Here is a 54,293-nt window from a genome sequence, read left to right as displayed (position 1 = left end):
GGATGATAGAAAAAGAGGGTGTCTCTGCAGGTAACAGGAACAGGACTGAAGAACAAATATAAAATTGTGTGGCACTGCAAAAAAAAATTAGTCCTGCTTATTTAGTAAGTGCATATCTAAAAGGTCAGTTTTTTTGTTGGTCTGTATAGAAATTTATTTCTCCCACTGAAAAAAAAATTAAAATAAAATAAAAATTTCAGGTTATCTCAAAATTTCAACTTACTAACTCAAACCTCTGAGAAAATAACACAATAAGAAAATAACTTGATATTTTCAGTTATTGATGGCAAAAAATGGTTTTTGTTTGTTTTGTTTTTTTCTCAGTGGCAGAAACACGCCTCCATAGCTCTGGAAAACATTTTGGTTTCAATGTGGCAGGATCTGTGTAATCTGTGTCGTGTTTCACCCATATCAAGTTATACTTTTGGCTCCCTGCTGCAGGACGTAAGTTAAAAAATACAAAGAAGTAAACTAATAAATGAATGAAAATTCAAAATAGCATAAATGGTATTGAAAAGGTAAGTAAGTTATCCTGAACATTTTTCTTTTCCCTCATAAAAACTGACTGTGGAAGGAAGCCAGAATACCTGGTGATACCCACTCAAACACAGGGAGAACATGCAGTCTCCACACAGAAAGACCCCACAGTGGATTCAAACCGAGGTCCATGTTGCTGTGAGGTAACCACCACATTACTGTTCCACCCCTTCACCAATTCAGTTACATCAAATTAATATAAGTATGATTAAAAAATACACTTCTTACAATCACAAGCAGTCTTTTCTGTTATTGTGACTGGAGGCAAACAAGAGTCAATTTATGGGGTGGCTGTAGTTCAGGAGGTAGAGCTGGTCACCTACCAATCAGAAGGTTGATGGTTTGATCCTCAGCTGCTCCAGTCTGCATTCCAAAGTATCCTCAGGCAAGATACTGAATCCCAAGTTGCTCTCCGACCAACCGTCGGAGTATGAATGTGTGTGAATATTAGACAGAAAGCACTTGGCTGTAGAAAGAAGTGCTTGTATGAATATAGGTGAATGAGGCATGTTGCTTTGAGTGCTCAAAGTAGAGTAGAAAAGTGTTATATAAGAACCATTTACCATGTTTTCCTCAAGCTTTAGTTTTATTCAAAACTCCTTGATTTTGTTAAATATCATCATGGCTTATTGTACTTTCATTTCTTACTTTTTTGTGTATTTAAATTGGTTCACCAAATTGCTGTTCTGTTCAGAAGCAAGTCGTAAGAACCGACTATTTTGACATTATATGATTATCATACTGTGTAAAAGTCTTGAGCCACCCATCATTTCTTTATATTTTGCTTCCAAAGAGCCAGACATCCTTGTAATTTCTTTAAAGTTCTTTTCTTTGGACATTGGCTGCTTTTACCACTCATTTTCAGTCCAGTCCTTGTACCTGACCATTTTCAGAGGAAATTTTTTTTTTTTTTTTTTTTTTTTGCTAAGCTACATAACACTGACCTCTAAATCATTCAAGCATAAAAAAAGCACCTAACAAGGGAATAACCAGTGTTGCCTCTACACAATAGACAACTTAGCACTTTTAAATTGTATTTTAGGCACTTTCTTTCTAGCAGCCTGTTGCAAAAATGCATAATTTGTTCTCATTACTTTAGTTGACTCTGTGAAAAAAGCCAGCTATAACAGTTTGACAGTCATAAAATTGTATTTTTGTACCAACCAGGTGATTCCCAAAGTACTATTAGCTAAAAACTTGGCATATCTTGGCATGGTTAAAAAAATCTGAGTAAACTGGACAAGTGGAGGACAAAAGTGAAAGAGAAAGAGCACCAAATCACAACAAACAGTTGCCTCAAGGTGCTTTATATTGTAAGGTAAAGACCCTACAATAATTACATAGAACACCCAACAATCAAAACGACCCCCTATGAGCAGGAATTTGGTCACTGTGGGAAGGAAAAACTCCCTTTTACCAGGAAGAAACCTCCAGCAGAACCAGGCTCAGGGACAAGCTTTATCATAAAGGAAAGTTTTGAGCCTAATCATAAAAGTAGAAAGGGTGTCTGTCTCCTGAGTTCAAATTGGGAGCTGGTTCCACAGAAGAGGGGCCTGAAAGCTGAAGCTTTATTTTGCAGCATGACAATAATCCCAAACACACTGCCAATGTACTAAAAGCATACCTGGATAGAAAAGTCATAGATTGGCCTCCCCAGAGTTTGGACCTCAGCATTGTTGAAGCAATGTGGGATCATCTTGACAGAGAGCAGAACAAAAGACAGCCAACATCCAAAGAAGAGCTTTGAATGTCCTTCAAGAAGTCTGCTGAACATTTCCTGAAGAAATTACAAGAAAGTTTGCTTAAGACTGTGTTGAACAGTAAGTGTGATTGACTGTCCATATATTTATAGACCCAACTGTAGCTTCATCTCCACATACTGGTTTTTTCTGCTGAGTTGCCAGCCAGCTCTGCCACACACAAGAGAATACAAAATATTTGCTCTTACAGAGAAATTACGACTCTCGTGTACTCAAGAAATAATCCCTTCAAATTCCTGGTATTATGTAAGGTATTCATACTTAAGCAAATACTTGTTCTGTTTGACTGGTATCCTGGAGGTATAAGTCTTCTTAAGATATTTGGTAAACACTGAAGAAGAAAGGTCGGGCGCGGCGTCCTGTGGATTTAAACGATAGTTTCTTTAGCTTTGTGTGGTCACTTTATAAACGCAATTCCCCGAGTCCTTCAGGTACTGACTTGTGACTCTATCAAACATTAGCAAAAGATGAAGTGCAACATGAGATTACCATCATTACTGATTCCACTGGAACTAAGAGGAAAAGTAGTAGCCAGGTGCTGCTAATCAAATGCACTTGATTCATTGATCATCAACAAGTGTGGAGAATGGATAGCAGAATAGTAGAATGGATTAAGTTTGCAAAGTTCCACCTGAGCAAACCAAAAGACTCCTGGAATGATGTGCTTTGGACAGCCATGACCAAAGTGGAGATGTTTGGCCATAATGCACAATGCTACATTTGGCAAAAACACACAACCACAGCATCTCAACACAAACACCTCATACCAGCTGTGAGCACATTGGTGGAGAGGTGATGATTTGGGCTTTAATGCAGTCACTGAGTCAACCATGAACTCCTCTGTATACCAAAGTATTATAGAGTCAGATGTGAGGCCATCTGTCCGACAGCTAAAGCTTAGCCCATACTGGGTCATGCAAGGATCCCAAACACAGAAGAAAATCTGCAAGAGAATGGATGAAAATGAACAGAATTGAAGTGCAGAAATGGCCCAAAGTCCAGACCTCAACCTGGTTGAAATGCTGTGACAGGAGATTAAGAGAACAAATGCCTGCAAACCTCAATGAACTGACGCAACATTTTAAAGAAAAGTGGGCCAAAATTCCTCCATAACTGATAAATTCCAACAGAATTTTTTAACTTCAAGCTACTGTTTCTAAAAGGGGTTCTACAAGCTACTAAATCACGAGGTGTACCAAGTGTTTTTTTATATAAATAAACCTGTTTAAGCTGTTTGGCATTGGCAGAGACGATTTGTTGTTTTTTTAGGGGCGTAACCCACAAATGCATTTCCCTTACAAATGTGGCACCATTTAAGGGGAAATGAACAGGCTTTCCAACAGTAAGCCTTTCCAGATTTATTGTCAAGCATTGTTACAACAAAGAAATAATCAACCAAATACAAATTCTATTGGTGCAATAGCTACAGATAAATGTGGATATAAAGTTTCAATGTGTTTGGTTCATGAAACAAATGGCATCACTAAAACAGACGTCATTCAAATTTCAGGATGTTTTGATCAGATCCCGTGTGATTTGTGCTATTCACGTTTTAGCCACTTTTGGCTTCGGTGTGAACTTAAGCTTAGGGCTCTCCAGCAACCAGTAATGTATTTTTAATGCATCTTTATGCTTCTACTCCACATTTATCTGACATGTGATGACCACATAGAAGCTACAAGGTCATCCTGGGTGATATCAGGATTCAAGAAAGACTAGTTAGGCTCTCCCAAAATCTTTTTCTTATGTGAACCAACAAATTATTTTCATTGGTTGTAGAGATACAAAATACCCACAAATGGAATTAAGGAATTTCAAAACAGAGTTTCAATAGGCTTTAATATCTTCTAATTATCATCCTGATGTTAATTTTCATGTGTAAAATCGATGCAGTGAGCACAACTGCGACCAAGCATACGCACAACATGGATTTTGTACAACAGCAAAGTTTCAATCATAATGCAGGCCAAGTTCACCATAAATAAACTGTATTCAGACATCCATCCATTTTCAAAATATATTCCAGGGTGCACAAGTTAAGCAACTCTGACTACTGTAATCATAAATAATATGGTGGCATTAGCATGTAATGATGAATACTTGATGTCCTGGCACTATTAGAGGACTATGTGAAAGGCAATGCTCTGCATTTATCATTTATTTAGCCATAAATGTGCTTCTATGCACAATTTCAGAAATATGTTTACTAGTGTAGAAACAGCATACAAATGTAACCTTTTTTTTTTTTTTATTTTTATTAAGTGTATCTACAAGATTTACAGTGTTTGCACACTAGAGAAAAGAATGTGCTTTGACTGGTAGTAAGATGACAAAGTTTAGGACCACAAAAATTACACAACTCAGATGTAAACTCACACTTTGAGGACATAACCATAAATAATGTCCAGAGTTAAAAAAAGGCACCCTTAATCTCCATAAGCTTCCTGGTATCGTGCATTTTGTATTGTAGTACAAATCAAGAATAACAGAAATTAATATTTACAAGTCTCTGCTTAATAATAACAACTGAGAACTTTAAAAACACAACATAACCTGACCTGTGACACACACTGTGGCACTGACAGGGGGTCAGTTCAGTCAGTGGCTTGCAACACTCGGGTGCAAAGGTTTCACTCGAACGAGGCGGGACAGCCCGAGTCGCAAACCCTGACTTGGAGACTTCACTGCTGGAGTCTGGGACGAGGAGGGACTTTTTCCAATTTGACCTGCGAAAAATCGGAAAAATTGACATTAAAAAAAAAATTTTTTTTAATTAACTTATTTCTGTTAATAAGTCAATAAATTAGCATTCAATTTTACAGGAACATGTTCTACCTGTGCTACCATTCAGTCATTCTGTACCTGGTGGGTTCCACTTGGGCATTTTGCCTACTGCTGTACTCAGAGAGGCTGCAGGCTTCGATATGCAGACTGTGGAGGATGACGCAGGTCTTTTGGTTGTAGGTGTGGTTGTTGGAGGACTTCTCACCGGGGTGGAAGATACTGTGAGAAGAAATAGGGCTCATTACATTATGAAATTATGATTAAAAGACAAATGTTGATGAACTTCATGACCGTACCTGCTCCCTGTGATTTAGACTTTGATGGTTTTGATGGTTGCTTTTCTTTTTTGGAAGCTGGAGTCCGTTTGGTTTTTTCACTCTTTGTTGCTTTTTCTTTCTTTTTAGTCTTGCTGACTTTCTTTACTTTGAACTCCTCATCTTCGCTCTCGGATGGTTCACTGAAATCGTCATCGTATTCTGAATCTGCAAAGGCATTATTGTAATTTTAAAGACAAAAAATGAAGAAGAAAAAAAAAAGGATACGAACTACTTAAAAGGTTATGGCAAAGTGGTAACCTGGTGTCAGTTTAGGTTCATAGTCTTCATCATCATCCTTCTTTCTCAGCTCCTCAGTAGCTTTGGAGGCAGCTGTTCTCTGTCTAGATGGGGCAGGTGACCCTTTCTCTGATGTGATTTTGTCCAAGCCTAAAGAAAACAAATAATATTAAATAGAGGGAAGGAAATTAAATCTCCAAATAAATAAATGTATAAATTTACTGGACTTTACCCATAACTGCACCATCCACACTGCAGTTAGACAGGAGCAGCGAGGCTGGATCTGTGTTTTCATCTACTGGAAATTTAGCATCGCCTAGACAAATTTAACAGGAAATTAAATCAAAAGTCATTTTTAATCACATAATTTAATCATCATTTTATAGGCCAACTCATACCTTTACTGGCAGGAGACTGGTCCTTTATTTCATCTGCATTATTGAGCATGGAAAGCGTGATTGCTGCCTCAAGATCCCTCTCACACAGCTTTTCATCCAGTGGCTTTCTGCAAAAATTAATGTTGTCAAGATTCAAGGCATGATTTTCACCTCTCAGTATACTCCTCAGATACCTTAAAAATGCTGATTTATTGAGAATTTTGATGATTGACATCAAAATTTAGAAGAGTTTCATGTCTTTTCTGTGCCATTATTTTTATTTAACTGAGGGTAAGAAACTTATTTTATAATCTTGTTTTAACTTAGTGATTATCCTGACATAATCATACATATTCGTGCACGTGACCTACATTCCCTGAGCTCACAGTGGGCAGTATACACTTTGAAAGTGACTAGCTAGTAAGCTGACTGGGCTCCTGCTGAATCTCTTTTCCTACACCAATAGTGATGAACTCATAACCAACACATAACTTTGAATAAACTTATTGTTTCCAGTTTTCCAGTTTATTACCCTATTCCTACTAGACTGCTCAAAGAAGTCCTACTATTATTTGATGCTTCAATCTTAAATACGATCAATCTGTCTTTATTGGTTGGCTATGCACCACTGGCTTCTAAGGTGACAGTAATCAAGCCATTACTTAAAAAGCCATCACTTGACCCAGCTGTCTTAGCTAATTATAGGCCAATCTCCAACCTTCTTATTCTCTCAAAAATTCTTAGAGTAGTTGTAAAACAGCTAATTGATCATCTGCAGAGGAACGATTTATTAAAGATTTTCAGTCAGGTTTCAGAATTCATCACAGTACAGAAACAGCATTAGTGAAGTTGCCAAAGAGCTGATTATTGCCTCTGAAAGTGGACTCATCACTGTGCTTGTCCTGCTAGACCTCAGTGCAGCCTTCGATACTGTTGGCCATATTTTAATACAGAGACTAGAGCATGCCATATGTGTTATGGTAAAGATAATGCCCTGCAGTGGTTTGAATCATATTTTTCTAATGGACTCCAATTTGTTCATGTAAATGGGGAGTCTTCTTCACCCACTAAGGTTATTTATGGAGTTCCACAGGGTTCTGTGCTAAGGTCCGTTTTATTTACCCTATACATGCTTCTCTTAGGCAGTATTATTAGAAAGCACTGTATACATTTTCATTGTTATGCAGATGTTACCCAGCTTTATCTGTCCATGAAGCCAGATGACACACATCAATTAGTTAAACTGCAGGAATGCCTTAAAGACATAAAGGCCTGGATGACCCAAAATGCTGCAGCTAGAGTACTGACAGGGACTAGAAAGAGAGAGCATTTCTCCCATATTGGCTTCTCTTCATTGGCTCCCTGTTGAATCCAGAATTGAATTTAAAATCCTTCTCCCCCTATAAAAGGTTTGAATAATCAGGCCCCACCTTATCTTAAGGACCTCATAGTAATGTATCACCCCAATAGAGCTCTTTGCTCTCAGACTGCTGGCTTACTTGTGGTTGCTATAATACTTAAGAGTAGAATGAGAGGCAGAATCTTCAGCTTTCAGGGCCCTCTTCAGTGGAACCAGCTCCCAATTTGGATTTAAGGAACAGACAGCTTCTCCATCTTAAAACTTTCCTTTTTAATGAAGCTTATAGTTAGGGCTGGGCCAGGTGACCCTGAACAATCCTTTAGTTATTCTGCTCTAGACCTAGGCTGCTGGGGGGTTCCCATGATGCACTGAGTATTTCTTTTCATTCACCCCTTTTTACTTTGTTTATACATCACTCTGCATTTAATCATTAGTTATAATTAATATCTTGCTCTCTTCCACAGCATGTTTTTTGTCCTGTCTCCCTCCCCTCAGCCCCAACCCGTCGTGGCAGACTATGTTTACTAGTGCGGAAACATAGCCCGGTTCTGCTGGAGGTTTCTTCCTGTTAAAAATCTTTCCTTCCCTCTGTCGCCAAGTGCCTTCTCATAGGGGGTCGTTTTGACTGTTTGGTTTTCTCTGTAATTATTGTACTGTTTTTAACCTTGCAATATAATGCACCTTGAGGCGACTGTTTGTTGTGATATGGCACTATATAAATAAAATTGAATTCAAATGAACTTAGTTATGCATCACAGCAGGTGATGCAGCAGATTTTCCACATGGAAAACATTGCAGTTAGATCCAAGTATCTTTAGTTTGCGAACTGGTATTTCTTTACATTTAATACCTACACCTACAAAAGAACAAAAATCTTCGATATTTTGCTCTTATTTAATCGATCTGATCAACAGAAGCAAAACCTCAGAAGATCAAAATGAATCAGCGAAAAGGGTCATGTGACGATCAGAGATTTGGGTGGGGCTGCGTAACATTTTCAGGCTTCAAAAATGGGCTGTGGCCATCTTGATTTTGGGAATGGCTTCTTTAGAAGAAGAAGAAGAAGAAGAAACAGCCTTTATTGTCCCACAGAGGGGAAATTTGGGTACAGAGGGGAAATTTGGCTTTAGACTAGTGAACTGAAACATGACACACACAATGGTGAACTATGTTAAACTATGAATTTTGTTGACATGCAGGTTAGTTTCAAATTGCACAGAAGGCCTTGGTCTGGACTTAAAAAAAAAAAATCCCGAGATAAAAATATGCTCTCAATTGCTGTGCTCAGCTTTTAATAAATGCTGGTCAAATGCTGATCAGCTGACAAGTGGGCTGGAACAGAGAAGGGAGTGACAGTGGAGTTCACTGGGAATGGGAGAAGCATGGGAAAAAAAAAAAGGGCCAAAGATTAAAATAAATAAATTAAAAAATACAGCAATACCATAATGCAGCACCCTCTACTGGAAACAAACTAAAGAGCATCTCAGACTCCTAACAATTGTCCACCTCAGGTTACATGAACATATTGTTCCCTCATTTTTACAGCCCTCTGGCTGTAGGATCTAGTGTCAAATTAATCTGCCACCCACCTGCTCTTCTGGCACGACTGTGAGTTGGTTTCTTGAGTCAAGGGCTTGCCCAGTGATTTCTTCTGTTCTTGTGTACCATCCTCCCTGACCTTTTTGCTGGGTGGTGCCCTCACACAGGCAAAATCCTCATCTGTCACAAAATGAGGACAGAGAACAAAGATACTTTTGTTAAGACAAGAAAGAGAGTGCTTAGGGTTACACATGTGTGCCCTATTGTACAGAAAGTTTCCTGGAATATAAGTGAGTCTCTTGCAGAACAGCAATATCTAATGGCCTGGTTTTTGTTGCAGTGTTCCTATTCTGATCACACCAGCTCTTTGCAAGAAATGGCACCATTTCAATGACTGCATCAATTTAACATGAGACGTCTAATAAGGTAATCTGAGTTTTGTCACAGAAATAATAAAAATATGTCAAGTTAGCGAGATACTTTTTTGATCCCAAAGGAAATTAGGGCAACCAGCAGCTTAATATACACAATAAAGATGTTCATTATTTCCAGTGGCACAGGGCAGCCTGTCTGATGTTCAAAACCCCAGTTATTAGCAGAAAGCTGTCACTAAAGGTGCAGCAGCTTCTAGTTTTTATGGTCCTCAGTGTGGAAACGAACTCTTCCTGTCCCCCTCCACTACATCTATGAATTTTCTCTGTGGCCTTCCTCTTTTCCTCCTGCCTGGCAGCTCCATATTCAACATGCTTTGTCAAATATATCTACTATCCCTCCTCTGTACACGTCCAAAACATCTCAGCCATGCCTCTCTGACTCTTTCTCCAAACTTCTGAACTGTACAGGTAGTAGGTATTTCTATTTCTAATCCGGTCCATCCTGGTCACTCCCTGTGGAAATCTGAGCATCTTGCACTTTAATATTAATTTGGTTGTGTTCTCTTAACTTCCGATTCTTACGGAGCTTCTCTCATCTCTTTAATACATTACAGAATTTTTGACATAAAAGATGCATTCAAAGCAGTGTTTTTTCTATGTTGAGCTAGGCTGTGTTCACCTGGAAGGTGTCTTTGTGTAAATACTTGATTTCAGGTAAGGTTTGATTAAGAAGCCTTAATGCAAGTTTGAGTAGAGTCCAGTGACATGATGTGGTTGCACGGCTGTTTTTTTTTTTCACCAGACTGTGGATCAAAATGACCAGATAATTGATTCTTAAAGAAACTCACCATCGTCAAAGTCCTTGCTTTCACAGTAATTCACTGCTTTTGTCTTCCTGTGTGTAGACAACAACAAAAAGAAACCGTTTTAGAACCAGCACAAGCATGGATTAACAGGCAAAAACAATAGCTCACCTTGATGGTCGGTCCATAGCTCGGCACTCTGCGGGGCTTGTAAGGCTTTTTGGTCAGCTAACAATAACCGCAGTAACAGTGCTCCCTCCAGCTGAGTGAAGAAGCCAGCCTAGCTTTAACTTTCGATCTGGACAAGACTATTAAAGTTAAATATGTCTCTTATGGCGAACCAACACCTTAGACTATATACAGAAAGCTACTTCAGTTACACAAGCTTAAAGCTTAGCATGTCCGACCTCTCTGCTCTCAAACAGCCCGCCTGAACCGACGAGAAGTGACGTCTGTTGTTTACCAATCTGCCGGAAGCCGGAAGCAGATTCGTTTATTCTTAAACAAAACAAACCAAAACAAAACAAATACCGAAGAATTCAGTTTATGCTTACATGTCTGAATCTTTAAAATCATAAATAATAAGTGAGTATTAAATAATTTTTTTTGTTTCTGAAATCGAGTTAAAAACGTGTTGAATCTGCTTCTCTCAAACAGCTTGGCGCTGCTGCCACGCCTCATTTCTATATATTTTGCCAGGAAAATGGGAAATGATGCCGTAATGTATTGAAACATGTGCAAACATACATGGAAATACAGTATATAAGGCAAAAATGGCAGAGTTTGCACATTTCTAATGAGCTTATGGTTTGGCCGCCTTTATTCTTCATCACAGCCTGAACGCTGAGGCAGCTTCTAATTTCTTTAACCCTTTAACCCTTTAACACACTGTCTTCAGGAATATTTTTTCAGGCTTCTTGAAGGACATTCAGAGCTCTTCTTTGGATATTCCCTGCTTTTTGTTCCATCCTGTGTCAAGATGATCCCACACTGTGAGGTCCAGGCTCTGAGGAGACAAATCTATGACTCATAGTGTTTTCTTGTGTGTTTTTCTATCCAGGTATGCTTTTCCTGCATTGGCAGCGTGTTTGGGATCTGTGTTATGATGAGAAATGAAGCTGTTGCCAGTCAGATGCTTTCCGGATGGTACTGCATGGTGGATCAGAATCTGACGGCACTTTTCTGCGTTCATAATTCCATCTAACATCACCCGCTGAAATGCAGCCCCAAACCACGACAGATCCTCCAGCGTGTTTTACAGATGGCTGTAAACACTCACTGTTGCACCTCTCTCTTGACCTCCTCCATAAATATTGATAATTTGAACCAAAAATGTAAAATTTGGATTCATCACTTTATGAGACTTCATGATCAGTTGCCACTGATTTTCACTCCAGCTCTTGTGCAGTTTAGCATACGTCAGCCTTAGCTCTGCAAGCCACATGAAACTAAAATCAGACTTTAAACCTGCAGCATCTAACATATGCTACCTGTCACCTCATGTCTTGCTCCCCAGTTTAAAGTAGTTATTCATTCTACACCTACAGTACCCGGCTGCCAAACCTAAGTTTGCACAAGTGCACATGTAGGTGTGTGCGGGGGTCTGGACTGAAGAAATAAACACCAGTTACTTAAAATTATGTGTGGGAAATATTTTTAAAAATGTTATTTAAAAAAAAAACGTGTAAAAAGTCTGTGATAAATATATTTCAGATCAAATACATCTGGACACTTTTGCCTATTTGATTTCTGGGTTGCATTTTAGCCATCATCTTAATCTGTAAGTTAACTTTGAGAGGGCGTTTCTGTTTATTTGCAGGCTGTGGTGGCATCAGTTGAGACGCGACAGCAGCAGTCCAGCAGATGGCAGCATAATCCTGATGACTTCTGGCCTTGGATCACAGAGGTACAGCGTCTGACTGGCTGATTGACACAAACCTGACACGTCCTCAGCCGCCCAGTCGCCCACACTCAGGGCGGAAGCAATCACGGCTCTCTCTGAAGTGCAGTAAAAGTAAAATCACTCCATTTTTACTGCACTTCTAAGAGAGCAGCAGCTGTCCCGAGGGTTTTCATTTTCTAGTTTGTGAGTGGGTGGCTGTCGGCTGTGGTTTGTCACACAGTGGACCTCGAGGAACAACCAGGGATGTGATGGTCCATGTCTCTGGACCCAGACAAGGGAGGAGGACATGCATCTGTGGGGCCAAAGGGCCCTGTGGTCACGCATTCCTAAACTCCTCCAGGACTGCCTACAGCCACGACTAAAATATCAGATCCAGTCATGAAAACACTGCGGTCACAACATAATGCTTCCATTCACACATATATACATGTTTATATTGCATTTATGGCAATACTACAAATGACAGGCTGACCACAGCCCTGTATTCTTTAAGGTACTTAAGTTAATTGTGACACAACAGTCCCATTTCACTGGCATGTCTTCACATATACATCTGTTTATAACTGCAGGAAATGTTTAAGATATGTTGCTACAGTCAAAATTGCTATGTCTCCACTTCTATATGTTCCCAAACAAAGTCACATGACCACCACATGTGAGGAAAAGACTGTTGCACAAACTAAACTAAAAGTAGAAATATCCTCTTTGTGACTCTACTGATATATGATGGTATATCAGTAGGTATATGATGATAATTTGGCCTAAAACATAGACAATATTGCACATTTGTACATGTTTACAGTGGTGTATAATCCTCTGGGAATGAATCTTAAGGTTAAAATGTAAAAATTTCAAAATGCAAAATGAGTCTTTTAAATTTTAGACTCCTCAAATAACAATGACTTTCACTCCAGTCAGTTTGATTTAAAATTTGTAACAAATCCTAATTAATCTGGTGTTTTTACCTGCTTTTCTTTGCATTATATTTTTAATTATTCTCTCTAATTGTACCTGAATTAGAGTTAGCTATTTTATTTGGACCAATTCAGTTAACCCCTGGGCTACTGTTAAAAAAAAAGCCCAAATTAATGAGTAACAGCTGCAAAAATATGCGGTCAAAATAAACAGCATTTGGCTCTATGCATGAAAAAACACTTGGGAAATGTTTGAAATACAGTAAGCCTCATTTTGCTTATTATCAGTCCAGATTGTGATTAGAAAAACCGGTTCCACCTAATCAGAATAGTAAAAATGAGAGTAAATAACAACCAGTTAGTGGCACTGTTGTTATTGAACCTGCTGTAAATACTCTCAGTTGCAGCTCCACCAGTTTTAATTCAACAGAAATGAATCACAACAAATGTTACATCTGCTTTAGTCATAGTAGTAGCAGGTGGCCTCTTCAGTGAATGTGTCATGTTTGGCAACCTTCAAAAAATTAGCACCAGATGCATTTTTATGGCAGATACAGTCTGAGCACAGCTAATTACACCAGTGTTAGCAGCATTGTTTTAAATGTGTCAGTTTGTCCACTTTGGTCCAGCAGTTGTTAGACAGACTGCTGTTCAGTTTGATACAAGCATTCGTGTCCCCCTCAGCATGAACTGCAATCTCATGGTGATGTAGCTTTTTTTTGCTTTTGCATTATAGGAAAATTAATAATATTGTAGCGAGCTCAGGTGAAATAAAGAAATGTGAGACAGAGATCTCAGCCTGTATTTGCAATTCCTGTGTTCTATATACCTTTCAACCACAGAAATGCCATTTTATTAACACTAACACACATGACCAAATAGCAACATGGACCAGAGGTCATTATTTGGCACAGCGGCCTCAGTTGTGGTGGCCCATTGCTAGCCATACTCAACACCAGCCTGAGATAAGCAGACAGATATCATAAATTAACAACAACAATGAGGGACCAACACAGCATAAATGCAATTTACCGTCACAGTCCCATGAGGCTTTGGAGTAGCGGCTGGTCCCCTTGGACCATTGTTTTGGCACTAATTTTGCAAAGCATGCTAAACTAAGTTGGAGAACATGTTGAAATATATGTGTTGCTATTATAGTGAGCAGATTTGCAATGTTAATGCTGAAAGTTAAACTATACATAAATCCTCTCAGAGCTGTTGGTGGACTGGCAGATTCTTCTGTGTTGTTTATAAATATTCAGTTCAGAATTCATTAGAAATTAAGTGTAACCCTGAAAAGATCATATAATGAAACACAATATAGATTTTAATTTTAATAGCAACTGTTGATCTACATGTGAAAAACTAAGTACACACAAGACCACAATCTTCCAATAAGTGCACGTCCCAGCAAATTCGTCCCAACCTCAAACTGTGCAACGCAAAATAACAAACCAAGAGCTACAGCTCAGACTCTACAGGCCTCGGTAAGCATGTGTTAAAGCTCATAACAGAACAATTAGAAAGAGACTGAACAAGTATGGCTTGTTTGGAAAGGTTGCCAGGGCAAAGCCTCTTCTCTCTAAAAAAGAACATAGCAGCACGGCTTAGATTTGCAAAGTTGCATCTGAACAAACCACAAGACTTCTGGAACGATGTCGAGACCAATGTGGAGCTGTTTGGCCGTAACGCAGCACCTCATACCATCTGTCAAGAATGATGGTGGAGGGGTGACGATTTGGGCGTTATTGCAGTCACAGGACCCGGGGACCTTGGAGTCACTGAGGTGACCATGAACTCCTCTGTATACCAGTATATTGTATTTCACTGAATTGTATTCTAGAGTCAAATATGAGGCCATCTGTTTGACAGCTTAGCCAAAACTGGAAAGTGTATTTTGTTAAAAAAAAAAAAAAAAAAAAAGTTACAAATAATATTTTTTATATTATGTAGTACATATATGAAATATATATAACACAAATAACAGTGACTTTATAAACACAGCATGTTTCCAGAGGGCTGTGGCAAAATTTGGGGACCTGTTCATACAATTTCCTTATGCCAAATAATTCTTTATCTTTGTTGGATCCAGTTGGATTATGTAACACATTTAACAAATCCATAATGTTTTGTTTTCTGTCTGTGGCAACAGCAGGCTGCATTACTAGGCTATTTTGATCCAGTGGGGTTTACTAGCCTAGTTGGCATCCGTGAGGTCATCGGTGGTCTTAATTTGAGCTTGTTAGTTGGAAGTGGTCAGGAGGCAGTTTTCCCCCTCAACCACTGATGTGAATGCCATCATTATGCACTGTTTAGCATCTCAGAGTGGTAGTTTGTGTGGGGCTCTCTTGGTCCTGCACCCATGTCCCTGTATGGTTCTTCCGCAGGCGGAGACTGCAGTGTTGTTATTTACATTCCTCACAGGGCAAAGAAAAAATAGACTGCTTCTTTACTATTAAGATATTTTAGGAAAGTTGAAAAAAGTAGTGCTGTGCACGAATAAGATTGAGTACTGCTGTTAATGTAACAGGAGCACTCCATCACAGGTTATTTGTTCCTCTAGGCTACTGTTGCTCTGTATCATTATGTTGCAAGCCAGACATATTTTTAACTCTACGTGGGGAAAAAAAAATGCTCTTTCTGAGAACACTCGTAGGTAGGGGGCACCAATTATTTACAAGCCTCAAACTAAATTTGTCTTGATGGGCTTCTAGTGTTTCGGATATCCGGCGTTGCAGTTGTGTCAGTGTACTGTTGTTATTGTAACCTAGAAATGGACTTGCAGCTTCAGACGTGGAGCGGCGGCAACCGCAGCACGGCCACAGCAGCCACAGCTTTAGCCGGGGGATCAGAGTGGGCAGGCAGATCTGTCAATCAGTGACTTCCGGAATTTGTTGTCTTAGACCTCGTCTTCTTAACTACATGCTTTTGCTGAATTATTTTTTTTTCTGGAGTGCACATGCGGCGGCCACAAAGCTAATTGCAAGGGAGATGAGAGGCTGCAGAGAACCAAACGTGAAGAGATTTTAGGAAGTGTGGGCTGCGCACGTTGACAAGGCAAACAGGCATGGCATAACCAACAGTAATACAAAATCTGATTTGGATTAAAATTATGCTTGTTTAAAGCTCACAAGCCCGTTGGGTTAATTGATGATTTTAAATTGGACGTAGAGGTGTGGATGTGAGTGTGAACAGTTTAGTGTCCCTCCCTTTGTTCCCTCTGTGATGGACTGGTGATCTATCCGGGGTGTATCCTGCTGGTTCCAGCAATGGATGCACAAACATAGCTGCACCCAAATTTAAAGGATATGGAGTTAATTTGTCAATGAACAGTACTTGAAATCTTACACGACTGTCCTGAAATTAATGCTGCACAAAGCCATAACCTGTGGTATGGATCACAAGGTATCTCGGCTGGGGTGAAAAGGGTTTGTAAGTCTCTAACATACTCTGACAGACCAACACTCTCTAATCATTTTAGTCACCTGCAATGTCTTTTCTTTGGGCTGTTCTGTGTGCCTATTCAGGCATATTGGGTCTCTTGGAAAACTACTTATAGTGGTAATTATGACTTGGATATTGATGGGAACACTTATTATAAGTAGGACAGTTTAGAAACTTGTAATTACGACTCCAAGACGACATGAACATGAAACATTGTGGCTTTTTTTTTTTTTAGAATGGAAAAAAAGATTTTTTTTTTTAATTTGGTCACTTGAGTCAGCGACAGATGTAGCAGTTTGTCTTTTGTAGAAATACAGAAGACAATCTGTCTGGTTCCAGGGGTGTGCATGGGGTGGTACTAAGTCCATAACCCCTTTTTCTAGAAAAAGCTGCCTTGTCCTCCTGGATGCATCATTGCAAAATATACCTATATGCTCACTAACCACTTTATTTGTTACACCTGTTCAGCTGCTCGTTAACATAAATATCTAAACAGCCAATCATGTGGCAGCAGCTCGGTGCATTTAGGCATGTAGACATGGTCAGGACGACCTGCTGAAGTTCAAACTGAGCATCAGAATGAGGAAGAAAAGTAATTTAAGTGACTTTGAACGTGGCATGGTTGCTGGTGCCAGCCGGGCTGGTCTGAATATATCAGAAACTGCTGATCTACTGTAATTTTTCCACACAGCTATCTCTAGGGTTTACAAAGACTGGCCTGAAAAAGAGAAAAAAATCCAGTGAGCGACAGTTCTCTGAGTAAAAATGCCCTGCTGATATCAGAGGTCAGAGGTCAGAGGACAATGGCTTCGAGCTGATAGTAAAGCCTTCTAAATAATCTAATAATATGCACTGAAAATTCTTGTTCTTACTGGAGATGTAAAACAATTTTTAAGTTTTGAAAAATGAACCCACCCTCACATTCCTCATAGTGAATAGGTCTATGATAACTCACGCCCCCTCTCCTTTCCCTCTGTGCCACCTCTCTTTAAAACTCCCAGAAACACCCCTCTCTGGTTCTGCTTTACTTTTTACACCTTCTAAAAAAACACTTTTGAGTCTAACTTTGTTAATACTGTTAACTGTTACTGTTCTTGTGTGCTGAATCATCCTGACAAGATGTTTTTACTTGTGTTTCTGGGGCAGTGCTACTGACGATATCAGGCCCTGGATAAGGAATCTGCAGTGTGATTATATGTGCTGACAAGATGGTGGGGATAAAAACAGCATCAAAGGGCCGGCAATAATTCAACGCTGCCAGTTTTACACCGTGACACCATTCAAAATAGCATCTGTAACACAGCATTGTTTCCTGCACTCCGGCGCGGCACTTGAAGGGCACCCGGGGAGCAGTCTCATTAGGGCGACATTTCAACAGGCAGGTCACAAGCAAAAGGATACAAGTACATGAGATCTCAGTGACTTATATCTCCTCATGCCTGGGATGCAGTGCTCTCACTGCCACCTCAATTGTTGATAGACTGATAGATTGGCTATCTCAGATACTCTGTTATGCGTTTCCTACAAAGTGCACTGCTCCTTGCGTGCCAACCAAAACACACGGCTATCTTTAAGAGCCAGTAAGTGTCCACATACTTCTGACAGCAGAAAGCTCTCTGTGGAAAGTTACACTAGCTTGCTGACAAGGAGTAATTCTGCTCATTAAACATGTAACTTTTAGTCAGACAACTTCAAGTGATCAATCCATGACCTAAAGCACAGTGGAAAAACCTCACTGCACTCTGTAGTTGATGGCCTAACAGTCCTCTACTCTATTTTCATATCCCACTGAGATACACAGCCTGCAATGCAGGGGATGGCACAGTTTTTTTTACTATGTTTAGCTGAGCACCTGAAGGACACATTATGCATCTTGAGATCCTCATTTTCTTTTCGTAAACACCCACACTGTCAAGATCTGTGCTTCCATGCAATGCAGAGGATTAATATTGCAAACGGCTGAGCTCACACAAGTTTACTCAAGTGTCAGTGATCCCAGTCAGACCTCTTGCCAGCGTCCCAATGCTGCAATGCAGTGAATTATCATACCTGAAAGGGGGAAAATGTCCTAACAGCTGTTTGACACCAGAGGGCGATGTCCACATGTGAGAGGGGAGGGTGCTGCAGGAGCATTTTTCCACACCGAGAAAGGAAAATTTTGAGGAGGTGTACTTCTCTTCCCCAGAACCACATGTTTTAATAGCTGTACATGTTTCTTTAACATGTCTTGGTTGGGCTTTTGTCTGAGGCTGTGTCAGCTATGGAGGATCAAAACTGCCAAAATCATAAATAAATAAAACGTAGGCAATTCATTTTTAAAAATCAAATATATTTTTGATTTATTGGCTTCTATATTAATATTTCTTGGTTTTAAATTCTTATTCTTATTTATTATTCATGTTATCTATTATTCACCTCTTAATTTCACATTTTTTCTGCCTCACTATGCAAATGAAGTTATTCAAAGTGTGTCACAGGGTAAATTTTTGCCTACTGGATGACTGACATCATTAAATTTCTACATTTATTATTATCTTTATTGTTATTAGTAGGAGTAGTAATAGTAGTAGTATTCTATTTAACTGATTTTGGGGGAGTTTTATTTATTTATTAATTCTGGCACTTTTGGTTATCCATAGTTTCCGGTTTCTTTGCACGCCCCCTTTATATAGGCCGGCATGGTGGTGCAGTGCTTAGCACTGTTGCCTCACAGCAAGAAGGTCCTGGATTCAAATCCAGTGCAGCGTTTGCACATTCTCCCCGTGTCTGTGTGGTTTCTCTCTGAGTACTCTGGCTTCCTCCTACAGTCCATGTGCATGAGCGTGTGGATAGGTTAACTGGCGATTCTAAATTGACAAGAGGTGTTAATGATTGTCTGTCTCTCTGTGTTAGCCCTGCGACAAACTGGTGACCTGTCCGGGGTGTACCCTAACTCTCACCCATGACAGCTGGAAAAGGTTCCAGCCTTCCCACCACCCTGAATTGGATAAGCAGAAGAAAATGGACGAGTTTATATACATTAATCTACATACAAGCAATGCTGGGAAGAGACACAAATCCCTTAGGCATTGCATCAGTAAGGACATGTGGTGTAAGATCAAATATGCAGCACTTCCTGCTGTGGCAACCCTTTGTGAAAAAGGCAGCCGCTGTAAGTAGCTTTATATACATTAATTATACATTAATTATACATTAGTTATGCTAGTTAAAATATTTACTAAAATATTTACTTAGTGAGCATAAACATTTACAATAGAAATATAAATAATTCTAAAGACACAATATAAAATTTTACAACCATCTTTTCCTGTCAGGACTTCCTTGTTGTGCTCTTTATCCCACACCTGCCCACCAGATGTCACATTACAACCTGACCTCTTACTGCTTATACAGGTGCTCCTTTTCACTGCGTGCCAAGTCATCTGTGGTACTTTATCTTTTTATCCCATTCTGATTGCTGCTTTTAATTGTCAGCAACTTATCTTGTGAGCTACAAAAGACTGCTCTGCAATCTATAGCTCATATAAAGCTAGAGATAAGTGGTCTGCTACTTTGCGTCCAAGTGTCACCAGAAGTTTTACAATGTGCCTTAAACTTGTTTGTGACTTTGTTTAAAAAAGAAAAACTGGTCTACAACTGATTTTTCTGGATCTTTCTTGAGTGCCATTTGTTATTAGTTGCTCTCCAGGACTGGCAGCATGCCAGAAGCTTTGATCAATTCCTTATGGGTTTAGATTTCATCCAGCAGGGGCCGTGACAAAAATAAATGATCTGATCTTTGTTGTGCTGGCAGGATGACAGCAGCTCTGTCCAGGATGACTCACTCTCTCAGCAGTGTGCCATTCCTGACGCTCTCCTCTACCCATCAGCGAAATTGCCTTGATCCTCCACTCGTTGCCGCCTCTCGCCCACCCTCACGCTCGCTCACAGTGGGGCAAGGTGGACGCATCCTCGGGACCAGCGGCATGGTTTTCATCCCACAGGGGTGAGAACGTGCAAAGCAGTGAGCAAATGTGCTGAGAGAATTCCTCGCATTCTCCTGCTCGGTCCCGGTGGCCTGGTTTGGTGTTGGGTTCCTGGGAGAGAGGGAAGAGGAGCCAGGGGAATCGGCAGCCGACTCAGCAGCTGACACCTCCTCTGATCTCTATCTCTTCCTACAGCCATAAACCAAACTGTCTGACTTTTCAGCATGGTAGCCACGTAAACAGAGCCTTCCTCGTGGCTTCCTTTAAGGCTGCCAGCTTCTGCATCGAAAGAGCGGCTGGTTCGGTGAAGATTTGGCAGTGACCAAACTTTACCCTCAGGTGTTTAGTACATAGCAGAGAAGAAACAATACTAATTTGGAGGCTTAACAAAACCACGACAGACAGACAGTGAGTCTGATACATGTTAGTAAAAATGACACTTTTTGCTCTACTTTTCCACAGACATTTATTTGATACATTGTCTTTTTTGGCAGGTGTTATCTTATTTAAAATGTAGTCGGTGAGTATTGAATGACAGAAATTGAGATACATGCCATGTTAACTGCTCTGTAAAATGTTCTTAGTGCTCCATGCTAAAGGCTTTATGAGTCGACAGCCCTGCTGAGCTTGCACTTTTCAGGTTAACACGACTCCAGTGTAATGCTTGCAAAACTGTCTGAACATAGCACGCTTGCTGGACACATCTTTGAGCTCTGTGGGATAAGATTGTAATTACTGAGCTCAAAGGGAGATCAATAGTCATGATGTGGGCGAATCACTATTCCCATTGCACAAGCAGTTGTATGGTATCCTGGGGTCTTTGTACATAACATGTAGCTCTGACAGGTCCTGCTTGACAAAATGCTGCAGTTAAACTTCATCTTTCCCACATACCATGTGTAACACAGTCTAAAACCAGGTTATATTCAATTTATCCTTATATGTGACAAAAAAGCACAACATATCCTCACATTTGAGAAGCTGGAAGTGGCGAAGACTTAGAATTTTGCTTTGAAAAATTATAAAAATCACCATTAAGCAGTCCCAAATTTTGGTGTTACCAGTGTGTATGAATTACACTCACTGGCCACCATAATAGGTACACCTTGCCAGTACCAGGTTGGACCACCTCTTGCCTTCAGAGCTGCTTTATCCTGGAAGCAGCCATCAGAAGATGGTTACACTGTGGTCATAAAGGGATGGACGTGGTCAGCAACAATACTCAGGTAGGCTGTGGCATTTAAACAACACTCAGCTAGTACTAAAAGGCTGAAACTGTGCCAAGAAAATATCCACCACATCATTACACCACCAGCAGCAGCCTGAGCTGTTTATACAACACATCAGGGATCCATGCTTTCATGTTGTTTGTGCCAAATTCTGACCCTACCATCTGAATGTCACAGCAGGTATTGTTTTTCCAATATTCTGTTGTCCAGTTTTGGTGAGCCTGAATGAACTGTAGCCTCAGTTTCCTGTTCTTAGCTGACAGGAGCAGCACCTGTTGTGGTCTCATGCTTCTGTAGCCCATCTGTTTCAATGTTTGATGTGTTGCGCGTTCAAAGATGCTCTTCTGCGTACTTTGGCTGTAACAAATTTGACAATTTGAGTTACTGTTGCTTTACAATCAGCTCAAAGCCATTCTGCCCTCTGATATCAACAAGGCATTTTTTTCCCACAGACCTGCTGCTCATTGGATATCTTCTCATTTTTTAGACCATGCTTTGTAAACCCTAGAGATGATTGTGTAGAGAAATCCCAGTAAAACAGCAGTTTCTGAAATACCAGCAACCATGCCACGTTCAAAGTCACTTAAATCAACTTTCTTCCCCATTCTGATGCCCTGTTTGAAATTCAGCGGGCCGTCTTGACCAGGTCTGCATGCCTTAATGCATTGAGTTCCTGCCATGTGATTGGCTTATTAGACATTTGCATTAATGAGCAGCTGAACAGATGTACCAAAGAAAGTGGCTATTGAGCATGTTTTCTGCATGGTCTTGTGAGTTTACAATGGCATTTTTTTTTTAAATTTTAAAGTACTGTGTATATCTTCCTGGCATGAAAATAAAAATTGCTGTGTCATTTGGTTGGGATTTAAACCAGCTGAAAAGTCACCTCTGCCTAGCTTCTTTTCCCCTTAGTCACTGTATGCCCAATTTAGCAGCAGGCACATCTTTCTCTGCAAGGTGCACAAGCTGTACCCTTGAAAAGATATTTTTACTGGGAAGCCTCCCTTCTGACAGGCTGCTCTTTGTGTCCCGTCCATGGAGCTTTAAGCTTGACAAAGTAATAATGAAAGAACCAGATTTATTCCAAAGTTTAAAGCTACTGGATACATCTAACTTTAGTTTGCCAGGTTTTCACAGTATTTCCAGTGTCACAAGCACACAAAGCTGCAAAGAACAAAAGCATGACCCAGCACAGTTTTTGGCTGTTGAATTATACATGAGCTGGTTCAGCAAAAAGCAAAACTCCCATGCTCCTTTTAGGGTGCTACCATTACTGTTTTACAAGCCCCCCCCCCCCCCCCCCCCCTGTATCATATGTTTGCAGTTTTAATGTGTCCTTGGTTTGTGAGTAAATACCTGTAAACCTACTGACATTAACTGCTGCGATTGTGAAGTTGTAATCCTGTGAAGGCCAATGCAGCTTTCTCAGTCCTTACACAGTTGGACTGAGTATTATTTCCCATCCATGCCAGTGGCTCTGATGTCATGCCAGAGAAATCCCCTCTCTGTCTCCGGGTCTCCCAGCTGTTGTTTCAATATCATCTTTTAAACTCCCCGTTAATAAAAAAGTGATTGAAAGAGCTTTGCGTCCTCCTGTATCCAGTTACTTACACTTTGGTAATATGCACAAAAGCTGTTTGGAAAGCTCTTCCCTCTGGTCTGCACTGGTTTTCCGACTACACTGTGTGTGTGCGCGTGTGTGGGTGTGAGCACTAAATAGATCCTATAATTGCAGAAAAGACAGCTGTCATGACAGCGGTTAACTGCAGACACTTTTCCTCTTGCTTGAGTCTCTAGTTTCTGTGTCATCTACTTCAGCTTTAATTTATTCAGTCAAGCAAGTCTATAGGAGAAATCAATTTGCTGTGTTATGTGGGCAAGTTTCCATCTAACTTGCTCTGTCTTCTTGTTGCCCCACAGTTTGGTGAGTCTTTATTGTTCGACTCGCTCACTAGCCAACCAACATAGCAGACAACTGGTTTTTAAAAACAGTTTATCTTCACATCTTTTGTGGCTCTGGAGATAGTTTTCCCAAATTTAGGAAAAACAATCTTAAAGACTTGAGATGTTTAAGAGAAAATCTCCTCTACAAACTGTAGGTCTAATGATTGAAAAGACGATCATCGCTGTGTATACATTATAGGAAACACAGGCTGCTACACGTGTCTCACACAGTTTTTTTTTAGTTTTGGCGGGCCTTGTAACAACTATACAGAGGTGCAATAATGAATCACTGCAGCATGACTTTACATTATTGATTAAACATATTTTTAAAAAAGATGATACTCAGCTACTTTCCTTTATATTAATCTATGTACATATTCTGGATTCATCACCTGTTGCCGCTGATTTTCAGTCCAGTTTTTGTATAATTTGGCATACCTCAGGCTTTTCTCCCCATTTCTTTTCCTTAAGAACAGATTCTGACATCTGTCTCTCCCATTTCCGATTTCCAATGAGGCTTTAGCAAACAGTGGAGGGATCCAGATGCCTCTCCTTCAGGTCCTGTCTCAGGACTGCTGGATTTTTTCCCTGTTTCTTAAGGACATGACTTTCAGATTCTGTTCATCTGCTGTAGATAGTGTCTTGTCTTTCTTGAATAATGAAAATCTGTGACAGATTTGTCACAATTCCTCTGATTTTTCCAGTGTACACTAATAGAAATGCTGTTATTACCTCGCCCACCAATAAGTGGAGTGGTTATTTTTTTGGTCACATTGGTCTGTCTGTCCGTCTGTTAGCAGGATAACTCAAAAAATGACTTACAGATTTCCATTAAAAATTCTGCAGTTGTCATGGGTGGTACAAGGAACAATTGTTTATAAAGGATTCTTTAGCATTCTGAGATGGGGACAATATTCACATTTGTGTCTAACCTTATCAGGATATGTCAGAATCCTCTAAAAAGAATTGGGGCCATAAGTTCTGTCATATAGCAAAGTTTGGTCATGATCGAAGGAGGATTCAGATTCTAATGATCCAGGGTGCTGAAAATTACAGGGTCAAAAAATAATTCACTCCGGTAGAGTTAGAAATAAAGCCAGTGACATGCACTTAACACCAAAATATAGCTGAACCTGATGGAGTATGACAACATTGGGTGGTATTCATTGCAGTGTAGTATCAGCACATAGAAAATTTAGGGTGGGTGAGGTATGCACTCTACTGAGTGCCCTTCTAGTTGTCAGTATTTTATCTTGAAGCTGGATTCTGGATAGATGTACTCTCAGCTACGTTTAACAAGTTTACAACCCCATCAGTCTTTGGACTCACCAAGAAAGAAATACTGTGTTATACTGTAAAAAATATAGCTTGCTGTTAATATTTTTTCCTCAAAGAATTTCCTCAAAGTACATTTTATCTCTATTTTACAGCAATTTTTTTTACAGTTTAAAAACTTCAGACACATTTAAATGTATGCAAGCTTCTAATAAATATGTGTTATAAAGCGCAGTTCCCTCAAAAGTGCATCTGCTTGTAATTTTTTTGGATTTCAGAAAGGTGTCTTTACTAAAGAGCAGGCTCAGCGTCACACCAGTTTAACTGTATTAGCTGAATTAATCTCAGGAGCTCAGCACCGTTTCATTAACGGTGCCCACTCTCCATTGATTAAAGTTCCACCCTGTCAATAGTTGTGTCTATTCAGGGTATTGGTTGCCTTGGTTTGCATAGCTGTGTGCTTACAAAGCAAATCAGGGGCCTGTCTCATTAATTTGTTATTCAGCCTCGTTCAGTATTTCTGTTCCACTGGGATTAAAAATTCCTGGTTCTCTGCTTCACTTCATTTTATCAGGAGTGCTTTCAGGGAATCATATCCTGGTTCCAAATTTGCTACCCTCATCACTAATTTGTTAAGCTGACTGAGTAGTCAGTATTTATATCTTAAAATCATCTTAAGTATTTTCACATTATTCAAGTGCAGTTCCTTTTTATTTTTGTTCTGATAATATGATTGTGTTTTTATTGTTCCCCAAAATTACAAAAAGGCTATAGCAATGTAGATTATTTTTATGCAGTTATGTTTATAATATACATGCATATCGTACTTAAACTGGATTTTTGAAGTCCAGTCTGTCTGTTTTCACAGGTAACCTACCATTTTGATTTTTAATCTAAAATGAAACGCTTTATTTTTTTGCTTTGTGTTTTTCCCCCCATCATGTGTTCTCTTGCTAGTGCTGTTTATCTGCAACAAGGTCTCCACAGTTGCTAAGGTGGGTCTGAGGCTCCCTGGCAGCAGACAGCACCTCAGGGCCTCAGAGCTCTGCGACGAACTGGGAATTCCCCCGAGGCTTCATCTCCTACCAGCACCCTGCAGAGCGGGATGCAAACATGGATGTAAAGGGCGTGCGGAGGGGGTGAACTCAATGCACTCAGAATTATTTTTATTTTCAGAATATTATAATTAATATTAATGCAGCATGAGGTGCACAGGTATGAGGCATTTTAATGAATGTGAAGTATTAGAGAACTGTGGGTTTATTATTATATACATTTGTCATCTGTTATTACAGCTTTATAAACACCCAAGAGGCGTTGCAGTTGTTCATAAATGCTTGTAAACTGCATTACAGTGCATTATAAACCATTCACTGCACTAAATGCTTATAAACACTGAATAAGAAGCCATTGCAAATAAATATTTAGCACTGAATAAATTCTATCAGTTTGTTGAAATAAACTCTTTTAAGCAGAGATAAAGATAAGTGTGATCATTTTTTAAAGTAAAATTATTACATTAGGCTTATTATGATCATCTAGAATCAAATACAGCTTTATTTCTGGACCTGAACATAGTGCGTTGCCCAAAACAATGCCAAGTATTTGATTCACGCAGGTTATATTTTTATGTTAGTTGCAGGGTGTGTTACTTACAATAATAACGCGCAATCTGACCAGGCAGAATATTTGGTTGTGTAAACTTCCTGGATAAACAGCTAAGGAAGTGTCAGACATGATTGCCATTTGCTCTTCTGTGACTGGCTGCGACTGTTTTTACACCTTCCTTCTAAATAAGGCAGCAGGCTGCCAGGACATATGACCACTGTCCCAATTTGGGCCCTGGACACAGTATCCATCCATCCCATGGTTGCTCAAAGCCAATGAAAGTCAAACACACGCACACTCACAGATAGACACACACACACCCTCCCCTCCCACAGGTCTCCCATGTGAGGAAGAACGGGTTAAGTCAGCCCCATTATTTAAAGGAAGACTGAAAAAATAGATTAGATTGCCTTCAAAATAAAATCAGAAAATATTACAGGTACTCTTACTTAACTGTCAAAAAGCATTAATGTACTGGTAATTAGATTTACAGCATTTAACTGTAATGTTGCAGTCTGCTTACTGTTATCTAGAAAAGCTTTCTACTGTAAAAACAAACGGCACTGTGCTGCATTGAAAACAAGCTTTACAGTGTAATACTGTCACCTGGATGTTTGGTTAAAGCTCCTATTGTAATCTCCATAAATAGTTGTTTTTTTGTTTTTTTCCCAATTGCACAGTAAACTACTATCCATACAACCATTACATTGTTATTTTTACTATATACCTACTGTAATCTACAACAAAAGTGGGTTACTATAAAAGTATTACATTTCCCTACTATATAGAACATAAATTTGACAGTATAATACTGTCCTACTTTAATTACTATGAACAGTTTATAACTGTAAATGCATGCCCTCAAAACAATAGCCAGAATTCAATTTCTTGTCTTTCTTGAGCTGTGACAAGATTGCTGTTGCAGCAGTTCCTGTAATCTTTGCATTGCACAGAAAAGGAAATGATTCTAAGTTCACACAAACACCAAAAACTACATTGAACATCCACATCAAGCAAAATCTAAACACAAAATAACTGGAAGAACCACCCCTACAACACTAACTTAATGAGTTTTACATAAACATTTACATTCCCATGAGTCTTGCTTAAGAAAAAATACTTTATTATACCGTAAAATTGTCCAGTAGACTGCAGTAAAAGTATGTTTTTGTTAGTTTTTTTTGTTTGTTTGTTTTGTTAAAGGTATCAGCAAGTACAGCATGTTCATTTGTATTCATGAGGAATGTGATTGTATTTCATGTCAACAAATTTTGTGACATACGAAATGAGGAAAAGAATGACATCCCATTGCATACTGTAAATAAAAGCTGTCTTCATAGATTCAAACCTTAATTTCTAAACTTTTAAATACAATTCTTGGCTTGAAATCTCATCTTTAACTTAAGTCTAAAAATCCACAGAGGCAACACTGAGCATTAGTGTTCCTATTTTTCAATTCCATTGGTTTACCACATTTTAGTGATTATTGGCATTATTTTTAGCCTCTCAAAGATTTATTTTAAGAATCAATAAAATAATTTAATATCCTGTGCATTCATCTGGATTGAGTTTAGTTATTGTAAAGGCCACCACATATAATTGTGTTCAGCTTTTGAACTAGAAGGTCTGAGAGAGAAACTGATACAGGGATTCAGTGGTATTTAAGTTTTTATTTTGAAATGCACCACGGAAGGTGCCACTACAGTACACCCCCCCCCCCCCCCCCCCCACCCCCCCAATCACTCCTATCAGAGCTGCCGCTCCTGCCAGGGTCCTGTAACTCTCTCCTCCTCCTCCCATCTCCCACTTTTTGATGGGGGTGCAGCGGTGAAGTCACAGTGATGTCATTTTAGGATATGAGAGTCGGGGGCAAGGTGAGCTGGTTTTGCGGTGAGTGGTGAGTGGTGTCCCCCTCCACGGCCAGCGTTGCCTGATCAGAGGCGCGGAGCGGCGAAAGATGATCATCGCCACCGGCACCAATTCAAGCTCCGACGCGCTCTGTCCCAATCCTGCTGCTCAGATCTCGGGCTATGGGGCCTTGATCTGCCTTGATCCCAAAATAAGCCTTTACCACCACCATGCCAAAGGACAGAAATCAAGAAGAGTTGCATTTTTAGGTCAGGTAACTTTGACCACGTGCCCCAAAGGTAAACTGGATGGCCATTGCGCAAAGGTGCCACTACAGTATGTCCAGCGGGGCCAGGACGCACTGGACGCTTCCGGCAGTTATTGTACTGTGGACTTCTCTCTGGGGAATCGTTTCATCTTATCCGATTCCGAATAGGACTAATGCGACTTTATTGGAAAAGAAGTGGGAGACCCTCTTCTCCCGCTCCTATTTGGGTATAACTGGGGGGAAATCGGAGCTGAACTGGGAGAGTGACTATTTGCAGGGCATCAAAAGAGTGCGACGACTGTACTGCAACGTGGGCATTGGGTTTCACCTGCAGGTGCTCCCGGATGGCAGGATAAGCGGTGCACACAATGAGAACCAATACAGTGAGTTGCATCCGGCAAAGCACTGGACCCAGAAAAAGACTGTAACCCTATGCGCAGGGCTGTGTAAAAGTTAGAGCCGCTCACTTATCTTGCATGATATTTAATAAGAGGTGTCGGCATGGTTGAAAGTTCCCGAAAGCAAAAACAGTGTACTGAGCTTTGCATCCGTGCAGTGCGAAATATCCTCCAAACCAAAAACATGACATGAATGCTTGTGCCAATTTAGACGCTAACTTATTTTTACCCCGCTTCCCCTGCAGCAGGACACCCTCCAATCCCTCTCAGCACGCTGTAAACTACACTCATAGTGTCGAACATGCAAATAAGTGATTACTGAACAGGGCTAATTGAGCAGAGAGAGCATCATCCAGTCGCAATGCACCTGCAAGGTTACACCCATCACTGCTGCATAGGCCAGTTACTCGACTTTGTCCCCAGTCGCAGTGTGACTTGTGTCTTTGCTTCCCTAACATTATGTTTCGTTCAGGTCTGATAGAGATCTCCACCGTGGACCGAGGAGTGATCAGCTTGTTCGGAGTGAAGGCTGAGCTGTTTGTCGCAATGAACAGCAGGGGAAGGTTATACGGAACGGTAGGTTTGTGCGCAACTCCAGAAGCTGTATCTCTCTCTCTGTCACATACACACACACATATCCTGTTCAGTGTAAGACGAGTTCATATAGCTGCTGCATCCACGACTTTATGAGCGCTGTTGTGTTATTAATATGCCCTGATGATAGGGGGGCTTCCCAGTAGAGTCCAAGAAAGCTTCAATGTTCAAATCTTCTGCTGTGTCAGAATCTGTCGGTGGTTTAAGTATCCTGTTCTCAAGTAAAAAGAGCAGTGCCACCTTATAAAAGTACTCCATTACAAGTAAAAGTCCTGCACTCAGAGTTGTACTTGAGCAAAAGTAAATAAGTATTATTAAAAACTGTAATTTATGAAGTCACTTTGCAGCAGAACAGCTCAGTCAGCCAGGATATTTGTTAATGTTAATCTGCAAAGCAGCTAGAGCTAAAGGTGCATTATTTCCATTTAAAATGCCCCAGAACTCCAGTTCAGTACTTGAGTAAATATACTTAGTTACATTCCACTTGCAAAAGAGTCTCCTGCTCATTTCTCCTGAAGCTCCTTTGTACAATCGAACAATCATCACTGACAGCACCAACATAGCCAGTCTATAAAAGTAGGTCAGTTATGACATGCCTTTTAATGCCTTAGATGCCAATAAAAGGCAAATGTGTGTGTGTGTGAGATTTGTGTATTTTTAGCTACAGCTAACGTCAAATATCACAGCAGGTCTTTTTACAATAAAATCAGATTTTACAGCATCATTCTCAAAGATTTTTGTCTAATAAAAATCCTCAAAACATGGACTTTTTTTTAAATAAATCTGATTCCCATCAAACTTAAAAATCACCAGCTTAGTGCTGATGCCTGATAGTGTGATTCTGTAATGAGCCTCTAAGCTTTATGTATCTCGTGGTGAAGACTTGGGCTTTGTGCTGAATATTGATATCAAACTGTCACTTGTGGTTTAAGTCATAATTTTGCCACTTTTAGACATTTTAAAGCTAGTTCTTTTATGTCTTTTAAGTTGGTATTCATTGATTGAGAAGTTTGATTTCTTTTGTTTTGTTATTGCCAAAGCCGGTAAAATATTGCAGTATCTGCTGTGAAATATTGGCTTTTTTGCTCCATTATATGGCAGCTTTTGAATACTAGTTGCTGCAAAATATAATATTAAAGAAAGTCAGAATTAGCACCACTTTCTGCTGCAATATCATGAGTCACTCTGCATAATGACTACTTCTATATGTGGAACTTTTACTGTGTTTTGATGCTAGCAGGACCTTTACATGAGTATTTTTACATAGAGATAGATGATCTGAGCACTGCTGCAACTAGCAGTAAAGCAGAGTTTGTTTTTTCTGTGAGTACAGTGTGTACTTGTACTCCTGTATTGTTGAGATTTTTTTATGAGATCAGCATGGAAAAGCAGGAGGCTGGTGTCTGCATTTGAAAAGGGCATTTCTTTTGCAACAACATGCCGGCTCCTCCTGTTTCCCTCAAAGCATGCTGTCCAAGGCAGGCTGTTTTCCAAAGCAGAGGTCACGTGGAAACCATGCATATGTTGTGATGTTCATACTGCGTCTGTCATGAGATTTACAGACCCCCACCCCCACCCCTGTCCTTGTCTCTTTTTTCTAGAGAGTCTTCAAGGACGAGTGCAAGTTCAAGGAGACTTTGCTGCCCAACAACTACAACGCCTATGAGTCTTTTGTTTACAAGGGCTTCTACATCGCCCTCAGCAAGCATGGCCGTGTAAAGAGAGGCAACAAGGCCACCACCGCCATGACCGTCACACATTTCCTCCCGCGACTATGAGAGAAACTGGCAATAACTTAACAATTTGCACATGTGGATGTTCCTCCAGGTAATATAGAAATGCATAGTCATGATATACACACCCATGGACTGCAAAAGAAAACACAAATATTTATTCTGATATATATATATATATGTATATGTATATTTGGATAGTTATCTTTGTATATGTATGCCATACTATGCTGCTTATTGTTTTTATGGATAGGGGAGAGTTGAAGACTTTGCCTGTCCCACTTTACCTTGGTGCTTGCTGCAAATGAACTACATGTCACTTCCTTTTTTCTTTTTTTTGAGATGGAGGATGAGCTGTAGTCTGTGCTTTTAGAGACTGAAATGAATACTTTTTATTACCTCAAAGAACCACGTTACTAGATTAAGGGATGCATGGAGTTCTGCTCAAATATCTGCTAAGCTTGTTATTCTTTTTTCCTCAAACCTTTAAGCGCTTGATTATTGATGGCTGGCAGTGGGCGGAAACTTAAATGCACTACCTTTGCTGCACGATTTAAAGGTGCCTTGGTGTTCCCACTTGTGGCCCCCTTAAACTTGCATGTAAGAGACACCCGCTGGAGTCAGAAATAGGGCTGACACGCCGCACAGGGCCTCAGAAGGAGGGGGGAGGAGGGGGTTGACTATCTCTGGTTTATTTTCTTTTCTGTAATTAGATCGATTAAGTAATAAACAATCTGTGGTTGAGACCAGAGACCCGTCAGCCATGCAGACTGGCACAAGGCCACAGGTTTGACTTTGTGGCATCGCCAGAATATAAACAGGGTGGAATAAGTATCTCAGCATGGAGAAATATTTTGTTTGAGCAGATAGAGCGCACAGTAGAAATGTTACTGCACATAGTCTTGGACAGAGCTCTCACAGTAAACTGGGATGCTGTTTATTTTTTTGAATGGCAAAGCTTTAGCTGCTATTGAAAATGATGTCTACTGTCCATGAAACCAGTGAAAAACCTTTGTAAATAGTTGGCAAACCTAAAAGAAGAAATAATTCAGGAGTGGTTTTTTTTTGTTGTTTTTTTTTAAACACTGCTTTGTTGCAGTTGCCTGAACAAGGCAAAAAGAGTTCAGGCTGCACAGTTGACTGTCGATGACGGTGCCTCAATGTTTTCGTTTGGTTCCACATTTGTTTGTTTCCTCGTTTTATCTTCACGTCAGTGAGTTTGGTGGAGGATGTGCATGCCATGGGCCATTTCCCCTGCTTGAATCTCTTTTCTGCAGCAGCAGCACTGCAGTGGCAGTGAGGTGTTGGAGGCAAATTGTTTTAAATGCAGTTATAGATGAGTCAATCATGTACCTTGAAGGACTAAAGGACGGTGCAGTTGGAGGACTGGATGCACACTATAAGATTTCTAAGATCTGTGTCTATATTTCTGTTAATTTTGGGCTTAGTTTGCTACATCTGATAGCAAAATATTAGTCAGAAACTTAGTATATTATAAAGTTTAGTGGAGGTATATCACGCTTTGGAGACTCACTGATTGTATGCGCAAATATCTTGTTATATATTCCAAAGATGTTTTTCTTGCCTCATTCTGAGAATTCCTGAGAGTCTTACCGAGTGCATCTACCCGTGTACTTTCTGCAGCTGTTTGCTTTAAAAAAACAAAACTGCAGCGTGCTTCATCATCAGCCTCCGCCTGTGCCTGTGACAGAGGAAGCAGGACTATTTAAATCCAGGAAAGACGTATGTGACGGAGCCGGCCCGCTGTCTTTGTTGTTCTTCAAACCGCCTGCAGGAATGTGGATCTGCCAGGATGACAGGCAGCTTTCCACATACCTGAGCTCTATTCCACCCTCCCACCTCTGCCTGTCCCTCACCCCACTGCTTTAGCCACTCACTGTAGGCAGAGACCTTGGGATTCCAGCTGTAACCCAGGAGCTTCCTCCTCTCCTTTCAGCCTTTTTTAGTTCAAGGTCAGAGTCATGGACCAGCCTTGGCCCCGACCCCAATGGCCAGGGTGGTCTGCTATATGGGTTGGACTGTCTTTAAGCCTCTATGTAGTACAAAAACATATGTCTTATAGTTCCTTTTCCCTGCATTCTTTTTATAAAACAGCTCTACATCCTATGAAACTAGAGCCCCACCTCTTTAAAATACAGCCCTACAACTTGCTGTCAACTCCCCCTGTCTAAGTAGTCATGTTGGGATATTTCTGGGGAAGGGACATCTGCAGAGTTAATGCTGTGTGGGGAGCAGAGTCACGCAAAGCCTCACCTCACCTCTCCTGCTGCACTCTAGTCCTTTAGGACAGCTCCCCAGCCATCTTCAGGGTGTGCCCTCTGCTGCTGCTGCTGCTGCTGCTGCTGCGCTCCATCTTCACCCCAAACTCTGATCACGACACTTTATCACATGCTGCTCATCAGTCTGCGAAGCACAGATAGAATCATGACAGTATTTTTCTCCAGCCATAAATGTCTTGTTTCCGCTCTGAGGGTTTTTTTTTTTTTTTTTCCCAGGGGGGGGGGGGGTGCTAAGGCTACACTGCAGAGCAAATGTAACTCAAAATAAAAAATAATCAAACAAAGAAAGAAAGAGGACAAAAAAAAAGACTCATTGCTGTTGCAGATGAGGCTGCATGTTGTATCACTGATCTACTTGGGAGTAAACCGTCGTGAATCTACGTTGTCAGCTGAGGAAGGTGTGGAAGCAATAAGCACGTCTCTCACCCAGCCTCCTAATCAAGATGTCCGACATCTATAGGAGTCCCTTTATCAAGGACATCTCGATTAGAAATGAGTGTAAAGAAGTGAGTTTTCAAACACTGTCATGAAATCAAGCCAGATCCCTAAAAGAGGGAAAGTTTGTGTCTAAAACAAAAACACTCACCTTTCAGCTTCGACCAAAAAAAAAAAGTATCCAGATTAATCTGTTTTCTTTTCCTCAGTTTTCTTATTGTAGGTCAGATTTAATTAAGTCAAGGTGAGGAATATCTTTTTTTTCTTTTCTTTTTTTTTTTTTTTTTTTTTTTTTAAATAATGTTCAGTGTACTTTTAGCATGCCTGAGCCCCGAGCCTGATTAGGAGTGTGTGCTTAATGTGTTTCTTCTTTTTTTTTTTTAAACTCCTGCTCTATTCCTCTCCTCTGTTCTCATATACCTCACCTTCTGCCTTAGTTTTGGTTTGCTGATGACTGTAAATTGAGAAGAAACAAACTTCAGTTATTTGTTTCTGGAAACAGACAATGCTAAGTAAGGATATTAAAGTTTTTTCCTTTTATTTTTGTACGTATGTGCTGTGCACAGCAGTCTACTGTATTCCCAAGATACCAATAAAAGTTTTTGTTTTTTTAACTGACTGAAAAGGTGTGATGATTTTTGTAACCTAAAATTTACTTGAGTGATCTAAAATTGCTTTTTTCTTCATAAAAATGCTAAAAGATGATCAACGCAATAGATACTGTTTTCCCTGCATAATGACATTGTTAGGCACCATTATCATGTTGTTTCTGATCAAGATTAAACTACCTTGTGATTTCTAAAGAGTCTGTATATAAAAGATGGATGTAGCCACTGTTCGCTCACCTGTTAGGTGAGCAGAAAAAAATTTTTTTTCGGTCATGACTTTGTTTTCCCCAGAATGCTGACTGAAATTTTTCATAGTTGTAGGAAAAAAAGTTTGGAAATTGTTTTTGGGTCATGACCTTTTTTCCTCAGTAGAATTCAGTTTAATCTCAGGACTATGAAAATGTCAGAATTCTGGAAGAAAGTTAGAATTCAGGAAAAAAAACTAATCAAAAACATTAATATAAAAAATAATAACCTAAAATATTTATTTCAGTGCCCTAATCATCTTCCATACAATGAAGTGAACAGTAGGGTTGTATTCTCACCGACTTCCGTACCACCTTACTTTTTTGTAAACAGAGGAGTCGCCCCCTGCTGGCCATTAGAAAGAATGCAGATTTGGGGCCATTCCACTTTGGATTCACTTTTCAAACCCACACATCAATCTTACAGTTTAGTCTTTTAGTACTAAACTGTAAGATTCGAGTGTAGCGGTCAGGTCCTCTGCAGGTGACTTTCTAAATCTGAAGGGTTGTGAGAAGAAAATAAGTTCTCAAAACTACCTCAGTTGGTTCTGTGTTCTATTGTGAACTAAATATTAGTTTATAATAGTTGCAAACACACTGCATTGTGTTTTTATTTAAATTTTAATTTTCACAACTTTTTAAAACTTGGGTTTGTACCTCATTGAGCCTAAAACAATTAAATTAAATTAAAGATAAACTGCAATTAATTTTAAAAAATCCTTTGGTGAACTGCTAACAGCTAATTGACATCATAGTTTTTGGTGTAAAGTTAAAGACAAAGGGAATTACTCAAAGTACCTCTAAATTGTGCTTAAATATAGTACACAATAAATTAACTCAGTTGCTTTCTACCTCTGGTATTCATATATAATATTTCTGTTATTTTATTTTTTTTTTTTTAACGTATTTGACTGCACTTAAGGTCACTAAATTCTACAAAATAAACGTGGATTGTGAGTTAAATTTTAGGGTCATTTTCTGGGGAAGCTGCCTGTGCTCTAAGAGTCGCTTCCACTGCACTGCTCCGTATAAGGAAGTGTCTCCCTCTGCTGGTCCAACACTCGAAATGTAGTGCTTTGCAGGTGCGTAAAGGCAAACTGAACCAGTTCGTGAGTCCAGTCCACTGTGGTTAGGGTTAGGGTTAGGGTTACCAAACCAAATCAGTCATATATTTAAGAAGTTCTTTAACCGAAAATGTACGTTTTAATTCTATTAAACTAAATGATACTGTGATCAGAGTCTGGTTTGATTAAAAGAACGTACGTTCATATCTATCTATTCTTTTATACTTTTTGGAGTCAAAAGCACATCTTTTGACTCCAAACTAAAGCCGGAACCGCCGAGTTATTGAGTAACAGTCTTAATTTAAGGTGAATGAGTCAAGACTTGTATCCAAAAATAAGAGTTCTGTTGTCTGACCAGCAGCATCGGTGTAAACAGACAGAGGTGGAAGTGGCCCTTCCGCTGCAGCAAACCCGCACATCTGCTTTGGGGGCGAGTTTTTTTTTTTTTTTTTAACCCAAAGGATGTGAGCAGGAGTGGCACTCGAAGAGCTTTAAATAGGAACTGTCTCCAAACTGTGCGACAACAGAGCATCTGAAAACTTCCAGCAGCTCGAAGTTTAAACCAAGATGGACATCAACAGGCGAATGGCAATGAGGGACACAGTGCTGGCGCTCTTACTCGCTGTTCTGCAGGGATTTCCTCTCGGGGAAACGGCCCCGAACCCATCACCTCTGGTTGGATCCAACTGGGGGAATCCAAGGAGATACGTCCACCTGCAGACATCTACAGACCACAATAACTTCTACTTGGAGATCAAATTAGATGGCACCGTGCGCAAAACTACATCCAGGACCTCGTATAGTAAGATAAATCTAATGTTTGTGCTGTAGTATAATGAAGGGCTGTATTCTCGTACGATGCTTATTATTATTTCTTTTTCCTCCTGCAGGTGTGATTCTACTGAAATCTGAAACAAGGGATCGCATCGCCATCCTCGGAGTCAAAAGCAGCCGTTACCTGTGCATGGACCTGGAGGGCAACCCGTTCACCTCTGTAGGCAAATAATTACTTTAAATTCACCCGGTTGTTATTTCTGACTAAACTGACCCCATGCAAACCAAAAAAAAAAAAAAAAAAGTTTGTGTGTTTTGTCTTTGGCACCATGTGCCACTTTACCAGTTTTACGCACAAGTGTGCGTAAAACTGATTAATAAGTGTGCGTATGAATATTAATTCCTTTGTTCAACTAAATATCACTATGAAAAACTGAGACCTCAAACTCTGAGTTTCTTTTATGACACCATCGCGGTTTGGTTTTTGTTTGTTTTTTGCGCTGTTTTAAACTTGTTTCTGCACAAAATAATGTATAAAATATACGACAATTAAAGACTGTTTATTCATCATATTTGTTTTTCAGTTTCATTGATACCAAATGATCAACATGTTAATGGCTGTTTTTCTATTGTAGTGAGTTATCTAGCGTGTTTGTGCGATTTTGATGTCGTCTTTCATACAGAATAATCTAGAAAAACACTTGTTTTACGTGCGTAAAATTTGATTGTGATCGAATTTATTCATGTCATCTCGAAGAGGATTAAATAATTAAATGTTTCTGGTGATCTTTATAAAATTAAAAGTAGCAAAATAAATAAAACATTTGTTTCGGGACCTACAGCTAAGAAAAATATCCTTGCTCATTTATTGAGTTTATTTAATTTTGCTCTTCTCACCTTCTCTTTTTCAGCCGGTGTGCCTTCGGGAAGACTGTCTGTTCAACCACAAACTCCTAGAAAACAACCGGGACGTGTACTACTCTAGCCGGACCGGCATCTTGTTCAACCTAGAAGGTTCCCGACAGGTGTACTCTGCAGGTCAGAACCTGCCGCAGACCTCCCTTTTCCTGCCCAGGAAAAACACGGTGCCGCTGGAGCGCCTCCTGCTGCACAGGGAGAAAAGAAACCGAGGGCAGACAGAAGAGGGCTCGGACTCCCGGGCCGTGCCGGAGGAGCTGGAGGAAATGGAGGTGGAAACTGAGATGGAAACTGAGACGGAGGCTGGGGATGATGGACGCAACGTATCCCGGGAGAAACTCGCGGCTCCGTCCAGCCACGACCCCTGGAACGTGCACTCCTCCAACTCGGGAAGCCCCCAGAGCACCGGGACAGTGGGCTGATTTGGGAGCTGAGAGAGACCACGTTAACTTTCACTTAGTCACTGCGTGAGTCTACTTTAAAATTTTTAGCTTAGATCATGCGAGAGAGAAAAAAAAAATTAACATCAGACTTTATGACAAACTGAAAGCAGAACAATAAGGTTGTTCCGTCTTTTTCACACTGACTTAAAAACTTTTTTCAGTCACGAATCATTTCGCAAAGCAGTGTGTTTAAACACTGAATGTACAGACTTGACTCGCAACCCTTTTTGCACAATTTATAATGTCTTTAAACTCATCTGCTCCTGCAGCCTTCGCTTTCTTATTAATGTAGTTTTCAGATAGTTCTAAATTTGAGATTTGAAATTGAGGGACGTGTGTTTCAACCTGTATTCATGACTTTAAAACGACATCTTAGGTATCCAAATGATCCAAATAATTTCCCCTAATGCAGCCGGCATGCTGTCACACTGAGCATTTATCTATTCTTTGTGAATGTTCTTCGGTTTCTCTGAAATGAAATGAAATCATAAAATCATCAGAGCCCTTCAAACGAATATTGTTTGTTTGGTTTGTTTTTTGTGATTTCTTCTCATTGAGGTTTTTTACAGCTGCTCTGAGAAACTGGCATTTAAAAAGTGACTTTGGTGTTTTTCCCAAGACAGAAGCTTGACTTAGCCTACATCACACCTGGAGTACTGAAGGCCCCGTCTCTTGGTTTGAAACAAAGCAGGCATAACTAAAAGAAAAACATACATGTCATGTGTTTAGATAAGATTTTAAAGTTACTAACATTTTAAATTGCAACTTACATAGTAAAAAAACCCAAACATGGAATTCCCAAAACATTTCACTCCTGTTGCTTCCAGGATCTATTTGCATTTGTGTATCCTCCACCAGTCTCTAATACAAGACTTGAAGGAATATAAGCACAAGCACATTTACACAGCAGTGATCATGATATCAAATCCTAACTCTAGTTATGTGACTTTTACAGGTGCTGGGCACCACCAGCAAACACAAAAGCCAGTCCCAAAGAGTATTTATTTATTTAAATCCATTGCTTTGTTATTTATTTGTGAGGAAGCTTCACAGTTTAAATGTACATTAAGGGAAACATGTTTTGTCTTTGAATGTATGAGCTGGAGTTTTGGATGGAGTGTTGCTTGAATTCGGAACAAAATAAAGTAATAAAGGAAACGTATTCTGTGTTTGTCAGTTATTTTTGTATTTAGGTAAACAAGTCAAAGTTTTATGATGAGAGTAAGTTTGGAAATGTATAATCAGGTTTGTGCACTATATCCGAGCCACATTGCTCTAAACATACATTTTAAATGTTAGTCAGCCATCCGTTTGTGTAATAGTTCATAACTTCAGGAAACAACTTGGTCACTGCTGCACTCGCCGATTTCCAGAAATGCATCGATCCCAGCCACTGAGTGAGTCCACTGGCAACACTTACATGACTGGTCTATAAGCCGGTAAACACACATATTCTTCATACCATCTGTGGACTTTCAGAATGAGTTCATTAACCTTAGATAACAGGAAGCAGCGTGTTTACTTGCTTTATAATCTTTGAAATAAGTGCACCCTTAATATTTAAGGTTGAGTCGTATCCACGATTTACTGCCAGAATTGGCGTATTTTCTTTAATTTTAATGTCTCTTATGTTTATCAACTGATGAAAACACATTTTGAGATACTGGCAGCAGAATATTAAAAATGGGTGACAGCAGCAAAACTGATCTATCAGCTCTTAAACCAGAGATGCCAGTGTTGCTAGTGTGTGTATTGCTTATACCTGATTACTTTGAGCAGAGGAAGCATCAGCAGCAATGCTGCAGTTTAATAACCGAACAAGCCCTGCTTTGAAAAGCTGCAGCAGAATGTATTATTCTAACATCATGACTGTTACACTAACATTGGATTTTATTACATTTATTACATTTGGTTGTTTAATGTGTGAAAATGAATCACATCTCTAAACATAGTTAAATGTAAAATCTGTACCTCTGAAGTGACGGACTTTAGCTTATGTCTGAGGGAAAGTTGAAAACAAAGAAGTGGAAATCTAAAACACTAAAGCACACATCTCTAATTTGCATTGAAGTGCAGTCTTTCAATAAATTCAAAAACCTTTAACATTCAGGTGACCGACTGCGATCACATCACAGTTGCTGCAGATTTGTCAGCTGCACATCCATGATGTGAATCTCCCGTTCCACTACATCCCAAAGGTGGCTGTGGAGGCCATTTGAGTGCAGCGAACTGATTTTCAAGTTTAAAAAAAAACAGTTTGAGACAATGTGAGCTTTGTGACATGGTGCTTTATCCTGCTGGAAGCAGCCATCAGACGATGTTGTGGTCATAAAGGGATGGAAACATCCAAAGGGCTCCAAGAAAACATCCCAGACACCATTACACCAGCAGCAGCCCGAACCACTGAAACAAAGTGGGATGGATCCATGCTTTCACATGGCTCATAACAAATTCAGCCCCTAATATCTGAATGTCACAGCAGAAACCGAGACTCATAAAACCATAAACCCAGTTATCTAATTTTTGTGGGCCTGTGTGAACTGAAGCCTCACTTTCCTGTTCTTAGCAGCCCGGGGTGGCACCCGGTGCTTCTGCACCTGTAGCCCATCTGCTTCAAGGTTTGACACGTGCATTTGGAGATGCTCTCCTGCTCTATGCATTATGTATGCCTCTGTGTTAAATGGGAGGTCATCAGTTTAACACAGGTGTTGGAAATAAATCAGACCATAGTTTATTGAGGTCATCATGAGCTGCATCAGTCATTTATTGGAGATAAAATGAGGCCAAACATAAACAGAGCTTATGAATATGTAGCACCCACCAAAAAAAATAAAAATAAAAAAATACATCCACAGATGTCTTACATGTAATTTCACAGCATTCTGTGATTTGTGCAACCAGTTTTTTTTTTGTTTGTTTTTTTTTTACTTGTCATTGTATAAAATGTTGAACACAAACTCAAATATCAATGCTGTCACAACATATTGCACACAATAAAATGAACAGCAGCACAACTGCAACACGGCAAAATGCCACATGCACCAAACAATGATCAGTAATACGTTAAATACAGCAAACTTTGGTGTAAAAACGATAAAAGAGTCAATTAAATGACCAGTTTTATCAAACAAAATATGACAGGAGTCCTTACTGGCCTACAGCTGGACGGAAATGGTTTCATAATGAAACAGAACTGCACACTAACTCTGAGCAGTGATCCACAGTAAAACACAGTAATTGAGAAAACATGATTTACCCTGTGCACCTTTGCCTTCAGTTACCCGTGGTAGGTTTAGTGCCCATAATAGTTCCATTATCCATCATAGTGTATATACACGTACACAAACATAAGACATCTACCCCTTTCTTTTCTTTTGTGCTATTCAACATCTGGGAGGTTTTCCAGGTGGTTCTTTCTGTTGGTAAAAACACAGCGAGCAGCGGAGAGGACCGGCCCCGACTCAGACTGGGTCAGAGTGAGAACAAAGCGGCTGATACCTGTGTTCGGACAGGGCGAAAACACCTGTGACATCTTCGCCCCTGCAGGTAGAGAACAACTTAAGTCCTCCACAAGGTGCCTGATGGCTACACGAATGTAAGCGCCGTGGCTCACCACCAGAGCATGGACAGGTACTCCCTGAAGGCCGTCATCAGCCGAGCCATGGGGAGGGGCGTCCGAGGCAGCGGCCGCGGTCCCCTGTGCGACTTCTCTGGATGTTGATGCTCCTGAAGAGGCAGCCGATCCTGACGAGCAGTGCTCGTCCAGCATTTGCTTGAAAAGAGCTTTGAGGAATTTTTTGAATCGCAGCTTCACCTAAAAGAAAGGTGACAGGGAAGCTCAGAGAAAAACTGATTCCTGGACTTCGAGTCCCTGTTTGCGTTTTTCTGTCCTTGTACACCCTCTATGTAAAAACAACATTTTTCTTGTGTAGCTATTCTCTGTAAACCTGGCCACACTCCACCAGTAGACCAAAAGTCGACTCTATTACATACTTTGAATGACACTACCCTCATTTGCATATTGGAACAGAAAAGCATAAGAAGACAAAAACAACTCTGGGAAAACAAAGAGCCACAAATAAATACATAAACCAGAATGACAAAAACTTACTAGTAGCTCATCCGGCTCATGCCCCGTCACAGTTCACAGGTTATTGCCCATGAAACAACAAATGTGACCTCAATCTTGGGCACAACTTTTCTGAGGACCCATTAGGTGATCACTGTGTGTTAGTTTCAGTAAAACCTAAACAAATACTGAAGTAGGAGAACAGAACGAAAGTCTCAGCATGCCAGAAGCTGATCAGCTGTGCGACTCGATGAGTTAAAAACAAATAATTGAATAAATATGATATAAAAATAGGAAAAGTAAATAAATAGGGGAATGAAGACACTGGCATGTAAACAGAAGAAATACTGAATCAGTTATTTGTTGTTTTAGGATGCAACAAGCCTGATGTCCAGATCCCCATGACCTTGATCTGGATAAGCATTTAAGAAAATGAATGGTTGGATGATTTTTATTATCATTACTATTGATTTTGGGCTCTTAAAATGTGTTTGTGAAAGCAGCCCCTGAAAACTTTGGACTGCTGGTCAGACACAACAAGACACATGAAATGGTGGGACATTTTATCAGTATTATTTTTAATCTGAACATTAATTGATTACTCAAGAAAATCTTTGAGCCTCCAAAGCAGGGACTTTAATAAAAACTGAAGGATAAAATTCCCGTTTGTTTGCTGATAAATTTTTCCTGCACTTTTAACTGTAAGCCAAAGTCTGAACTGAACCGAGTTTGCCGGTTCAACCTGAATAAAGACGTTTATTAAACTTTCTCCTCCCATCCTGTGAGGACTTAGAGGTATAAAATAAGCCCCAAAAAAAGTAATCTAGAAAAACAGGAAAAACTAGAGTTCTGTGTCAATTTGTATAAAGAACCATAAGATGCCATAATAGAAAATATAACCTAAGTATCCCAGTAGGTTCTGATACAGCAAACACAACACTGGGGCTAAAATTGAGGTAGCTAACTGGAAATTCGGAATGTAAAATGCCCCTTCTCAATCCTTTTCTACATTATCCTGCAGCTTTATGAGACATCAGTTTGGAACCAAAGGGGACTACTTAAACCGCAATGTCCTAAAATGACCACTTTGTGGCACTGTTGTACAAGCAATGTTTTTTTTTTTTTGTTTTTCCCAGACGCTGTGCCTGGTTTAATCCTGACTATCTTGACTCACCTGGTCTAAAGTCTCTCCTCCTGGTGGCGTGTAGTCACGACATGACTGGCCTGCAGCATTCGCCATGTTCTTCAGATCTTCTTTGTGACGCCCTTCAGCGACACCAAAACCCTGCACCAACACAAAAACCCCAGTTTAGAGCTCGCATAGAGCCACACGTAGAGCTTTAGCATGTGGAGGCAGTAGAAAGTAAACCGATCTCACTCGCTCTCTGAGTAACGGCTCCAAAACCATCTCCATGCCAGAGCAGTGAGTGTTGTTCCTCAGAATTATTTCAGCAGTCTGAAGAAAGAAATGTAATCAGTCATTCATACACTGTCATGAATGAGACACAAATACCAGCATAACCATTTCATATCTGGAAGTCATTCACATGCATCCTGTTTTTCCCTTTCATCACAAACAGATGACATTTCATTGGTTAAACATTTGATTCTGATGGGAAGTGTCTGTGGCATCATTCAGCCAAGTAGTTGTTTGGGGTTTTGGCGATAGCAGCTTAACAGACACTGATGTAAACAAAAGTTGATTCTGTACAGTTACTAACTCTGTTTCCAATTATCATAGTCCACTTGCCAGTTCAATAATAAGAACAGACAGTCACATTCACATCAGAGTTATTACAGTTGGGTATTTTCCACAATCACGGTGAGCTGACAGTTGACCAGATGATGATCAGTGACACCCTCCACAAAAACAGGGTGAGCCACAGAAGGTCATTGCTGAAAAGTCTGGCTGTTCTCAGACACTGTATCAAAGCATGTTAATGGGAAGTTGACTGGAAGGAAAAAGTGTGGCAGGAAAAGGCGCAGTCCTAATATCAAGCCACTCTCACCAGGGCTAAGGAGAAAAATACCTGGACTGGTGCTCAGTGGACAAAAGTGTTTAGGTGAAAGTAAATGTTCTCATTTCATTTGCAAATCAAAGGCCTAATGTCTGGAGGAAGAGTGGAGAGGCACAGAATCCAAGGTGTTTTAAGTCCAGTGTGAAGTTTCTACAGTCTGTGATGATCTGGGGAGACATGTCATCTGCTGGTGTTGGTGGTGGTTGGTTCACTCTGTTTTATCAACTCAAAGGTCAATGAAGCATCTACCGGGAGATTTTAAAGCACCTCATGCTTCCATTTGTTGACAAGCTTTCTGGAGATGATGGTTTATTTTTCCAGCATGACATAGCACCTACCCACAGTGCCAAAGCTACTGCCATGCTATTACCATGCTTGATTAGCAAGAGATCCCTCTTATTTGTTTTTTCTGAATCATCCATTCAGTGTGGGTGTGAACAAGAATGGCCATCTGTATCTGGCAACCTGTCCATGGGTGTCCCCTGTCTCTTCCCTAGTGACACCTACAGTCATGTGAAAGAAAAAAATGCACCCTTACTGATTCCATAGGAATTAAGAGGGTAATTAGCAGCCAGGTGCTGCTAATAAAAGGGACTTGATTAACTGATCATCAGCAAGTCTGAGCACCTCTATAAAAGCAGAGGTTTTGGCAGTTTCCTGGTCTGGAACATTCAGGTGTGTGTTAACGCAATGGAGGAAAGGCATCAACAATGATCTTAAAGACGTAATTGTTGCTGCCCATTAATCTGGAAAGGATTATAAGATCATTTCCAAACAATCTTAAGTCCATCATTCTACAGTGAGAAAGATTTTTCACAAGTGAAAAACACTCAAGACAGCTGGCAATCTTCCCAAGAGTGAATGTGTGAGCAATTTCACTCTAAGGTCAAACCATGTAATGCTCAGAATAAGTGCAAGCACAGCTTAGGTTTGCAAAGCTGCATCTGAAAAAACCACAAGACTTCTGGAACAATGTGCTTTGGACAGATGAGACCAAAGTGGAGATGTTTGCATATAATGCTCAGCAACAATATAACCAATGAAATATTAAAAATTTTAATATACAGTGTTGGTAGCAGGAAGGCAGCCCTAACTCCGAACTGTGTGAAATGACCCAGATGCATCTGTTTGGCAGCCATAATAAGAGCTGGTCAAACACTAAGGAAAGGTGCTTCAGTGCTTCCTTTATTATTACCTCCTTGTTGTTGTTCTTTGACTAATCCACAGTGAGATATTTGCTACCTCTACCACACTCATTCGCCTTCCATACTTCCCAAAGGGTGCACTTGACTGTCTCACCTGTACAGCTCGTTGCAGGTTACTGACAAACACTTTGGTAAATGTGATGTCTTTGAGGTATTGTCCAGCTGCTTCAGCCTGCTGCACACCCGTCTCTGACAGGAGTGTGTCCACACCTTGACCTAAGAACACAAAGTTCAGACAGCCCAAGCAGACAGGTCCAGTCAGGTGTGACAGGTAAACACATGATTAAATTAGCTGCTATAATGGGTAACAGCAGAGCTTTCAGGCTTCACCTTGCAGCAGCTTTTCCCTGTTGTACTGCGTTTCCCCACTGTACAGAAACATAGCAATATCTATGAATTAGATTAACCATATAAACATCTCCTTAATATATGTTAAAACAGACGCTGAAGTTGCTCAAGTCTTCTATTGCGCGAAGTCAGCCGCACAGGCACACATGTAGACACACATGATCATGCTGCTACACCTGACAGGACACGCAGTTTCCCCAGAAAACACCAACATTATGAAATCAGTCCTCTTTAAGTCAGGTGAAAGCATAAAACAATCATTAAAAAACGAAATAATCACTTACTGTCGTATGAACGTTAAACTGAACGTAAACATTTTCAGCAGCGGCTCTCGTACTACTTCCTGTTTGATTCATCTGCAGTTGTGTGTGACGTCGCCTCCTGCGTCATGACGCATTGCAGTGCTGCGTATCTGAGGACGGCTTCCATAAAATTAAGCCATAAAATAAAAATTTAAAAAAGTTCAGTTGCTCTCAGTATGTTCACCCTGCGTTAAACCCGTAGGAAAAGAAAAGTTAAAAAAAAAAAAAAAACAAAAACAGATTTGCATGTGACAAATGTACGAGTATAATTATCAACGTGAGGCCACCCGAGTAATGCTTAGAAAATATGACATAATTTTTTAGAAAACAAAAACAAATCGAAGCCCTGCTCAACGCCCAGAAATCACTGCGTTAAAAACATCCACCAGGCGCTCCATGTGGCCAAGGTAAATGAAAATGGAAAACTCCTCTAGCTAAAAAAAGGAAAAGGAAAAACCACAAAGAGCACAACAAGCAAAGAAGTAGTCTGTAGACTGAAGAAGCTGAGAAGGAGCAGGAAGGTGCAAAGGGAACAACTAATAAGCAATGAACAATGGATAGAGAGGTAGAGAAACAAGTGTAGAAGCAGGTAATCAGTGGCGCAAAAAGTAGATGCACTATATGCAATGCATAGGAGCGCCACACAGGGGGGGCGCCAAAGCAATACGGGGAAATTATTTCTCTAGTCGGCATTTTTTGTATTTAACAGCTGTGCAATTGATCATATTGTATGAACATTGTGCATATAATATGATCAACAACAGAGGCATGGCACTTATTAGGCACCCCTGTGCTGCTACGCCTCCCCTCCTCCTGTTTTATGGCTCAATTTTTTCTTTTTCAACTCTGTTTACTCAGCAAATTATGGCTGCATACATGAAAACTGTGAAAGATAAAGCACAAATAAAACATAATGCAAGGTCCAAAAGGATATCATATAGGCAAGGAAATAATTAAACACTGCAGAAACAAAACAGAACAGCACAAGTGAAATATACTCGCACAAACAAACTGAGTTGGCTGTTTAGTTTTTCGTGTTGTCTGTTTTGGTCCACCATCTGGCTCCCTTTGCTCATGTTTTCTTTGTCATAGTTTTCTACATCCATGATAAAGAGTTTTCTTTCAGCCAGTGGCAGTCTGATTTCTTAGGCACTGCAAAGCCATCCAGCTAATTAAGTTGCCTTTGAAAAAAACCTTGAAACATCTATCCAAATGAATTGACATTTGCAGACATATGAAGGGCTGAATACGTTTGCTAGTAGCATATTCAATCATTTATTTTCTTAAACACTTACTCTGGATGGCATTACTTTTGCATCCAGTAACACTGTGAGAAATCTTGGAGTCATTTTTGACCAGGATTTGTCCTTCAATGCACATATTAAACAAATATGCAGGACCGCTTTTTTGCATTTGCACAATATTTCTAAAATTACAAACATCCATGCATATGTGAGGACATGCATGTGATCTTTCCCAAATCAAAAGGGGTGAGAGAGAGAAAAAAAGATTGTTCTTTTTTTTTAGAAAGCAGTCACCAGCAAAATGCACCCCAGGGAAAGCCAGTTTCCTAATGAACAATGTCAAAAACTGTCTAAAAAAACTCTCAAATATTAATCACATTCTTCAGTAATGAATCGCACTTTGTTTCCCCTATTATCACCCACCCGACAAATCATGTATTTTCTCATTATGAGAGATAAATAAAGCTTTTACAAAACGTGAAAATAACAATAAAATGAAATAAAAGTTCACTTCAGGTTTTTAAACACGTTTGTGGGATGAGTAACATTCAAATCAGCTAAAAAGTCTTTCGGGGGCGCGTTTGTTGTGCCCGGCACCACCGAAAGTTAAGTCTCCCTGTTCCTTCTCTAAATGCCCCTCTGAGGTTCCTTGGGGAGGTCCTCTGGGCCTGCCTTTGCCTCTGCTGGTCTGCAGAAGGCTGGGCCTTCCCCTGGTGCTATTCGTCGCTAACGTCACTAGTTGGTACCAGACGTACTAGTCTAATTATTAGCCTAAATATTAAGGTTTTAATTGATGCCCGGTGCCGTAAAGGTTTGTCCTAAATGTTATGCAGCCATCTGCCACCAGACGGAGCAGCTGCCCCGACTTCGTTATAGAAAAACGCTATAACTCTGTTAATCTTAGCCTGATTCTTTTATTAGGTCTAATATTGTTAGTCATTTTTGAAGTTTCACAATGTAATCTGAAGTTCATGTCTGGAAAAACACTCTTCCTTCTCTTCGTTTCCGGCTACTTCCTCAAAGTTTGCACAAAGAAGCGAAACAACTAGAGGGAGAAATGTGTTTGCACTTTAAAAACTGACCACGGCAAACAGCGGGACCCCGGAGGGAAAATAATCCCAGCTATTTATGCTTCTGTAAATATATATATATATATATATATATATATATATATATATATATATATATATATATATATATATATATATATATATATATATATATATATGGGGGAGGGGGGTGTTTTCTCATATTCAATGATATGTGAACATCGTTTGCAGTAACGCGCTTTCATATATTCAACATCACTTGATTTCAAGGCGTTTTTTCTGTTGTTTGGAGTGAAACATGCAGTGTTCATAATGCGCACAGTTAAGCAGCATTTAAAGTGCGATTCATTATTGAAGAATGTGATTAATATTGGAGAGGTTTTTTAGACAGTTTTTGACATTGTTCATTAGGATGCTGGCTTTCCCTGAGGTGCATTTTGCTGGTGACTGCTTTCTAAAAAAAAAAACAAAAAAAAAACAAAAATCTTTTTTCTCTCTCTCATAATGATTCAAGTTCACCCCTTTTGATTTGGGAAAGATCACATGCATGTCCTCACATACGCATGTATATGAGCACGTATGCTAATGATGTATCAAAAGAATACCAGCTGATGGGTATTTCAGCCTGTAGCTGATTGCACATAGGCTAGTTCACTTTCCTGAGACGGAAACGTTATTGCTACTTCCGCCATGCAAATACTGTACATAAATACATTTTAATCATTAATGTCACGTGGTAGCAACGGAACGCACCATTTAAACTAGTTTGTGTAAAAAAGATTCGAACGTTCCGTGGCGCCCTTATGACGATGGATCAAATACTGTATCAAAGGCAGTCAAGGTTGGAGCTGTACTAGTAACTTTGTGTCTGACACATTTTCACTAAACTTCGTTTGCGATTACATTTTCGACAAGACTGTAACTGAAGGGGAAGACAGATGCTTAGATTGCTGCGATGTCCAAAAGAAGCAGGTTTCCGAGAAATGGTGAGGCTCCTCCTCACTGGAGCACACGGGAACAGCATCGTCCACTAAATAAAATTGACCGCCTCCGGACGGAAAACCGCAACCTCCGAAAGAGCACTTACAAGCTGAAAGTACGCATCTATGGGCTTCTAGCAGAAAGAAGAGCTTTGGTCCACTTAAATGAATTTGACTCCATTACAAAAGAAATGAAGCAACTTCAGGAAAGGAACAAAAAGCTGGAAGAGGAAAACAAAAGGATGATGGAAGAAAATGTGTATATGGAAAAAAGATGGAACATAGCAAAACTGAAAGAGGCACTGGCCCAAAGCATAAATCCAGAAAAGAAGGAGAAGGAAGTTCTGAGTAAGAAAAATGCAGAAGAAATGCATGAAATCCTAAAGCAGAACTTTTTGAAGCGCCAGCAGAAGCAAAAACTGGAGAAAGGAAATCCAGAAAAGAAGGAGAAGGAAGTTCTGAGTAAGAAAAATGCAGAAGAAATGCATGAAATCCTAAAGCAGAACTTTGTGAAGCGCCAGCAGAAGCAAAAACTGGAGAAAGGAACTCCAGAAAAGAAGGAGAAGGAAGTTCTGAGTAAGAAAAATGCAGAAGAAATGCATGAAATCCTAAAGCAGAACTTTGTGAAGCGCCAGCAGAAGCAAGAACTGGAGAAAGGAAATACAGAAAAGAAGGACAAGGAAGTTCTGAGTAAGAAAAATGCAGAAGAAATGCATGAAATCCTAAAGCAGAACTTTGTGAAGCCCCAGCAGAAGCAAAAACTGGAGAAAGGAACTCCAGAAAAGAAGGAGAAGGAAGTTCTGAGTCAGAAAAATGCAGAAGAAATGCATGAAATGCTAAAGCAGAACTTTGTGAAGCGCCAGCAGAAGCAAAAACTGGAGAAAGGAACTCCAGAAAAGAAGGAGAAGGAAGTTCTGAGTAAGAAAAATGCAGAAGAAATGCATGAAATCCTAAAGCAGAACTTTTTGAAGCGCCAGCAGAAGCAAAAACTGGAGAAAGGAAATCCAGAAAAGAAGGAGAAGGAAGTTCTGAGTAAGAAAAATGCAGAAGAAATGCATGAAATCCTAAAGCAGAACTTTTTGAAGCGCCAGCAGAAGCAAAAACTGGAGAAAGGAACTCCAGAAAAGAAGGAGAAGGAAGTTCTGAGTAAGAAAAATGCAGAAGAAATGCATGAAATCCTAAAGCAGAACTTTGTGAAGCGCCAGCAGAAGCAAGAACTGGAGAAAGGAAATACAGAAAAGAAGGACAAGGAAGTTCTGAGTAAGAAAAATGCAGAAGAAATGCATGAAATCCTAAAGCAGAACTTTGTGAAGCCCCAGCAGAAGCAAAAACTGGAGAAAGGAACTCCAGAAAAGAAGGAGAAGGAAGTTCTGAGTAAGAAAAATGCAGAAGAAATGCATGAAATCCTAAAGCAGAACTTTGTGAAGCGCCAGCAGAAGCAAAAACTGGAGAAAGGAAATACAGAAAAGAAGGAGAAGGAAGTTCTGAGTAAGAAAAATGCAGAAGAAATGCATGAAATCCTAAAGCAGAACTTTGTGAAGCGCCAGCAGAAGCAAAAACTGGAGAAAGGAAATACAGAAAAGAAGGAGAAGGAAGTTCTGAGTCAGAAAAATGCAGAAGAAATGCATGAAATGCTAAAGCAGAACTTTGTGAAGCGCCAGCAGAAGCGAGAACTGGAGAAAAGAAATTCAGAAAAGAAGGAGAAGGAAATTCTGAGTAAGAAAAATGCAGAAGAAATGCATGAAATCCTAAAGCAGAACTTTGTGAAGCGCCAGCAGAAGCAAAAACTGGAGAAAGGAAATCCAGAAATCAAGCAGAAGCAAGAAGTGGAGGATTATGAGGAACTGGTGAGGAAGCACCAAGAACTGGAGGCCAAACATGCAGAAATCCAGGAGAAAAACATGGAATGGGAGGAAAAATATGGGCAACTTGAAACACAGCATAAGGAACTGGAGAGAAGAAAAGCAGCATTGCAGGTGGAGACCAAAGAGAACAGGCAGAACTACAGCAAGCTTGAAGAAAAATTCCAGGCAGTGGTTGAAGAGTTCAACAAATTCAGGGAGAAATATCAAAAAATTGAGGAGGAAAATGTAAAATTTGTGCTAGAAGTGGCAAATTTGGAGGAGAAGAACAGAGAGCTCGAAGAGCAACAAAAGAAAAAGAAAAAGAAAAAGCGCTTCAAATTCTTCTGGTCCAAGTCAGGCGATGCAGAGGCTGAGAAAAAAGGCAAGAAAGCTAAAGAAAAAGTGGATCAGGAAGAAGAAGAACCAGACGAGAAGAAAACATGTGGCTGCTGCTGGTTCACCAGATATAAGAAACGTTCCAATGACAAGTGTGGAAGAAGCTGCTGATGGTTCTGCTCAGGCTGGAGGACAGTAGTTTCCACCGCGATCCTCCCTCCACCTCCACCTTCACTCCTCCTTTCCTCTACTTCTTTCCTTTCTTCTCTGATCCCTCCCCCTTTCCTCTTTCTTTCTCACTTCTCTTCTCGCTCTCTCTATGGGCAGCATGGAGGCTCAGTCATCAGCCTCACAGAAACCCTTCTCTATTCCTGCAACTTTCTGAACATCCTACATTGCCACCAACTGGATAGCATCAATCATTCAATAAATAAACTCCATCCATCCATCCATCCATCCATCCATTTTCTTCCGCTTATCCGGGGCCGGGTCGCGGGGGCAGAAGCCTAAGCAGAGAAGCCCAGGCTTCCCTCTCCCCAGCCACCTCCTCCAGCTCATCCGGAGGGACCCCAAGGCGTTCCCAGGCCAGCCGAGATACATAATCTCTCCAGCGTGTCCTGGGTCTACCACGGGGCCTCTTCCCGGTGGGACATGCCCGGAACACCTCACCCAGGAGGCGGCCAGGAGGCATCCTAATCAGATGCCCGAGCCACCTCAACTGGCTCCTTTCGATGTGGAGGAGCAGCGGCTCTACTCTGAGCCCCTCCCGGATGGCCGCACTCCTCACCTTATCTCTAAGGGAGAGGCCAGCCACCCTTCGAAGGAAACTCATTTCTGCCGCTTGTATTCGCGATCTTATTCTTTCGGTCACTACGTTTCTGAATGCATCTTCTTTTCTGCAGAACTGCAACTGTAAAGCCTGTTTGTCTATAAACTGGAAAGCAGTATTAGTGTTAGGACTGGGTAATATAATAATCTCTTGTAACCTGGTAAAACAGCAAGTGTACTTTGAGGCTGTAGGGCTGTTAAAAAGGAAGACACCCTTTTGGGAATTATGAGGATGATGCAGCACTTCTGACCTTCCAGCTGCCTGTAGAAAAGATATCAGTGATAAAGTTACTTTGGATGATAAATGGTTTGTCACAAGAATAAAAATGTACATCCATCCATCCATCCATTCACTTCCGCTTATCCTGGTCAGGGTCGCAGGGGGGCTGGAGCCTATCCCAGCTGTCATAGGGCGAGAGGCAGGGTACACCCTGAACAGGTCGCCAGCCTGTCACAGGGCCAACACAGAGAGACGAACAACCTTTCACACTCACATTCACACCTATGGGCAATTTAGATTAGCCAATTAACCTAACCCCAGTAAGTGCATGTCTTTGGAATGTGGGAGGAAACCGGAGTACCCGGAGGAAACCCACGCAAGCACGGGGAGAACATGCAAACTCCACACAGAGAGAGGGAAAGGCCTGGGCCAAGGTGGAATTGAACCCAGGCCTTCCAGATGGTATTCTATCTGTGAGGCAACAGTGCTAACCACTGCGCCACCGTGCTGCCGTGTACATATCAGGCAAAAATAAGAGTCTGCCTTTCACAGTGTGCTTCTATGGATAAAGCAATCTTCATTTCAATGGCTTCTGTTTAAGCTCCATAAAACACACAAACATGGTTCACACAGATGTCAGGTGCATAAAAATGGCACCTCTTCTGTCCTTGGCATTGTTTCTACTCATTATTTATGATTTCTCACTCCAAAATCTTTTTTTTTTTAAAGGGCCTCAGAAAAAAAAAACATTGACAGGTACCCTGGTCATGTAGCTGGAACAGATAGGAAAGTGAAATAGCCTATGTGCACTCAGCTACAGGCTGAGATACCTGTCACCTGGTATTCTTTTGATACATCATTAGCATACGTGCTCATATCCATGCGTATGTGAGGACATGCATGTGATCTTTCCCAAATCAAAAGGGGTGAACTTGAATCATTATGAGAGAGAGAAAAAAGATTGTTTTTTTTTTGTTTGTTTGTTTTAGAAAGCAGTCACCAGCAAAATGCACCTCAGTGAAAGCCAGCATCCTAATGGACAATGTCAAAAACTGTCTAAAAAACTCTCCAATATTAATCACATTCTTCAATAATGAATCGCACTTTAAATGCTGCTTAACTGTGCGCATTATGAACACTTCATGTTTCACTCCAAACAACAGAAAAAACGCCTTGAAATCAAGTGATGTTGAATATATGAAAGCGCATTACTGCAAACAATGTTCACGTATCATTGAATATGAGAAAATACCCGCCCTCAAAAAAAAAAAAGAAAAAAAAAAAAAAAAATATATATATATATATATATATATATATATATATATTTCTGGTAAACTGTTTTGCAAGCTGACAGCAGCTGTCCTCTCTCTCATTCCAGCAGAGGTACAGTATCTGCATCCTGCAGGGGGAGTCTAAGGGCTTGTGGCTGTGTGTTGGTCCGACAAAGAGCCTACTTGCAGCTTTGCAGACACTTGTGTGGCTATTTGCTGTCAGCAGGGGGCAGTGTCAAAATGATCTCAAACACTTCTGCACTGGGTCTTTGCGGGGCCTACGCACGTTACCTATGTAAGTGGCTCACTTGTGCAGATGCATTCCGTGATTTAATTATGTGTCGCCTGCTCTAACACTTGAATAAGTTGCATGGTTAGTGAGATGGTGAAAGTGTGACGGACAGACAGGCAGATGATGGAAAAGTCATCCCTAAGTGTCCCCCTGCCCCTGCCTGCTGAGAGGCAGGGGGACACTTAGTCATCCCTAAGTGTCCCCCTGCCTCTCAGCAGGTAGGGTGATGCAAAAATTAACTTTTGACTTATTTAGAACTTTTAGAGTTTATATACAATATATACAATTC

At 40.3% G+C, this 54,293-nt stretch overlaps 4 protein-coding genes across 4 annotated transcripts; 2 read left to right on the top strand and 2 right to left on the bottom strand.

Annotated features, from left to right (window-relative positions):
- Positions 1–3,758: 3,758 nt before the first annotated feature.
- rad51ap1 (RAD51 associated protein 1) lies at positions 3,759–10,537 on the bottom strand. The gene is made up of 9 exons (XM_030720121.1): positions 10,260–10,537; positions 10,134–10,180; positions 8,962–9,091; positions 6,034–6,140; positions 5,868–5,951; positions 5,657–5,785; positions 5,378–5,563; positions 5,160–5,300; positions 3,759–5,023 (listed from the first exon to the last, which is right to left on the bottom strand). Exons 1-9 carry the CDS (start codon positions 10,274–10,276, stop codon positions 4,896–4,898), a joined length of 969 nt encoding a protein of 322 aa, XP_030575981.1. The 5' UTR covers positions 10,277–10,537; the 3' UTR covers positions 3,759–4,895.
- Positions 10,538–28,132: 17,595 nt separating this feature from the next.
- On the top strand, positions 28,133–31,350 carry LOC115773656 (fibroblast growth factor 6-like). The gene is made up of 3 exons (XM_030720513.1): positions 28,133–28,869; positions 29,357–29,460; positions 31,080–31,350. The coding sequence occupies exons 1-3, from the start codon at positions 28,527–28,529 to the stop codon at positions 31,254–31,256; spliced, it is 624 nt and encodes a 207-aa protein (XP_030576373.1). The 5' UTR covers positions 28,133–28,526; the 3' UTR covers positions 31,257–31,350.
- A 5,080-nt stretch (positions 31,351–36,430) lies between these two features.
- On the top strand, positions 36,431–37,977 carry fgf23 (fibroblast growth factor 23). The gene is made up of 3 exons (XM_030720659.1): positions 36,431–36,665; positions 36,754–36,857; positions 37,549–37,977. Exons 1-3 carry the CDS (start codon positions 36,431–36,433, stop codon positions 37,975–37,977), a joined length of 768 nt encoding a protein of 255 aa, XP_030576519.1.
- A 2,776-nt stretch (positions 37,978–40,753) lies between these two features.
- On the bottom strand, positions 40,754–46,035 carry tigarb (TP53 induced glycolysis regulatory phosphatase b). Its single transcript, XM_030720383.1, is given in 6 exon segments — positions 40,754–41,812; positions 43,242–43,352; positions 43,446–43,523; positions 45,385–45,506; positions 45,621–45,658; positions 45,923–46,035. Coding segments are annotated over 6 exon segments (897 nt in total). The 3' UTR covers positions 40,754–41,377.
- Positions 46,036–54,293: the final 8,258 nt, after the last annotated feature.

This window comes from Archocentrus centrarchus, chromosome 23 (genome assembly GCF_007364275.1).
Source record: "Archocentrus centrarchus isolate MPI-CPG fArcCen1 chromosome 23, fArcCen1, whole genome shotgun sequence".
NCBI lineage: Eukaryota > Metazoa > Chordata > Actinopteri > Cichliformes > Cichlidae > Archocentrus > Archocentrus centrarchus.
Note: the sequence above shows the minus strand (reverse complement) of the source record. Positions and strands in the feature narration are given on the sequence as shown.

Coding starts and splice junctions, on each gene's coding strand:
- rad51ap1 (XM_030720121.1), bottom strand. Junction 5,564..5,656: donor TGAACCTAAACTGACACCAG/GTTACCACTTTG, acceptor ATGCCTTTGCAG/ATTCAGAATACGATGACGAT. Junction 5,301..5,377: donor GTCTAAATCACAGGGAGCAG/GTACGGTCATGA, acceptor TTCTTCTCACAG/TATCTTCCACCCCGGTGAGA.
- LOC115773656 (XM_030720513.1), top strand. CDS start 28,527: ATGGCCATTGCGCAAAGGTGCCACTACAGTATGTCCAGCGGGGCCAGG. Junction 28,870..29,356: donor ACACAATGAGAACCAATACA/GTGAGTTGCATC, acceptor TGTTTCGTTCAG/GTCTGATAGAGATCTCCACC. Junction 29,461..31,079: donor GGGGAAGGTTATACGGAACG/GTAGGTTTGTGC, acceptor TCTTTTTTCTAG/AGAGTCTTCAAGGACGAGTG.
- fgf23 (XM_030720659.1), top strand. CDS start 36,431: ATGGACATCAACAGGCGAATGGCAATGAGGGACACAGTGCTGGCGCTC. Junction 36,666..36,753: donor TACATCCAGGACCTCGTATA/GTAAGATAAATC, acceptor TTCCTCCTGCAG/GTGTGATTCTACTGAAATCT. Junction 36,858..37,548: donor AGGGCAACCCGTTCACCTCT/GTAGGCAAATAA, acceptor TCTCTTTTTCAG/CCGGTGTGCCTTCGGGAAGA.